This window comes from Hibiscus syriacus, unplaced genomic scaffold (genome assembly GCF_006381635.1).
Source record: "Hibiscus syriacus cultivar Baekdansim isolate YM2019G1 unplaced genomic scaffold, ASM638163v2 tig00112253_pilon, whole genome shotgun sequence".
Lineage (NCBI taxonomy): Eukaryota > Viridiplantae > Streptophyta > Magnoliopsida > Malvales > Malvaceae > Hibiscus > Hibiscus syriacus.
In genome coordinates, this window is record NW_024063283.1 from 1,469,016 (window position 1) to 1,541,104 (window position 72,089).

General features: G+C 34.7%; 3 protein-coding genes and 2 pseudogenes across 3 annotated transcripts; 3 read left to right on the plus strand and 2 right to left on the minus strand.

Moving 5' to 3' along the window:
• Positions 1–35,545: 35,545 nt before the first annotated feature.
• On the plus strand, positions 35,546–36,801 carry LOC120176753 (annotated as a pseudogene).
• Positions 36,802–38,434: 1,633 nt separating this feature from the next.
• LOC120176754 (3-oxoacyl-[acyl-carrier-protein] synthase II, chloroplastic-like) lies at positions 38,435–40,250 on the plus strand. The gene is made up of 3 exons (XM_039183103.1): positions 38,435–38,813; positions 39,735–39,940; positions 40,020–40,250. Exons 1-3 carry the CDS (start codon positions 38,435–38,437, stop codon positions 40,248–40,250), a joined length of 816 nt encoding a protein of 271 aa, XP_039039034.1.
• Positions 40,251–49,629: 9,379 nt separating this feature from the next.
• Positions 49,630–52,527, plus strand: LOC120176712 (3-oxoacyl-[acyl-carrier-protein] synthase II, chloroplastic-like). The gene is made up of 10 exons (XM_039183077.1): positions 49,630–49,692; positions 49,787–49,882; positions 49,966–50,011; positions 50,112–50,191; positions 50,518–50,586; positions 50,724–50,808; positions 51,235–51,389; positions 51,493–51,573; positions 51,841–51,900; positions 52,125–52,527. The coding sequence occupies exons 1-10, from the start codon at positions 49,663–49,665 to the stop codon at positions 52,239–52,241; spliced, it is 819 nt and encodes a 272-aa protein (XP_039039008.1). The 5' UTR covers positions 49,630–49,662; the 3' UTR covers positions 52,242–52,527.
• Positions 52,528–52,738: 211 nt separating this feature from the next.
• Positions 52,739–53,291, minus strand: LOC120176755 (annotated as a pseudogene).
• Positions 53,292–55,401: 2,110 nt separating this feature from the next.
• On the minus strand, positions 55,402–56,638 carry LOC120176713 (peroxiredoxin Q, chloroplastic-like). The gene is made up of 4 exons (XM_039183078.1): positions 56,355–56,638; positions 56,146–56,283; positions 55,934–56,023; positions 55,402–55,732 (listed from the first exon to the last, which is right to left on the minus strand). Exons 1-4 carry the CDS (start codon positions 56,556–56,558, stop codon positions 55,514–55,516), a joined length of 651 nt encoding a protein of 216 aa, XP_039039009.1. The 5' UTR covers positions 56,559–56,638; the 3' UTR covers positions 55,402–55,513.
• Positions 56,639–72,089: the final 15,451 nt, after the last annotated feature.

Consider the following 72,089-nt stretch of genomic DNA (forward strand, 5'->3'; position numbering starts at 1 on the left):
GTAAACGGGTCAGGTAAACGTGTCGGGTTATAACCGATCAAACTAGTCAAAACAGGAGCAAAACCGGTCAAACCGATCATTTTTTTCTTCCCCATGAGCAGTGGCGGCGCGTGAACAATACCCCAATGTCGGAAAATTCCTAAAAAATTCCTAAAAATTATTTTAAGCGATTTCGAGATACTTACAATGCTCGGTTTAAATTTTTGAACGGCGGAGAGCTCGATTTCAACAAATCGGAAACTTTGACCGCTTCACCTCCTCACGCGCCGCCGTCGACGGAGACCAAGGATGACACCGGCGGACTCGGAACAATGCAAGGAACACGATGGTGCGGGAGGTGTCGTAAAAGGATGACTGGATCTTCGTGAATCGATGAAAAACCAACTAAAATCGAGTTATTACCGACGATGCTTTCGACTGAAATTAACGACGAACGGAGATGATTCATGACAAAAGGTTTGAGGGGTTTTGTTCCTCGGTCGACAAGGAACATGATGGTGGTTTCGATTCATCGATCGGAGGTCGGATGGCGAGTAAATCGGAGTTGAAAGGAGGGTCAACGGGAAAGGAAAATTGGAAATCATTCTGTGGAACCTGCGCTACGCACGAGGGTTTATAATTCTACCAAAAATAAAAATGGTCAAATCATGAGTTTAGCCACTGAACTTCCTACATTTATTAAAATGATCTGCCAACTTTGAAATCTTACAATTTAATCCTCAATTTTCTTCTAAAATACCAATTAAATCCACCAATTTATAATTTCTTAAATTTAGCCCCTAAATTAGGATGTTACATTGTGAATTTAAAGGAGAAGCAATTTTAGCACCTATAAAGTGTCGATTCTTTATAAATATGTATCGATCCACAACGATATAACAGGTAAAAATATGACAAAACTGGTCAGGAAAAGACAAAACCGGTAAAGAGATATCGGATATTTTACAAGTGTCGATACTTTAATATAAGTATCGACACATTATGAATATAAAGGAGAATCAGTTTTAGCACTATAAAGTGTCGATTCTTTATAAATATGTATCGATCCACAACGATATAACAGGTAAAAATATGATAAAACAGGTCTCGAAAAGACAAAACCGGTAAAGCGCTACCTGATATATTGAGAGTGTCAATAATTTAATATAAGTATCGACACTTTGTGAATTTAAAAGAGAAGCAGTTTTAGCGCCTATAAAGTGTCGATACTTTATAAAAATGTATCGATCCATAACGATATAACATGTAAAAATATGATAAAACCGGTCTCTAAATGACAAAACCGGTAAAGCGCTACCGGATATATTAAAAGTGTCGATACTTTAATAAGTACGCATAATAAATTATCGATACTTTCAAAGAAATAGGTAATTATACTATCGAAAGTATCGACACATGACATAAAAGTATCTACACTTTTGTAGTTGTATCGATTAAATAGAAATAACATATGACATAATTAAATATCCTCTGAAAAATAGATAGAACGGACGAGTTTTTGAAATCGAAGCGTAATTGTTACTGTATTTTAGAAGGCGTTTCTAAAGAGAAGTTTGTTTGTTTGTTGCTGCAGTCGAATCGAAAAGTACATTTTTGAAACCCTAGTTTTTTATTATTACAGTAATCGAAATAGGTTTTTATGTGTTGTTTGTGGTTTTGGAGTAAATAAGCATTTGGGACCGATTACAGGTAGAAAGTGATATTCTAGGTAAAATATAAATATTGATACTTTTATTAAATATTATAGGTAGAAAATGATATTATAGGTTGTATAAATGTGCCAATACTTGGAGTATTGAGTGTTCCTATTCGTTTGAAGGAAATAGGGATTAGGGTTTTTGGGTTTGGTTGGGGATTTTGAATTGAAGCCAAGAAGGATTTGGGACCGATTATATAATATTCTAGGTAGAAAATAAATATGGATACTTGTATATAATATTATAGGTAGAAAATGATATTTTAGGTTGTATAAATGTGTCGACACATTTTGTAGTGGCCATTCAAATTCTTTTAAAGAAAACTGTTTTACCACAAGAGTAGTTATCTATATTTGTATATTGAATAAAGTGTATGTAACAAGTATTTGATTTGATTTGCATAAATTGATATATGAAGGAAAAATGGATTCAATGGATGGAAATATTGTTGGTGGCGCAGATGACTTTGAAATTGAGGCCGAGACTCGAAAGCAACCAAAGGGTGGATATATGTACTTCTAGTAAGTATCAATGTCTTTTTGTTATTATTGTTGAAATGGTAATTGTATTAAAGTATTTAAGAACTTTAAATTGATGATAAATTTTAAATGTTGACAGTATGATCGAATGCAAAAGGATTAAGGAAGGTGGCGAACACATCGGTTCGGTATGTAAATTGAAATTGACATTGAGTATTATTTAGTGTTAATGTATTGATTAAAAAACGTTTATGCTTAATATTAGGTGAGAAATGATGTGTTGGAGAAATGGAATTCGATGAGTGATGCTGAGAAGGAACCTTACATCGCACAATCAAAGATGGATAGTGAAAAACACAAAGAATGGAGGAAAGCACATGAAAAGAAGGTATTCATTAAACTTGTAAATACGTTGATACAGAATATATAAGAACTATAACATTATATATTGTTAAAAAATGTAGGAAGTGTCGACAAGGTGCGGCATTAAAAGGGTGAATTCATTAGTTATACACCTTAAGGAGAAGGGTCAGTTGAATATGCTGGGAGAAATGAGGTTTGGATCATTGGTAGAAGTAAGGGATCGACCTATTCGGAGGGAATTATATCGATCCTTGATGGCATAATTTGATGTCAAACAATGTATTGGTAAATATGGTGATTTTTCATTTCCTCTCGGGATCCCATGTGCTGCAGCCGTATTGGGGGTAGGAAATGAAGGCAAAAGTTTTGTAGAAGTCTCTAAGAGTAAGGATTGGAAAGCACTTGTCTCCAAATATGGTTTGAAGCAGAATGTGACATATGCTAAACTTGAAGAGGAAATCAAAAGTGGATATTACGGGGGGGGATGAGCTGAAGGCCCGAGTTCTATTGTACCTTGTCAGGATCTTTCTTTGTCCAACGGGTGATACGTCAATGAACAAGGACTATATGAAGCTCATTTGCGATGAAGGCTTGAAGGGTGAATTCAATTGGGCTGAATATGTCCATTCGAGATTGATTGAATCAATAATCACCTTTAAAAGGGCAGCCAGAGATACCTCAAAGGGTGCATAGCAATCTTAGAGGTAAATGAGTTGAAGAACGTTTTTGTTTTTTATATAAATTAAATTATATAAAATTATAAATTTTATTATAAATGCATATTGCACTGTTCGATTTTTGGTCGGGCTGTGAGGCAGTTCCGGCTTATGAAATAACTGGAGTGGCATGCATCCGTGCATGGGGGAAGGAAGAGGTGGTTAGATTGATGGCGAAGTTAAAGTTTGATAGACCAAGGAAACAAGAAAGGGTAATAAATATAATTAAATAATATTAAGAATATAATCAATGTCTTAATATTGTAATTTAATTTTGAAGGTTATTGGCAAGGATGCAGTAGTGGCAGAGGAGAAGGAAAAAAGATGGTTGTATTGGGGGATGACGGTAAGGGAAAACATAGTAAATTTGACATTTTGATGTCTGAATTGGTTGATATAAAAAAAATTCAATTTGATATCATGCAAAGACAATCAAGAGTCGAAGAGAAACTTGAGAGAGTCAAAGAGAAACTTTAGAGGTATAATGGGGAAGTGTAAGGAAAAATAGATGGAGTGGTGAAAGAAGTTGAGGTGTTGAGGGGTGAACTTAAGATGGTGAGGGGTGAAAACATTGATGGAGTGGTGAAGGAGGTTGTGGAATTGAGAAGTGAAATTACGGGGGTGAAGGGGGTGGTTGATGAATACTTGGATGAAGATGAAAAATTGAAGGGTGAAATAAAATAGATGAAGAGCTATGTAGAGCAAAATTACGATGAACTGAAAAAATATTTAGAAGAAAAGAGGGAGGAAGAAGAAAGAGAGAGGAATAAAAAAGAGGGAGAAAGAAAAAAAGAGGGAGGAAGAAGAAAAGATGGAGGAAATGAGGAGGAAGGATGTCGATGTGATCTATACACCGGAGAGTGTTATAGATGCAGATTTGGATTCGGAATGTCCTGCACCCTAGAAGAATAAGCAGAAGGTAAGTTGAATAAAAGAAAACTTAATTTGATCTTTATCATGTTGTTGTGACAAAAATTTGTATGCAAAATTGTAGGTTGAAAAAGCGGATATTCCAAGCGGAATTGATGGCATCGAAGCTGCAATTTGTGATTATTTATGGAATAGTGGGTTAGAATCGGGGTAAGTGAAATATATTTTTTTGTGAGTTATATTTAAATATTTCATGATAAGATATTAATCCTAATTATTCATACAAATATTATGTAATCTCAATGGGAAATCAATTCGCTAATATATTCGACGTTGCAACGTTGAAGCCTACGGAATGGGTTGGCGGTGTTGTAAGTAGAAAGTACAAAATGTTAAAACCTATTGAATATGTTCTGATTATGTAATTAATTTTTTTAGGTTATTGATTTGCTCACATGGACAGTATGCTACGATTAGAAAAAATCACTCCGGAGGATTGGCTACCTTCCACTTACCGGTGAGTTAGATTAATAAATGTTGAAAAGTAGTGTTATAGACGGTAAATTAATAATGATTGTCGCATAATTGCAGCAACAGGCATTAGATGCCAACAACAAAGTAAGTGTTGAGAGTATTGTTACCTTTTGGGGTCCCATATTGGGTAACTATGTGAAATTCACCGACTGTTAGAAGGTAAGACACCATATGAATTGCAAATGATGTTTTTGGATATAAAATGTTGAATTTTGTCAAATTGGGTGTGAAATTTGTTACAGATCATGATCACAATAAACTACCATAATTCACATTGGTATCTGTTGGTGTTGGATATGGTAGATCATGTTGCAACAATATATGATAGTATGTTTACATCTGAAGCAGCTAAACAGAGAGCGAATGATGCTAAGAGATTGATATGTATGAAAGGACATTATGTAAATTATAATGCATATTTTGTTTGGATCATAACTTCATATTTTTTAATGCAGATGAAAATATTAGATAGTTATAATAATAAACGCAATTGGATAGAAGTATGTGGATCTCTAGGAAAGATTCCCTTGAAAAATTTCAAATTTGTGGAGCATAAAAAGAATGAGCAATTGAATGGGTATGAGATGTTATAATAAATAGAAAGCATAATTTATGCAGGTTTCATAATTGACATGTGTGGTTTTCAAATTTTGTTACAGATATGATTGTGGCATGTAAGTGATGATGTGGATGGAATCGATCGGTTCTACAGGGGCAACTGGTGATTTTGTAAGTGGAATTAAAAATTCGTTTGCGGTTAACTTGTTAAAAGTCGTAGATTGATTGTTGTGGTTTACAATACTTAACGTACTGACAATTTGAATATAAGTTGTTGAAGAGTGGGATCGATCGCGAATATTAAACGATCTCGTAAGCCACAATCAAAATCAACGAAGACAGAAGATAACAAAAGTTGCCATGAGACATAAGAATAACAAAAGTAAGCGATGATGTAAATGTAGAGTTAATTTTATATAAGATTTATAATTTTGTATACGATTTATAATTTTGTATGTGGATGTAATTATGTATGAGATGAGAAAAGTTAGCAGTAGGTTGGTAAAAATGTAAATGTAGGGACTAAATGACCATTCTATATTGAGGGTATGTACAATAACTACAAAATTCAATAACTTTAAAGTAAAAGGTAAATTTACAATGTAGACGCAAAAAATAGACCTTTTTAATAAAAAATTAATAAACAAAAAGATTTGTTTCCAACATTTTGTCCAGTATGGTTCCCAAACATTAAGTTTCCAAAAAAATAGGTAAGCATATGTGTCGATACATTTATAAAACGTGTTGATCCCAAAAACATCGAAACAGATAATAATAATGTAATATGTAATTTTGTAATATAACCGGTATAAATATACCGGTTTTATGTGAGAATAGGTCTACATAATGTATCGACACTTTTTTATTTTGTGTCAATACTTTTTGTCCATAATGAATGCCAAAATGATGAACGAATAAAGTGTCGATACATATATAAAAAGTGTCGATCCCAAAAACATTTAAACATATAATTATAGCGTAATAGGTAATTTTGTAATATAACCGGTATAAATATACCGATTTTATGTGAGAATAAGTCTACATAATGTATCGACACTTTTTTATTTTGTGTCGATATTTTTTGTCCATGATGAATGCCAAAAATGATGAATGAATAAAGTGTCGATACATATATAAAAAGTGTCGATCCTAAAAATATCGAAACAGATAATTATAATGTAATAGGTAATTTTGTAATATAACCAGTATAAATATACCAGTTTTATATGAGAATAGGTCTACATAATGTATCGACACTTTTTTATTTTGTGTCGATACTTTTTGTTCATAATGAATGCCAAAAATGATGAACGAATGAAGTGTCGATACATATATAAAAAGTGTCGATCCCAAAAACATCGAAACAGATAATTATAATATAATAGGTAATTTTGTAATATAACCGGTATAAATATATCAGTTTTATGTGAGAATAGGTCTACATAATGTATCAACACTTTTTTATTTTGTGTCGATACTTTTTGTCCAGAATTAATGCCAAAAATGATGAACGAATAAAGTGTCGATACATTTATAAAAAGTGTCGATCTGAAAAACATCGAAACAAATAATTATAATGTAATAGGTAATTTTGTAATATAACCGGTATAAATATACCGGTTTTATGTAAGAATAGGTCTACATAATGTATCGACACTTTTTTATTTTGTGTCGTTACTTTTTGTCCAGAATGAATGCCAAAAAGGATGAACGAATAAAGTGTCGATACATTTATAAAAAGTGTCGATCCCAAAAACATCAAAACAAATAATTATAATATAATAGGTAATTTTGTAATATATACCGGTTTTATATAAGAATATGTCTACATAATATATCGACACTTTTTTATTTTGTATCGATACTTTTTGTCCATAATGAATGCCAAAAATGATGAACGAATAAAGTGTCGATACATTTATAAAAAGTATCGATACCAGAAACATTGAAACCCATAAATATAATGTAATAGGTAAATTTACAATGTAACTGGTATAACAATACTGGTTTTATGAGAGAATAAGTCTACAACATGTATCAACACTTGTGGAATTTGTGTCGATACTTTTTGTCCAGAAGGAAATCCAAAAGTTGCACGAATAAAGTGTCGATACATTTTTAAAAAGTTTCGATCCTAATAACATCGAAACCGATAATTATAATGTAATAAGTAAATTTCCAATGTAACCGGTATAAATATATCGATTTTATGAGAAATAGGTCATCATAAAGTATCGATAATTGTTAAATTTGTTTCGATACCATTTTAAATATCACTTGTTTTCCCCCTGCATTATTTATAGATTATTTATAATGGATACAAATTCCAAATCTACAAACCTTAAACCTAAAGGCATAAGAGAACACTTCCTCTCCGACGAATACTAACGTTATCATAACAGTGACGATCATATATTCAGGTAAATTTATCGATATTTTATGGGTTTGATTGATTTTCGCATTGGAGTTTTTTTTTTCTGAATGTGTTTGTATTCCAATGTAATAGCATCCACACCCAAAATGGCTCCAAAACGTCAGTGTCAGAAGTGCGGTCTTTCTCAAAAATCTTCTCAACCCACGTCTTCTCAACCACAACCTCATTCTCAAACAATCGCTACTTCTGAGGAAATCAGGTCGTTCGAAACTCTGAACTTTAGATCCGATACAGAGAAAGAAATATGGCAGGCGAGTTTTAAAATAAGGAAGATTCGTCCCGAACGTGTCATTGACCTGGGTTTCTTGTTTGATGATAAATATGCGTTTAGTTTTAAATTCATATTTACATCTTGGTGTTGGCTTGAATTCCTTGGTATAGAACCAAAATATTACCCCCAACCTAGTTAGAGTCTTCTACAACAATGTTTCCTTACAGCGCAAGCCTATTAAGACTAATATAATAGGAATTAATACCCATGTCATGGGGAAGGATATATATATATATCTCCGGAAACTATTGCGGATGGTCTAGGTGTCGAGAATAAAGGGGATTCAGATGAAAATAATTTAGATACTACAATACAACGGGTTGCTAGAAATAGCCCAATTCACCTAGATGTAGAGTCGAGAGTGTTTCACAAAATGCTCAGTTGGTATATTCGGCCTACTGGGGGAAAACATTCAACGCTTCGAGACATCGATTATTGGTGGATAGCAAAGTATAAATCCAAAAGGCTCCAAACATTGCTAAACTGATATTTAATACAATTATATATATGGTCACAAAGGGAGCAACAATTTAAACTTCACTACCATATGGATGTGTCATCACCCATCTGTTGAATAAGAAATAAGTTGATTTTTCGTATGACGCCCCTGTTCGATTAACCCGTAAGATTGACATGTTATTTATTAAAAAAACGGGATATAATTTTGTTGAAAAAGTCAGTTGGAAGCGTGTGAAGGAGGTCGGATTAGATCAAGAGAGGGAGGAAATGGATACCATTGGCCATAAAGACGACCAACCAATTGGAGATGTAATGATGGAAGAAGCTCCAGAAGCTCTAGTTGGAGAGAATGTCACAATTAAGACGGTGATGGAATACATGGTCAATTTTCGGGAGCATATTGATTCCCTTGTGAGTGGAATGTGAGCCGATATTTCATCACTGCGCGATGAAGTCTCTATGTTGCGTGACGAATTACGTCAACGAAATCAAACGAGTTAGGTAATTAATTATTTATGTTTCTAAACATTTAAACGTTCTGAAAAGTATTTTATTTTATTTTAATAGATATGGACAACCAAGAGGTCAATGAATATGAAGATGACGATGAAGATGAAGATGATGATGATGATGATTATGATGATCCAAACAAGTATATCGTGTCTGCAACGCCGCCTGCAAGAAAACTTATAATTTTTTATGTCAATAGTATCCTTGCCTACATCCCAAGACAGCCAAAAGGTTTTAATTCTGTTATTTTGTATCCATTATTTTAACATATAAGCGTAGAATTTTAATCTCATTTTCTTCATGTTGTAGATGTTGTCCTCAGAACATGATTATATTAATTTTTGCATTTTTGTGTAGACAATTTTGTTGTTGCCATTTGGTCTTCCAAAATGACGTTATAACTGTTGAGCAATTGAATTACTGTACCCAAAATCATTAATCTACAATTAAATGTTAACATTCAAACTTGATTACAATCTCAGGCATAACATCGACCCTGTACTTGAGAAACTACCTTTGCTGTTTGACCATTTTCTATTTACTTGGGTAAGATGAATCTCATTACAGTTTGCTGACTTTTATTTGTCTATGATTCCTACATATTTATGTTCGACTGTTTGTGAACATGATCAAGAAAATTGCAAAACATACGATAATGTTACCTACTGTAAAGATCTCAATGATGTTTGGAACGTGTTTCCTTATTTTAACGACCTAAATACACTGTTAGTCGATGATTCACCGAAAAAAATGATTTATAATCCAGTAAGTTGCATTTATGCAATATGTTTTTCCAGTTAAACAGGTGTTCATACATTGATTAATTAACAATTTATGTGTTTATATAGAAATATAATTACATATGTTCACATTCCTTTGACGATGCTTCCCATTCGGGCGACAATGCTCTAGGTATGACACAAATTTATTCCTGCTTATGCGAATTTAGTAGTAAAATTGCACCTCATTAGTTTGATAATTGAAATTATTTATATATGTCCTCAGAAAAAGGCGGTAACATACAAGAGTATTTGGAAAATTTGTTGAAGGATCCTAATGTTCCGAACTTCGTTAGAAATAACCATTTTTAATCGGATTATTTTGTTGTGGGTATATTATTTGAACATTGTTATGTATAAATTATTTGAACTTTGTTATGTATAAATTTCTTGTGTACGTATGTTACTTGAACAGTATGAATCAATTATGCAATTTAATTTATAAGGTAACAACTTACCTTTTTCAAAACTTATTAACTTAGCTAATATGCATGTTATCATTGATTATTCCATATTTTCTTCTCTGTATACAGATACATTTGAGGATTGTTGAAATATCAATAATAGTTATTAATGTATTTTACATCTGCGTGCAAATGTATCGAAACACATTATTAAAGAATCGTTTTCTATAATCTCCACAACAAAGTTTTCATACATAAAGTTTCCAAACTTAAAGTTTCCAAACTTAAAGTTTCCCATAAAGTGTCGATACAGTTTTAAAATGTATCGATCCCAGAAACATCGAAATCAATAAATATAATGTAATAGGTAATTTTGTAATATAACCGGTATAAATATACCGGTTTTATGTGAGAATAGGTGTACATAATGTGTCGACACTTGTTAATGTTGTGTCAATATTTTTTGCCATAATGAATGCCCAAAAGGGTGAACGCATAAAGTGTCGATACAATTATAAAAAGTATCGATCCCAAAAATATCGAAACCGATAATTATAATGTAATAGGTAAATTTACAATGTAACCGGTATAAATAAACTGGTTTTTTGAGAAAATAGATATACATAATGTATCGACACTTGTAGAATTTGTGTTGATACTTTTGGTCCACAAGGAAAATCAAAAAATGGTGCACCCATAAAGTGTCGATACATTTTTAAACAGTATTGATCCCAGAAACATCAAAATCGATAAATATAATGTAATAGGTAATTTTGTAATATAACCGGTATAAATATACCGGTTTTATGTTAGAATAGTTCTACATAATGTGTCAACACTTTTGAATGTTGTGTCGATACTTTTTGCTAGAATGAATGCCCAAAAGGGTGAACGCATAAAGTGTCGATACATTTATAAAAAGTATCGATCCCAAAAACATCGAAACCGATAATTATAATGTAATAGGTAAATTTACAATGTCACCGGTCTAAATGTACCGATTTTTTGAGAAAATAAGTGAACATAATGTATCGACGCGTTTTAGATTTGTGTCGATACTTTTGGTCCACAAGGAAAATCCAAAAAGATTGCACCCATAAAGTGTCGATATATTTTTAAACAGTATCGATCCCTAAAACATCGAAACCCATAATTATAATGTAATAGGTAATTTGTAATATAACCGGTATAAATATACCGATTTTATGTCATAATAGGTCTACATAATTTGTCGACACTTTTAAATGATATGTCGTTACTTTTAGCTAGAATGAATGCCCAAAAGGGTGAACGCAGAAAGTGTCGATACATTTATAAAAAGTATCAATCCTAAAAACATAAAAACCGATAATTATAATGTAATAGGTAAATTTACAATGTAACCGGTATAAATGTACCGGTTTTATAAGAAAATAGGTGAACATAATGTATCGACACGTTTTAGATTTGTGTCGATACTTGTAAATAATGCATTTTTTCTTCTTTCATTATTTATAATGTAATGCTACAAACCCCAAATCAACAAACCCTCTATTAAGAATACCAGCGTTCATAACAGTTACGATCAGTTATTCATGTGACAAACACTTTTTTCCCTTCTTGTGTTCGATAAGTATGTTGTCGAAACCCTAATTTTTTAGAAAATATTCGGAAAGAGGGGTTAGGTTTTAAATTTTGTTGTTTGTGAATGGTTATAGGTTGCAAGTTCAATTTTTGTTCGCGAAGATGATGACCTTCAAATGGAGCCCTAGCGTATCAATATTGATGAAAATCAAAAGCGACCAGTAAGTATCAATGTATTCATGTAATTGTTCTCGAAATGGTAATTGGACTAAAGTATTTAATCCAATTTAATTGATTCAAATATCTACAGTTTTACTGAATGCGAAAGGATAAAGGAAGCTCATAATCATATTGACGGCATAGCTAATAAAACCCCTTGTAGGGTCCAAATAGTAAGCTAGGAATTGGTAAGGTAAGCTTTCTTTGATGGTTTAGGGTTTAGAGCCCTCCAACGTTAGGAGTGCATGATTGAACATTACGTTTAATAGTTGTATTTAGTTGTTGAAGAATTGTTCTTAATTTTATATAAGGATAGTTTTATTGGCTATGCAGCCAACATGAGTAACCTGGATAATCCCAATTACAGAACTGATTCCATCCATGATTGCGGGAGACTATAGTCTACATATTGTTTGGCATTTATGTGATGATGCGGATGAAATATTAAACGGTCTCGTAAGCCACAATCAAAATAGACTAAGAGAGGAAATTTTGTTAATGTAGGGTTAATTTTGTATAAGTTATATACGATTTATAATTTTGTATGTGAATGTAATTATGTATGAGATGAGAAAAGTTAGCAATAGGTTGTTGTATATATTTCTTATACACAATAGGAGTCATGTTGATACTTACGATATATGGAGATCGTTGTCATCATGTGCAGGACTGAATGGCCATTCCATTCCGTATTCAAAAAAATCAGTTGATGTAGGTTGTGTGCTTGTATTCAAACTGAGCTTGACTAGAGGACATGTTAGTTTGTTATATCCCTCACCATTGCAGTACCCACATCACCTAATTTTCTTCTCGACCTTGTTCTTCGGTACTTCTTTTCGATTGCGTTGTTTTCGTTGAGGGTCGCAAACGTTGTTTACTACACTGCTCTGGTTGAATGAATCATTCAAACCACACGAGTTTTCAAATTCTTCTATTAGTCTTTTCATCTCATCTCTTACGGTTTTGAAAGACACGCCTGTCTTTGATGCAATGTAGCATAACCTACTTGACGTTGAACGTAGAGCAGCGAACCTTGCCATTTGCATCACTTCTGGAGGCACATTCAAGTCAACATAACTGGGTGCAGAAGCCTTCGCATACTTAGTCCACCTACTTTGAATCAAAATCTCGGGTAAATATGTGTAATCCAAGTGCTTCAAAATGTGAAGTTGATGGCGACACGGAAGTCCAACGGTCTCAAATTTTTTGCAGGAGCAAACTAGGTGTTTCCGTACGAGAATCAAAACTAATTTCAAATGTTCTATTTTTTTCTTTGTATTTTGTCAAAATATAATGTTGACATTCATCTGATAAGGGCTGAATCTCTTCCTCAATCCGGTACAATGTCTCCCGTTGAAGTTCATCTTAGAACGCACGAAAAGATTCACGGGTAAAAATCTCAGCAGCATGGTTTTCAAGTTCGACCAATTTTGTAATCTGGAAGAGCTTCGTCTGGAAACTTAAGTAATCCACTTTCAACTCGTTCATACGCATTCTACTAATTTCATCTTCAATTGCACGAACAACATCTAAATATGTCTTCTTTTGTTTCAGTGCAATCACTAGTGAAGTATTCATAGACTCGCACCTTTGTGTTGAGCGAATATTGGCAAAGAAATGACCGGTTAGATATGCTTGTGCCCATACGTGCCGAGTATTTCCCTTCTCAATCACCCATGGATGCTTTTCGACGTTGAATTCTGAAACAACCAAACACCATTGAATATCGAATTCCTCAGTTGTCCACCAGGAAGCCATGCATTTTGAGAATGCTGCTGTAAATTTTGGGTTGTGCATTGCAAGAAAGATGCCAAGAACATAATATGTACTTAGCATAAGGGATAACAGATTTGATAGCCCTCTGCATTACCCTATCCCCATCGGTGAAAACTGAAATAGGCGATTTATTCATCATGGCTTCTAAAAAATTATGTAGCACCCACTCGAAAGATTGGGATATCTCGTCAGCGATTATGGCAGTGGCAAACACAATTGTGTTATGGTGATGATTGACACCGACAATAGGCATAATTGGTCGACCATACAAATTATATTTGTACATTGTGTCGAACGCAATTACATCACCGAAGCATGTGTAATATGATCTCGATGTAGAATCCGACCAAATAAGATTATACAATGCCCTTGATTCGTCTACCGAGTATGTCATAAAAAACTCGGGATCATCATGTTTCTTATAATCAAAGTAAGCAATAAGCGCATTCATATCCCCATCGACGATTTTCTTTGCTTTACCTCTTTCAAGTGCATTGTAGAGGTCTTTATGTGTAAATCCAACATTATGATAGCTCCCTGCCTGCTGCGTTAAGTAGTTCATTACTTGTGACGTGCCAACATTGACATCTGTCAATGTTGTTGCCTCATCGACATCAGCCTTACTTACAGCTCTATTAGAACGCATAAATGGTGTCATAGCAGGTGTGCACAATGCATGATTATGTTTCTGATAAGACTTACTTATAACACAGTGATCATTTGTATTTGTTGTTGTAACTACGACTCTAGCCTTGCGTCCTATTCTTGTGACTGGTGTATGGCACGTTGACTATCAACAGTATTGGCTTTTGATACTTGAAACCATTCTTTGGAATAACAAAATTCTTGTGTCTTCAGATTCCCTTCTACGTCAAGCCGTGTTGTTCCCTTACGTGCACTAAACCCATGTTCCCGTGTGAATCCCTTGTAAAAGTACCAAGCTTGATCACGTGAAGAGAAGAGCTGACCAACCAATCTTTCAGATTCATCAACATTATGTGATTCATGGCATTCTTCGGTTGGCTTAACATTGTTTGCATCAGTATGATCCATGGCAAAAATTTTGTTGTGCAAGTTCGGTGGTCTTGGAGTTGATGGAGATGTAAGTAAAGGTTCATTCATCATGTTTCAGTCGTGCTCTCAATAGGATGTGGTATTGGTAGTGATAGTTGAAGGGTGGGTACAACATTAAATTCGCGTGACATATTTAGGTGTGTACAATAACTACCTAAATATGTGTCGATGCATTTTCTAAAAGTATCGACCCAAAAAACATCGAAACCAATAATTATAATGTAATAGGTAAATTAACAATGTAACCGGTATAAATATACCGGTTAATTAGAAAACATGTCAACATAATGTATCGACACTTGTGTAATTTGTGTCGATACTTATTGTCTATAATGAATGCCCAAACGTGGTGCACGCATAAAGTGTCGATACAATTATTAAAAGTATCGATCCCAATAAAATCGAAACCGATAATTATAATGTAACATGTAAATTTACAATATAACCAGTATAAATATATCGGTTTTATGAGAAAATAGGTCATCATAAAGTATCGAAACTTATTAAATTTGTGTCGATATATTTTGTCCATAATGAATGCCAGACGGGTGCACTCATAAAGTGTCGATACATTTATAAAAAGTATCGATCCTAAAAACATCGAAACCCATAATTATAATGTAATAGGTAATTTTGTAATATAACCGGTATATTTATACCGGTTTTATGTAAGAATAGGTCTACAGAATGTGTCGACACCTTTTAATGTTGTGTTAATACTTTTTTCCAAAATGAATGCCCAAAAGGGTGAACGCATATAGTGTCGATACATTTATAAAAAGTATCGATCCAAAAAACATCGAAACCGATAATTATAATGCAATAGGTAAATTTGCAACGTTACCGGTATAAATATACCGGTTTACTTATAAAATAGGTCAACATAAGCGCTACCTATTACATTATATAAACGTTACCTAATATGTTATTGTACTTGATAATATTTCCGGTTAAATACCTATTTTAGTATATAAGCGCTACCTATTACATTATATAAGCGTTACCTAATATGTTATTGTACTTGATAATATTTCCGATTAAATAATATAACATAACCGGTTTAAATTTTAACCGATTACTTGTTTAACCGATCACGTCGTACGCCGCAGTAATTCCCTAGAGAGCCTCGAGCGCTGTTCCTTTCGTGTCAGGTCCTTTTACATCGTTCCTTCCGTCTCCTTCACCTTCAATCTCACCATTATCCCCTATATTCTCTTGACCTCCACTCAATTTCTATCACCTTCTTTATCGTCATTACCTGTTCTGTTTTTTTCCACACAAAATCATTTACATCCATCTTCGAATGCTCCTATTGTGGCTCTTATGAATACTTATCCCATGGTTACGAGAGGAAAGGTCGGCATCTATAAACCAAATATATATCTTGTTGAAGGGGAAGTTGAGCCTGCCAGTGTATATGAGGCCTTGAAGCAGCCCACCTAGAAAGATGCATTTCATGCTGAGTATTCTACATTACTCAGGAATGGTATCTGGGATCTTAAACCTTTTCTACCTATACGAAAACCGATTGGGTGCAAGTGGCTCTTTAAAATCAAACGCAAACCGGATGGCTCTGTTAAACGATTTAAGGCTCAATTGGTGGGTATAGGATTCTCTCAGGTGGTTGGCAATAATTTTCGAGAGACGTTCAGCCCGGTGGTTCGTGTAACCACTATTAGGATAGTGCTGGTTGTTTCTGTTCTTCGAGGTTGGTCGATAAGGCAGATTGATATGAATAACGCTTTCTTGAATGGAGAATTTTCCGATGAGATTTACATGTCTCAATCGTCTGGTTTTGAGCACCTTGGACCTAATGGTGAGAAGTTAGTTTGTCGTTTAAAAAAAGAAATTTACGATCTTCGTCAAGCACCCAAAGTGTGGTACCAAACTCTATGGCCTGCTCTTACTTCCAAGATGGGCTTTATTTCCTCAAAAGCATAGAAGTCCCTATTCATCAGGAATTCAGTAGGTTCTAGTCTGCTGTTGATGATTTATATTGATGATATCCTTATTACTGGCAGTGATGGCAGTGAGGTTGATGATGTGGTGAGACGTCTCAATGTTGAATTTTTGTTAATGGATATGGGCCAGGCTGAGTTTTTCCTTGGGATGGAGATTCGACAACAGTCTGGTGGTATTTTCTTAATCAGATGCGATATGTTGTAGAGCTACTGAATAGAGCCAACATGGCTTGCCCTAATCCCACTCCCACAACCACACCCATGGTGGTTTTTCCAAAGTTGACAGCCGATGATGGTCCTACTTTTGAGGATGTTCACTTTTATCGCAACACTGTGAAGGACTTTAGTATGTGACCTTGATAAGGCTTGACATTACATTTGAAGTTAATAAAGTCGGCCAATTCATGAATAACCCTTCTGTGCTACATTGGAAGGCTGTAAAGCGTATTCTTCGGTATTTGTGTGGTACTCTGGAGCATATGTTGTGTTATCAACACTCCGAGTCCTTTAATCTTGTGGGATTCACAGATGCTGATTGGGCATCTCCTGAGGATCGTCGTTCGACCACTGGATATTATGCCTACCTTAGTGGTAATCCTGTGGCCTAGTGCTCAAGGAAGCAATGCGTGGTGTCTAGGTCTACTTCAGAGGTAGAATATCGAAGTCTTACCAATTTTGTCTCTGAACTTGTATGGATTCTACATTTGTTGGCTGAAGTTGGGTTTCATGTTAGTGGCACTCCAACGGTTTGGTGTGATAATTCGTCAACTATTTCAATGGCTTCGAATGCTATTCATCATGCTTGAGTCAAGCATGTCAAGCTTGATATTCATTTCGTTCGTGAGAAGGTTTTAGCTGGTTAATTGCTTGTGAATTTTGTTCCATCTCTCGAACAAGTTACTAACATTCTTACAAAACCAATTCCACCTACTCATTTTAGCTCTTTACGAAGTCAACTTAGTGTTGTCTCACATCAAGAAGTTCTAGAGAAGAAGAGAAACCAGGAGAATAATAGTGTGCAAGTGTAAAGAAGTGTGATTGTTAAATCGATGTACTTTTTGAATTGGTTGTAAGTTTGTGTAGCCCAGTTTTGATTCTGTTAGTTGGTTTTTTTCTGTTATGGGCCCGCTGTGATAGTTGGGCTAAATAGCCAAGTATGATGTATTGTGTGTGTGTGTGTTTTTTTTATGGATTCTTAATAAAAGTTCTTTGTAGGCTCTCTCAGTATATTTCTATTCTTCTTTCAGTTTTCTTCCTCTGAGATTTAACCGTCTCTCTTCCGAATCTTCTTCTTTAGTCCAATCACCGGAGTTATGTTTTCTGGCAGTCTACCCTGAGCTCTAAAACTAAACCTTACTCTCAACATGCAAGCCTTGACCCTTCAACTCTCCATCGTCAGTGATGGTGAAGATACTCCGGTTATTACCAACAAGTTAACTACACTAAATCCTCTCTGTGACTCTGTTTTGCTTTGAAACCCAAATGAAATCCTATTCTTAAAATAAAAAAGGGTCAAGAATATCTTTTAAAATGCTTATGATTTTTCTCTTCACTCCAATGGGGAAGACCCCTTTACATTGCTTCTCTGTAACACGAAGAGAGAGCTCCTACAAGAAGGATTCAAGGATGAAAAAAAAAACATCCCTACATTTATTCATTTTGGGTTTTACAACACGCTCAAATTACACCTGAATCATTAAAAAAAATCCATTTTTATAACTTTTTATTTTTTATTTTTGTCTTGCATGTGTCATCATTTTCGATGGCTTCTCACGTGAGAAACGTTTGGTGAGGACTCTTGACTTTGTGGAGATCTCGCATAGATAGGGGATCAGTTCACCATAGCTATGGTTTTGAGGTTACCGTAAATATGTGGGCTTGAGTTTGTTGTTGGGTTATGAATGGGTTTGGATGGTATGAGCTGTTTTTAATTTGGGTTGGGGTGTAATTAGGGCCTGATTGTTTGGTCTTAAATTTTTTTTATAGACTTTGAATTTAATTTTTTTATTAAGTTAAGGTGATTTACGAGTAGTATACGTTTTAAATATACTCTCAATTACTTGGCAATGAACGTTTAATCATCGTGTTGCATGCTCGAACCCGTAATCTTTAGGAACAACAATAATTCCTTTAATCACTGAGGTAAGTTGATCCGTGCAATTTGAATGATGTAAATGGACACTTAATTTTGAAATTGGTATTTGATTTGGTTGGTGTTGGTTTTGGGGGTGAATGTTTTAGACTGAAATATTGATCGCAAGCCCTTCAAACACATGCACTTTGATCCTATCAATCTCATAGCTCCATTCCCAACGAGTGTTACAAATGACTTCTCATTTATCCTCGATTGCCAAAATTCATTTGAAATATTCGGATAAAATTAAGATATTACAGAAATAATAGTTTTTTCTCTTGTTCTTATTAAAGTTGAATTTTCCCCCTTCTACAGTGACATTCTGAGAATTCGAAGGGCACTTTATTAATAAGACACTTGAGCATTCATAAGCTTGAAATTTCTAATAAATGAATAATTAAAGGTGAAAAAATTTGTCTAAATGAATTTTCCCTTGTTGTTTTCAGTCGCTTCCACTAGGGATGTAAAATCGGGTGATAGTTCAGGTTTCAGTCAAATCCTGTCAGGTCGGATAAAATCGGATACAGGTTAAGTTAGGTAAATTTGATGCTTCAACTTGGATCAGGTCGGGTCCAAGTCAAATCAGGTTGGTTTATTTTCAGGTTGATTTGACATCAGGTACAGTTTAGGTTCAGGTCGGCTTACTTTCAGTTCGGATCGGTGCCAGTTCAGGTCCGGAGCGATTAAAAAGCAGGTTAATTCAGGTTCGGATGAACTTCAGGCGGATCTCGTTCAGATCGGGTCACATCATTGGCAGATAAAATTTAAGTTAGATCTCTATCAGATACGGATTAAATTCAAAACGGGTTAATTTTTATTTTTGGATTAATTATTTTCGTCATTCGCGAACGTTGAATTGCAGTTTGTAATTGTATATGATTTAGAGTAAATTACTAAGAATATAAATAATCATGGTTCAATTTGATGAAAAATACAAATTTAAGAATTAAATTGAACAAATATGAAATTACAAATTAAAATTTAAATAAATTAAACAACACACATTGATGAGGGATCAAATCGAAATAATTTTAAATTATGATGTTGAAATTAATACAAAAAAGTAATAAATTATACCCATTTAAAAAGTTATGGGCTAATTAAAAAATATAAATAAGTAATAAGTATGGGTCAATTTCAGATGCAAATATAATTTGGGGGACTAAATTGAACAAATATGAAATTACAAATTAAAATTTAAATAAATTAAATAACACACATTGATGAGGGATCAAATCGAAATAATTTTAAATTGAGAGGTTGAAATTAATACAAAAAATGCTAAATTATACCCATTTAAAAAGTTATGGGACAATTAAAAATATAAATAAGTAATAAGTATGAGTCAATTTCAGATGCAAATATAATTTGGAGGACTAAATTGAACAAATATGAAATTAAAAATATAAATTTAAATAAATTAAACAACACACATTGATGAGGGATCAAATCAAAAAAATTTTAAATTGTGAGGATGAAATTAATACAAAAAATACTAAATTATGCACATCTAAAAAGTTATGGGCCAATTAAAAAATATAAATAAGTAATAAGTATGGATCAATTTCATATGCAAATATAATTTTAAGGACTAAATTGAACAAATATGAAATTACAAATTAAAATTTAAATAAATTAAACAACACACATTGATGAGGGATCAAATCGAAATAATTTTAAATTGTGAGGTTTAAATTAATACAAAAAAGTACTAAATTATACTCATTTAAAAAGTTATGGGCCAATTAAAAAATAAAAATAAGTAATAAGTATGGGTCAATTTCAGATGCAAATATAATTTGGAGGACTAAATTGAACAAATATGAAATTACAAATTAAAATTTAAATAAATTAAACAACACAAAGGGATCAAATCGAAATAATTGCAAAATGTGAAAAACAAATATTGTAAAATGAACTAAATTGCATTCATTTCAAAAGTTAAAAAAAATTGAAACAACTATATATATATATATATATAATATAAACTATATAGTTTATATTTATATTATTATAAACTATATATTATATATATATATTATGTATAAACTATATATACCATATATAAACTATAATACTATATAGTTTATATATGAACTATTGAACTATATAGAAACTACATAGTTTATATATAAATTATATATGAATTATATAAAACTATACAATTTATATTTATATTATGTATAATTATAAATAATATATATGTATAAATATATAGTTTATTAATAAACTATATAGTTTATATATATATATATATATATATATATATATATATATATATATATATATATATATATATATATATATATAGTATATAAGTTTAAGGTTTAGGGTTTATGATTTAGGACTAATTTATGGAATTATATAAATTATATGGTTTATAGATAGTAGTATTTAAATTATATATAAACAATATAAACTAACTTATACTATATGTAAACTATATATACTATATAGTTTACATATGAACTATATGTATAAACCTATATGTATAAACTATATATATAAACTATGTAAACTATATAGTTTACATATGACCTATATATATAGTTTATTAGTGAACTATATAAACTATTTATATAGTATATACTATATATATAAATTATAGTTTATATTTACATACTACATACTATAGTTTATATTTATATACTATATATATTTATATACTATATTTTATATTATTTATATAAACTATAGTTTATATTTATATACTATATATATGAACTATAGTTTACATATGAACTATATATATAATATAATTGATATTTATATATGAACTATAGTTTACATATTAACTATAGTTGATATTTACATATGAACTATATATATAGTTTATTAGTAAATTATATACACTATATAGTATATACTATAAATATAAAATATAGTTTATATTTATATACTACATACTATAGTTTATATTTATATACTATATATTATATATATAAACTATATATACTATATAGTATAATTTACATATGAACTATATATAAAAACCATATAAACTATATACTATAGTTGATATTTATATACTATATAATATAATTTATACTATAGTATATATAAACTATATAATATATATAAACTATACATTATATTGTTTATTAGTATATATAAACTATATGGTATATATAAACTATACATTATATGTAGTTCATTAGTATATATAAACTATATATTATATAGTTCATTAGTATATATAAACTATATATTGAAAAGTTCTTTAGTATATATAACCTATATATTAATTTATTAATATAAACATATATATTAATTGAAAGAATTGGAAATCAAATTGAACAAATTTTAAATATGAAGCTTAAATTAATAAATTGTAACATTAAATTTGGACTAAATTGAAAAAAGTTGAAATATGAAGCTTAAATTAATATATTGCATCATTAAATTTGGACTAAATTGAACAAATTTAAAACTAAGAGACAACGCTATAATGCAAAATGAAGTTAAAAAACACGCAGGTAAAAACCCAAACCCGAAACCCAAACGAACCTGTATAAAAAGATTTTTTTTTTCATTTTCACCCATTTTCCTTTCTTTTTCTCAGTTTGTTATTTTGCGCTCTCTCTCTCTAACTCTCTGATTCTCTCAAAATCCTCTATCTTCTCTCTAGAAATTCATCCGTGTTCATCACGTGTTCATCACTTGTTCACCCCAGTTCTTCCCCAAAACCCAAACCATTTCATTTTTTTCGATCAAACACCAAAAAATTCATCCGTGTTCATTCCAGTTCTTCCCCAAACCCTCATTTGATCTTCAAAAACACCAAAACCCAAACCATTTCGTGTTTTTTTCGATCAAACACCCAAAAATTCATCCGTGTTCATCCAGTTCTTCCCAAAAACCCTCATTTGATCTTCAAAAACACCAAAACCCAAACCATTTCGTTTTTTTTCCTATCAAACACCCATAAATTCATTCATTGTTCATTTGTTTTCTTCCCCAAACCCTTACAAACACCCAAAACTTAAAACCAACTTGGTTTTTTCGATCAAACACCAAACCCAAACATTATTTCATCAATGTTCATCCCGAAACACTTCTTTGATCTTTACAAACTCTAAAAACTAAAATCCAAACTATTTATCTTCTTTAACCTTAACCCTAAACCACTATTCATCTTTTTAACCCCTAACTCGAACCTTAACCCTAATCCGAACCCGACCCAAACCCAAATCCAAACCCAACCCGAACCCAAAATTGAATCTAAAACTTAACTAGAATCTAAACCCTAACCCAAACCCAAATCCAAACTATTCGAAACCTTTATTTTTTTTCCTATAGTTTCATTGATAGTTTGTCTTACGAGTTGAATTACCCAGGTATTTCTCATTCATTTTTTATTTTTATTTTAATATTCGAATTAATATATTCTTTATTTGTTTTGTAGGTGAAAACTCAACAAATCAGAATGACGAACATTCTGAAAGAGGTAAACTGCCCATTCCATTTTTTGTATATTCTTGACATATATATATATACTTGTATAAAGCTATGGATGTAAATGATATACTGTCAGAAGCAATTAATGTAAACTAAACCTGGTTTTTTATTGCAAGGTGATGTAAATGATATATTGTCAGAAGTAGTTGATATCAATAAATCATCTAAGAGGAAGGCTAAATGTGTAGCCAATTTTGGGAGAATAACTTCTCCTGTTTGGGATCATTACACCTTCATCAAATCTGTCGATGGTTCTTTTTATGCTCAGTGTAAGTATTGCAAAAATAAAAGGTATAAAGCTGATTCTTATATTGGTACATCTAACCCTAGAAGGCATACTGAGAAATGCCAAGCATATAAGGATTTTCTTGCTGAAAATCCTGGTAGTGTAGCTTCTTTTGATCAAAACAAATATAGTGAATTGTTTGCTGAGGCTATTCTGTGTCATGGTTATGCATATAGTATTGTTGAGCATGAAAAACTTATGGATTTACATCATTACGTTAATTCTTCTGTTAAGGATATATCTAGGTATACTGTTACTAAGTATTGCATGTTGGAGCATGAAAAACATAAGAAATTGCTACTTGATTCAATGCATATTGTTTCAAGTCGTGTTTGTTTTACATGTGATGGTTGGTCTGCCTGCACTTCACGTTCTTATTTTTCTCTTACTGCTCATTATGTTCAAAATAACTGAAAACTTCAGTCTAAAATTCTTAATTTTCGTCGTTTTCCTCCTTCTCATGATGGGGAGTTAATATTTAAGTTTGTTAAAAAGATGATATATGAGTGGGGTCTTGAAAAAAAGTATTTACCATTACACTTGATAATGCTTCTGCAAATGATAAAATGGTCAGGAGAATGAAAGATGATTTGAATGCCATTTCTCCTCTTCCATGTATAAGATATGTTGCCCACATTTTGAACTTGATAGTCAAAAAAGTTTGAAGGTAATTGATTCTTCTATTAATAAATTGCGTGAGATTGTTAAGTTTATTGATTCTTCTGATTCTCAACTTTGTGTATTTGAATTAGCTGTTAAAGACCGTGATACTTCTTTTTCTGGTAAGTTAGTATTGGATGTTCCTACTCGATGGAATTCTGCTTAATTGATGGTTCATAGGGCACTTGAGGCTAGATTAGAAATTAACTTGTTTGTTAATAGGGAAAATGAGTTGGATTTCATTACTGATCATGAGTGGGAAATTATTCAAACAATCTGTGATTTTCTTGAGCCTTTTTATGAAATTACTACTCTGTTCTCTGGTTTTAAGTATCACACTTCTAACTTGTATCTGGCTAATGTTGTTGCAATTGAAATATTATTGTGTGATGCTCATAATGATCCATGTGAAGGTATTTCTGCAATGGCTAAACCCATGCTTGAACTATATGAGAAATATTGGTCTGATCACTCAATGATTTTGTCTTTTGTTGTTTTACTTGATCCTCGATATAAATTACAACTTCTGAAAGAGTTGTACAATGTTCTTTATGTTGAGGATGAGGTTTAAAGGAGGGTAAGTCTCATTTATAATGAGTTTCTTGAGTTATATGTATTTTATTAAAAAAATGCACCTTATGGTTCTTCCTCTTCTTCTTCTATCCAAAGTAACACATCCTTAGGCAGAAGTGACTCAAGTTCCAATCGGCCTCGAACATTTAGAAAATCAGATCTATTTCAGGTTAGTTATTACAATTTTAAGTTGAATTTTATCTTATTTATTTCTTTTTTCATTTACTAATTTTTGTCTTTTATTTTTTAGACTTTTGATGCTAATTTAGATGCTTCAAGGAGTGAACAATCTGATGTTGATTCTTACATCAGTTTGCCTCTTGTCCCTCATACTGGAGAAACTGACTTGGATATTTTGAATTATTGGAAAATCAAAGCATTTCATATCTGGTACTTTCTCGCATGGCGAGAGATATATTGGCTATTTCAATTACTTCAGTTGCATCCGAATCGTCTTTTAGTATGGGGGTCGAATTTTGAACAAACTAAGAGCTAAACTGTTACCTAAAAATGTTGAGATTTTTGTAACAACCCGTAATTGGTTGTATGGTTTTGAGTCGGAGGATAAGGATGAAGAATACCTTTTTATGGTTAACGAGTCTTCATTGTATAGATAATCCAAATTGTTTTTTTATGTTAATGACATTAATATTTCAAATTGTTTATTAATTATTTTAATTATTTTAATTTTTAGGGTGTTTAATGGTCCCTGAAATCATTCGAATTAGAGATTCTGTCTTCTTTATTCCCTTCAAAGGTAACTTAATATTTTATATTTATTATGTTTTTTTAATAAAAGTTTCAAATAGTTCATTAATAATTCTTTTTTTTGTAGGGTGCCTTACAAGATGCAATACTTGGTGCTTGATTATGCTTTATTCTATTTTATATTGTTTGTTTATGTTTGATATTGCTTGCTTCTACTTGATATTTGTAAGGATTTGGTAAAGTAAAAAATGTTTGGCACTATTGGCCATCGAATTTCCTTTGGCTTTACCACTGATTGTATGCTTTCTTAATGCATAATGCTTGCTGAATTGATGCAATGATGCTTGCTGAATTGGTACATTAATGCATGTCGGTTGCTGCTATCTATTACTCACATTTGATTATATTTCGTATATGATAAGATGCATATTAGACATATATTCTATGATATTTTCCTCATATTTGAATAACTAAAATTGATTAAATTATGGATTTTGATTATATTTCGTATTTTGTAGATTAGGTTGAAGATTTGGATAAAACAAGTTCAAAATCTTTTGATTAGCATGATCTTCACAAAATCACCGAATTAAGGAGGAAAAATCGGAATTCAAGAAGCTAGCAACACCAGAAGAGGTTTTCATGTAAGGCGTGGGCACGACTTATTCATTTTGAACTACCGCAGAAGAACTCTACAGTTAAAGCGTGGGCGTGCCTTACCAGTCCGTACAACCCTAAATTAGGGTTACAAATTTACAAAGGAAAAGAGTTTAATGACGGCTGAAAGACTCTTTTGAATTATTCTTATCTTTAGAAAAAGATGAGGGCATTTAAAACTCCTATTTTTGTGGGATTTTCTTTAAGGGAAACTTATTTATCTAGAATAGGAAAATACTTATAAAAGGGGAGCTACGTCCATTAGTTTTACATCAAGTTTTACATTAAGTTTTCTTTATTTTCTTTTAGTTTTCTTTCAATTATGAGTAGCTAAATACTTTTGTTCCAACTGGAGGATAATTGAAGCTTTGGTTCTTCAAGGATTGTGAGATCTAAATAATTTTCATTGTTCTTTAACTTCTTTGCTATTTATATATCTTCTTTTTTTTATTAAGAATTATTGTCTTGATTGATTGAGCAAAGGATCTGTTGTTCAATTATCAAGTTGATAAATTGCCATTTAGAACTTTAAATCCGTAATTGTTTAAATGTTCTAATATTAGTGGTAAAGTAACATGGTTGATTATGATTATGTTATGAAGGTATATAACCTAGTCTAAATGAATTGAGCTTGTGTATTCGTTGGCTAGAATTGGTGGTCGCTCTAGTGATTAATGATGTTGGTGGATTAAATCTTAAGAGCTTGTCTAGGGTTATTCATTAACTAGGGAAATAATCAAAGAGATTCTCTTGATTATCGAGAAACTAAGGAGAGACAGGTTGTTAGAGCTTCTCAAAAACCATAACCAATTTAGTGAAAAGTAAAAGATTTTATCATTGCATCTATGATCAATTCTCTGAACCAATTATGAAATTATACCTTTAGTTGTATATTTTCTTAATATTAATTTCTCTCAATTTTTAGTTTATTAGATCTGTTTTTTATTTTTACTTTTCTCAATTTTAAAACCCATTTTCTTTGCTTTAATTTTTATTAAAATAAATCTACTCGATCCTTGTGGAATCGACCTTGCTTATCGCTACTACAATTTTCTATTTCCAAAAGCAAGTATTATTATTTATTGGATTCGGCACCCACCAAATTTTTGGCGCCGTTGCCAGGGATTGGTGTTATTTAGATTTATTTTGATGCCTCGTTCTTCTCGTGCAGGTGAACTCCAATACAATCCTGAAATCGAGAAGACCGCTCGCAGGTTAAGAAAAGAAACTAACTTGCGCAACAAATAAGCTTGTTATTCTTCATCCCCTGAATTGGAATCTGCAATCAACTTGGTTGATTCATCCAGCGATTCTGAAATAGAAGGAACAATGGCCAACGAAGAAAGAACTCTAAGAGAATTGGCTGCACCAAACGTGAACCAACAACCGCTCTGCATTGACTATCCAGCTTTGGAGGTAGCTTTTGAATTAAAATCTGGTTTGATTCATTTGTTGCCTACTTTTCATGGACTTGAGAATGAAGATCCTCACAAGCATTTGAAGGAATTTCATGTGGTATGTTCAAGTATGAGACCACAAGTAGTGACTGAAGAGCAAATAAAACTGCGCGCTTTTCCGTTCTCGCTAACCGATAGAGCTAAAGATTGGTTCTTCTATTTACCCCCTGGTTCTGTAACTACTTGGGCCGAGATGGTGAGGATGTTTCTTGATAATTTTTTCCCTACTTCAAGAGCCGCTGGCATTCGAAGTGAGATGTGTGGAATAAAACAAAAAGATACTGAGACCCTTCACGAGTATTGGGAACGATTCAAACGACTGTGTGCCAGCTGCCCTCAACATGGGATTTCTGAGCAACTTCTCATCTAATATTTCTATGAAGGATTACTACCCATGGAGAGGAAGATGATAGACGCATCTAGTGATGTCACCATAGTGAATAAGACTCCTCACGATGCTAGGGAATTGATCTCCATCATGGCTGCTAATTCACAATAATTTGGCTTTAGGCAAGACACATCTTCAAGAAGGGTGAATGAGGTAAGTTCGTCTTCCATTGAACATCAACTATCGCATCTCACCTCCCTTGTTCAACAACTAGTTGTAGAAAAAACGCAACAAGTGAAAGCTTGTGGGATATGTGCTATGATAGGTCACCCAACTGACATTTTCCCTACACTTCAACATGATTCTCATGAGTACGCCAATGCAGTTGGAAGGTTTCCAGATCCACCATAAAGGAAGTATGATCCTTACTCAAATACCTATAATCCAGAATAGAGGGATCATCCTAACATTAACTATGGACCAAGACCATCACAATTCCAGCGTTTTCCACCTGAGCAGTCTTCTTCAAAGCCAGGTATGTCCCTAGAAGAAATTGTCAAATCACTTGAAACTAATACACAACAATTTCAGCAAGAGACAAGAACAAGTATACAAAATTTGGAGAATCAAATGAGTCAATTGGCATCCTCCGTGAGTCGGTTAGAATCCCAAGGTAAGTTACCTTCACAAACCATTGTTAATCCAAAGCAAAATGTTAGTGCAATCACATTGAGAAGTGGAAAGGAGTTGAAGGAACCTAGTCCATTGGCACATGGGAGAGCCTTAGAGGAAGAAACTGAAAAGGAAGTTGTTGCTCCTCAAAGTCAGAAACACCAACCTAAAGGACTCAAAAGCAAAAAACCGAAGGAATTTGTCATAGAACCTCATTTTCCCTCTAGATTCGCTAAATCCAAGAAATAAGCAGAAGAGAAAGAAATTATTGAGACATTTCGCAAGATTAAGGTAAATATTCCTTTACTTGATGCAATTAAACAAGTACCTTGATATGCTAAAGTTCTTAAAGAATTATGCACCAATAAGAGAAAGCTCAAGGGTAATGAAAAGGTAAGTATGGGGGAGAATGTTTCAGCTGTCCTCAAGGAAAAACTACCCCCCAAGTGCAAAGACCCAGGTATGTTTACTATCCCTTGTAAACTTGACAATGTTAGGATTGAGATAGCAATGTTAGATCTAGGATCCTCAATAAATATCATGCCTCTTTCTATTTACTCATCTTTGAATGTTGGTCATTTGAAAGAAACATGAGTGATTCTTCAACTTGCTGATAGATCTAATGTATATCCTGAGGAAGTTTTAGAGGATATTTTGGTGCAAGTTAATGAATTAGTTTTTCCTGCAGATTTTTATGTGCTTGATATGCAAGAAGATGATTATTCTAAGTCAACATCAATTTTGTTAGGAAGACCATTTTTGAAAACAGCTAGGACAAAAATTGATGTAGATGATGGTACACTTACCATAGAATTTGATGGTGAAGTTATTAAATTCAATATTTATGATGCCATGAGATGTCCTAGTGATGCGTCCTCTATTTTTGTCATGGATTTTATTGACCCTTTGGCGCAGGAATTTTTTTATTTAAATAATGACAAGTTGAAAGATACACTCAACATGAATTTCACTTCTGAAAGATTGTAGGGAATCATGAAAAAGTCTGTGTTGGATCTTGATTTGTAAGATACAATCCAAGAACTAGAATCACTCAAACCCATGAGGTATGATGTATCTTATATTGAGTCACCTCTTTTTCACACCAAGCTTCTTCCTTATCTTGTGCAGGCACCAAAATTAGAAACGAAGCATTTGCCAAATAATCTGAAGCATGTATATTTAGGAGAAGAGGAAACTATTCCGGTGATCATTCCCAACAAACTCTCTCGCTTAGAAGAAGAAAAGTTGATTCGAATGCTTAGAGAGTTAAAGGAAGCTATTGGGTGGAGAAAATTTTTTTTTATTGTTAAAACACAAAGTTTGGATACAGGTCAAATGTTTAAGGTCAACGATCATCGTTTGAAACCTTTTTATGAAGGTTCTCTGGCGCATGCTGCTGGTCAAACCATTTTGGAGTGCCCAACTTAGGATGATTAAGAAGCTACAACGTCTAGCCAAAGACGTTAAAGAAAGGCGCTCTTGGGAGGCAACCCAATTTTTCCTTTTTCAATTTCTATTATCGTTGTTTTTATTTTTAATTTATTTTTTATTTTTTCCTTGACTTATTGGAGTACAATTAATCTTGTTTTCCTCTTTAGGTCAGAAGATGAATTTTTGCAACCCGTGGGCACACCTTACAAAAGCAGAATTATTTCTAAAGCTCTCACTATCCAGAAGATGTTTTTGTATAAGCCGGGCCCACGTCTAAACTCAACACCACTTCTGGTTTAGGAAGAAAGATTCAAAGAAACTTTTTAAAATATAAATGTGCCTTATCTTTTCTTGATTTTCTGTGCTCCTTCAGAAGAATGTGCGTCACAAACCATCCTTCGCGCTCTACCCGACCCACGTCTCCGCTCAGTCCGAGAATCAACTCAGCCAACGCACAGTTCCTTCACCCCCAGCTCGTGACAGATATTTGTGGTTGATGCTCAATAATTTCAGGGGAGTTTTCTGCTCTTATTCTTTTATGGTTTTTGAGCATCTACTTTTGATACACCGAGGATAATGTATGGATTAAGTGTGGGGGAGAGTATTTCATACATGGTTTTGCTCTGAACATAATGTTGCTTCAATTTTTTTTAAAAAGTATGCTTTAGTTATTTTTTGTGATTTTTCTCTTCAAAATTCCAGATTCTTTCGATGTTTATCCTTACATGATTTGGATTGTTGTGAATTATCGAATTAAGTTTAAGCATAATAGGGGATTAGTTTGAGTAGTTGAATTCTTATTTGCTACACAATGGTTGATTACTCTTGATGACTGATTGAATGAAAAATGTGTGGGATTTGATACATGTTTACCCTTTTTTGTGAGTTTTTGGGCCAATGAGCACTCACTTTCAGCATGCTCCATTTCTTGATTGAGTGATTGCCATACATAGTTAATTTTTCTAGAACTTGTTTTTCTATACATATTGAAGACCACATTTTAGAATTGAATGCATCAAGAACGATAAAGGCATTTAGGTAAAACTACTTTTAGCTTTTGTAAAGAGCCTACCCTAATTATCATCCTTAGAAAGCCAATTTTGAGCCTGAGCCTTTTTGTTTGAGATTAACCATGGTACAAGCAAACATCAAATCCTTTTTGTTAATTTCCCCTCTTTTGAACCTTGAATTGGAGGATTGTATGAGCTTCTTCACATGAGAATTCAAATTATCTTAAGAAGATCGGAAGATGTTGGAATATAGTGATTCGAGTTGCAATCTCTTTCATTGAAAAAAAAAAAAAAAAGAAAAAAAAAGAAAAAAAAGAGAAGCAAAATTGTGCAAAGGAAATAAAGAAAGAGAGATTGTGCAATGAAAAAAAAAGTTATGGCTTGAAGAGAACATTTAAAGATTGAGTTCCATGTGGATAAGTTTGTATGACTCCTTCAATAAAACAGCTCAAATTCCTCTCTTACCAAACCTCACCTAAACCCCATTACACCCTGTTTAAGACCCTTAGGTTTTTATGCATTCAATTCATTGACTAGTGGTGGGGATGTGATAGGTTAGCAAGCCTATGGTAAAAATTTTCTATGTTTTGGCTTGAGAGTTTGTTGACACCCTTAAACACTTTGAGCATATTGAGTGAATCTAATGTGAGGGTATTAGATCCCATTACATTTTGATTTCGAAAATATTGATGGAGTGATTATTCATATGTGTTGGTTTATGAGAATTTCTTCTACGAATTTCTCGTTCCTTACTTATGTCTAGATTTGAGTCTTTAAGGCATGACAATTTTGATTGTGGAATGATGAACAAAGGAAGAAGAAGGATTGATGTTGACAAGAGTTATGAATTTGAACTATTGTATGCTTGAGGACAAGAATTGGTTTAAGTGTGGGGGAATTTGATAAGATGCATATTAGACATATATTCTATGATATTTTCCTCATATTTGAATAACTAAAATTGATTAAATTATGGATTTTGATTATATTTCGCATTTTGTGGATTAGGTTGAAGATTTGGATAAAACAAGTTCAAAATCTTTTGATTAGCATGATCTTCACAAAATCCCCAAATTAAGGAGGAAAAATCAAAATTCAAGAAGCTAGCAAGACCAGAAGAGGTTTTCGCGTAAGGCGTGGGCACAACTTATTCATCCTGAACTACCATAGAAGAAGTCTACAGTTAAGGCGTGGGTGCGCCTTACCAGTCCGTACAACCCTAAATTAGGGTTATGAATTTACAAAGGAAAAAGATTTAATGACGGCTGGAAGACTCTTTTGAATTATTCTTATCTTTAGAAAAAGATGAGGGCATTTAAAACTCCTATTTTGTGGGATTTTCTTTAAAGGAAACTTCTTTATCTAGAATAGGAAAATCCTTATAAAAGGGGAGCTAGGGCCATTAGTTTTACATTAAGTTTTCTTTATTTTCTTTTGGTTTTCTTTCAATTATGAGTAGCTAAATACTTTTGTTCCAACTGGAGGATAATTGAAGCTTTGGTTCTTCAAGGATTGCGAGATCTAAATAATTTTCATTGTTCTTTTACTTCTTTGCTATTTATATATCTTCTGTTTTTATTAAGAATTATTGTCTTGATTGATTGTGCAAAGGATCCGTTGTTCAATTATCAAGTTGATAAATTGCCATTTAGAACTTTAAATCCGTAATTGTTTAAACGTTCTAATATTAGTGGTAAAGTAACATGGTTGATTATGATTATGTTATGAAGGTATATAACCTAGTCTAAATGAATCGAGCTTGTGTATTCGTTGGCTAGAATTGGTGGTCCCTCTAGTGATTAATGTTGTTGGTGGATTAAATCTTAAGAGCTTGTCTAGGGTTGTTCATTAACTAGGGAAATAATCAAAGAGCTTCTCTTGATTATCGAGAAACTAAGGAGAGACATGTTGTTAAAGCTTCTCAATAACCATAACCAATTTAGTGAAAAGAAGAAGATTTTATCATTGCATCTATGATCAATTCTCTGAACCAATTCTGAAATTATACCTTTAGTTGGATATTTGCTTAATATTAATTTCTCTCAATTTTTAGTTGATTAGATCTGATTTTTAATTTTACTTTTCTCAATTTTAAAACCCATTTTCTTTGCTTTAATTTTCATTAAAATAAATCTACCCAATCTATGTGGATTCGACCTTACTTATCGCTACTACAATTTTCTATTTCCAAAAGCAAGTATTATTATTTGTTGGATTCGACACCCACCAAATGCCTTGTAAATTATTGTTGTTGGTCTGAATTAAATCAATTTTTGAACCTTATAAATTCTTATCTAAATAGTTACTCATGTGTAATTATGTTAGTGGCATTTTAGCTTTTAAAACTAGAAAGTTGCCCATAATTAAACATGTTGGCAGCATTTAGGTATAAAGGCTCGATGATTATTTTTCTGATAGTATAGTTAGGCTTTTTAGCCTTGTAAAACATTAGCTGTAAGATTTGAGAGCATTTATTTCAACATAAATTTATTTTGTTTAGTTGATTTTATTGTAATTTTAGTGTTTTCAAGTGTAATAAAATTAACTTCATTTATAAATTTTTTTATTTTAGTATTTGTAATGTTATTCAAGTTTTAAATCTTTAATAAGTCCATCATTTCAACTAATATATTTTGATTTTAAAATTTCAAGTTAAGTTATACTTAAATTATTAATCAATTTTCACATTAAAAATAAATTAGATTTATGAATATTTTAACTCAATTAATATAATTTAATAAAATCAAGTTCAATAAGATAATATTTAAATTTAATTTAGTGATTATAAATAAAATTTATAATATAAGAAATATAAATAATATAAATAATTGGAATTAATATAAAAACCAAATTTAAAATATACAAATTATAATTAATATAAAAACTAAATTTCAAAAAGTAATCATATTAATTTAATTATCATAAATTTATTATAAATTTAAAATAACATAATTATATTAATTGTAACTTTACAAGTCAGGATAATATCATATCACTTTAACAACATGTCAGATCATTTACAGGTTGAGTCAATTATATGTCAGATTCATAACAAGTCAGATTGAAAACAGGTCGGGTAATACCAATTATTTACCAGATCAATCTCGAGTTCGGGTTCATATCAGTCGGATGCATTTCGGGTATCATATTTTGGTTCAATTCGGGTTCAGGACGTTCTCAGGTCGGATGCATGTCGAGTTCAGATCCACAATTTCCAGGTCCAACTTGAGTTTAGGTCAACACCAGTTCCGAATCGAGTCGGTTTCGAATCGCCACAGAGATCAAAAACAGTTTTAACTCTTGTCGTTTCAGTCAGTTTTACAGGTCGGTCAGTATTTTACACCCCTAGCTTTCACCAAATCCTCCATTTTTCTCTTAGGTGACGTTTGGTTCGCTGGAATCCCTTGAAATTAGGGGGAATTGGAATCCAATTCCACCACTTTCCCATGTTTGGTTCAAGTTTTCAAAGGGGGAATTAGAATACAATTCCATCACGGGAGGGAAAGTAAATTTCATCCATAACATGATGGAATTGAAATCCTTTGGAGGAGGGAATGTGAAATTTGACCATACTACCCTCATCAATCTTTTGGTATTAGGTTAGATTTTTAAAAAAAAAATCAGGATTAGGTCAATTTTTTTAAAAAAAAATCGGGTTCGGGTCGGGTCGGGTTTTTTTAAGTTTGATATTCAGGTCTGGTCAGGTTCGGGTTTAGGGTGAAAAATACCCGACCCGACCCAAAAAAAATAAATTTACCTTATATATTTAGGAATAATTACAATAATACCCCCTCTCTATATACTTTTTTTTTTTCAATTAAGTCATTGTTTTTATGAATAAAATATTTTTTTATTATTTCGGGCCAGGTCGGGTTTCTAATTCATATATTCGGATTGGGTCGGGTGAAACTTTATTTTGATCGGGTCGGGTCTCTGGTGGAGGTTCCCTTGTTATCGGGTCGAGTCGGTGGACCAAAAACCCGACCTATGACCATCTCTAATTAGGATGATTTTAACTTATGATGTTTATTAGTATGATTTTTATAATTTATTGCAATGAATAATCAATTAATAAAATGAAAATTTAATATTTTTAAAATTTTTATAATATATTGCTACATGTAAGTTATAAAACAAACTAAAATTAAGCAAAAAAAAAAATAAGAAGGACAATTCTATCATTTTACATTACTGAAATCAAATTCATCTGACATGTCTGCGAACCAAACAGAATATGGAATTGAATTCCAATTTAATCTCCTGCCAACCAAACAGATTTCAGATTCAGATTATAATTCTATCATATTCCAATTCTTTCACAGATTTCAATTCCTTCACAGATTTCAATTCCTTCAGAAATATTATAGCGAATCAAACGCCACCTTAAGGTATATTCATTCGGTCTTTTCAACGCATAATTTTTTTTCTCTTCTATTTTTATTAAGAAGTTTTGTGTTCAAGAATTGAATGTTTCTTTTTTGTTTTGGGAAATATAAATACAGGAATGGCCACATTTCAGCTTTCCGCATCATCAGTGACAGTTTCAGCAAAGAACTTGGCTTCATTTGAAGAGCTAAAGCCATACGCTGTGGAATTCTCTTCTTTGCGAAGTTTAAAGCCTTGGTCTTTGAACCACAAATCCTTTAAGGGTTTGATTGTAAAAGCGGCTACCGTTGTTGCTCCTAAGGTAATTTCCCGTTATAATTTCATTGGCTCCTTTGCTTTTTTGTTAATGAGTTTATTGGGAGTTTGCTTCAGAATTTGATAAGCAATGTTCTAGTGATTGAATTTTTTAGATTTAAACTAGAGTAGAGCAAATCACTGAAAATTTTGAAGAATCTTAAGTTTATATTTGAAATTTCATTGCACTATATGTGAATTTGTAGTGAGCTGATAATTTTGATGATCCTCATGCCGGTTTTCGTGGCATGATACTATTGCTATATGCAGTACACATCAATTAAGCCTTTGGGTGATCGAGTGTTGGTGAAGATCAAAGAAGCCGAGGAGAAGACCGAGGGTGGCATCCTGCTTCCGACAATGGCTCAATCGAAGCCTCAAGGAGGTGAGGTGGTTGATGTTGGTGAAGGGAAAACAGTTGGGAAGACCAAATTGGAAAGCTCTGTTAAGGTGGGATATGCAGAGTAGATAGCGGTCCCAGTTTTTCTATTTGTTGCATGTAACTTACACTATGCTATGTTTTTCTTAGACTGGTGGCAAGGTCACTAAGAGGTTTTAGTTAGGGTCATCAAGTTAAGGGATGCCACAATGGTGGTGCACGGACTTTGATAGCGCTTGATGTTTTGTGTTTGAATGTTGGCTGCAGGTTGCGGAAGCCGAGGAGAAAACAGCTGGAGGTTTGCTGTTGACAGAGGCAAGCAAGGAGAAGCCGTCCATTGGGACTGTAAGGAACAGTTATAATCTTGTGGGAAACGGTATATAGTTTTCCGCTATGTCACTTCATATGTTACAACTTGTACCTTTCATTTGGACGAGGAAGGTAACATAAAGCCATTGTCCGTTGCACCTGGAAACGCGGTCCTGTATTCCAAGTATGCAGGCAATGATTTCAAGGCAAGCGACGGGACCAATTATATCACCCTGAGAGCATCTGATGTAATGGCCTCGCGTAGTCGTCCGATGAGATGTATTTTATGGGGTACATTTGATTGCAAAAAGATTCCAGTGTTTGGCAACTATGGGGGAAATTTTGGTGAAAAAAATAAAGGATCAATTCACATGGAAGTTGAAGTTTCCTGATGTCTTTGAAGAGTTTTAATAGCAACATCTTACGGCTTTATTGCATTTGTTGAAGATGATGAGGATCTTTATGGCATTGAACAGTCAATGTGGGATTATAAGGTGATGGTTTTGTTTGTATTATAAAATCTGTGACCGGATACCAATTCAGGCCAAGCAAAAATTACAATTGTCAGAATGGTCTAAGCATACCAAAGAATCTGTTCGTCACTAAATTTTGAAAATTGATTTTTGGAATAGTCATAAATATTTTGGTTAGGTGGCTTAAGTACTTAGGAAACTAATTTTACTTACATATAATTAGAAAATTATTTGTAAGGATTATGAGTCAATTATACATAAAATTTATTTGTAAGGATTAGGAGTTGATTATACATAGGGAAAGTTAAACATCACTACAGTTGTCACATTTTTTCGTCGCTGGCGGACACTTCAGGAATGACTCCAATCAATCAGATTATGATACATTATTTAACAGGTTTTTTAATGGTTATTACGTACTGGCGGATGCATGTACATTCCAGGGTGAACACGTGTCCACCGTGGAATCCGAATTTCTTTATACTAGTTGTTCATTTTATTGAAGGTACTCACCCTAAAATTTTATTGTGCTCACCCTGAAGTTGTTCATTTTACTAAATGTATCCACCCGAAAATTTTATTTGTCTGTCCTTACGAATTTTTTATTATTAATACATATGTGCTCACTCTAAAAAATATTTTTGAATTTGTCATTGTTATTACAGTTGATATACTTAAATTGATAATGTTTGTAAAGTTAAATGCCGAAATGAATAAAAAAATTTAGACACAACTTTAAACGTGATATAATTCGGACATTTATTTTTATATTAAATTTCTCGTTAATATCAAACGCAAAATATCATTGCCTTTATTTGAAATTCGAAAATATGTGATTAATGGTATGAATCTAACATGCCTGAGATGAATAATATATATAATTGTATATAATATTTACTCAATTGAAAATCGTTCATATATTAAGGAGAATATTCCTTTATACGGGTGATCCTAAGAATCACAATTCCACCACTTAAGATGCATTCCCTAGACCCCCTTGAGGAAATATATTACCTCTTTCATTTATTAAGGGACCAAAACATAGCTTTTTTAAACTGGTGACCAAAATTGAATAAACGAGAAATACAAGGACAACCAGTGTTGTTTGCCCTTGTTAATTGTAGGTTTGAATAGATTCTTTGCGATGGTTGGTTCGATACATTCGATGTTTGATGTATTTGATCTCATCACTTTAATATTATTTAAGTATCAGTTTTAGATTTAATATTATTTAGATTTGTATATTTTATAATAAACAATATAAATTTTACATTTATTCATGTGATATCATATTATTTATCTTGTTCCTAATCACAAATGCAGTGGAGTTAATAACCGATGATAAAAATTTTGATAAAAAAAAATTAGAGATTTACCAGATTGAACTGATCGTTTCTTCTTCTTCTTCTATATTTTCATTTTGTCACTCTTCCTCATTCTTTGTTAGATGGGCCGCTAGATTTTGATTAAACTCTCATTAAGAATCTATATTTTTCCTAGCTCGATTCCTCAAACTCTTATATTTTCAGTTTTAATTTGTTTTTGGGTAGTGATGGCATCTTCATCTTTGGCAAGTCCGCTCTGTAATCAGGCACAGTCTCCTCTGCTCCATTCATCAGTCTCTTCTTCTTCTTCTTCAAAGAGAGCCGACCATTGGCCCAGCAATAGAAGGAAAACTCTTATTGGTCCATGCAGCGGCGGCTCATCTAGCTGCAAAGACAGTGATTCGGTTTCTTCATTTTGTGGATCACGATTTCAAGGCTCGATGACTTCCTGCTTAGCTTTTGAGCCACGTAATGACTACCGTTCCTTTAAAAATGGTAGCAGTTTCCGTCAAAATGGCAGCTCCTCGTCTTTTTTTGAATCAAAACATGTTTCCTTCAACAATGATCGTAAGCACCGGAGGATTGATCGAGGAGCCGCCCGTTCTGGTACAATTTTAGCAGCTTTAGGAATCTGGGTTCTTTTGTTTTTTTTGTTATTTTTAGCTGTTTTTATTTGTCTAATATCTGAAAGAAGTTTATTCTTCTTTATGCTGCATTTAATTTCTTTTGCTGTTTGAACCTGACCCTTTCTCACCTAAGTGTGTTTTTGTTTGGTTTTGTTCTTTATTTATACCGTTAAACACATGCATGCATACATAGGCCCACAGGCATATATATCCTGTTCAAATTAATATATATAAATATAAGTGTGTATTACTCTGACCTTAAATCATAATAAGCTGATGATTGAATGATGATGGAAGCATGAAAACTATTTTTTCTCAAATAATATAAATGCAATGCAAAACAGATATACAAAATTTGGTTATGACTCCTGTTACTTGGACTTAGGTGAGAGTATTTGATAGGAATATGTTTTCACCATAATTATGTTCAATTTTTTTCCATGTAATCGAATGATCATACACCTCGTCCATGTCCGGAAATGTGTTGAACACGTAAGTTGGACATTCTTACTTCAAGCAATATGAAGAGTTGAAGTAAGATAGGTTCCGTCTCCAATATATTATAATCATCGAATTATAAGCATAAAAAATTTGCCTTTCCTTTCCCTTGGCTTCGATATTGGGTTATTTCAGGCTGGTAGTATTTATTGTTTTGACTTGATGAGCATCCTAGTATTTGTCTTTTCATGGATTAGCTGGCTCCTTGGTATCATATAGGAACATATTTGTTTGTTCTTACTGAACTTCTTGTTTTTTCTATTCATATGTGATTTTTTTGTTTCTGTGTGTATAATATCTGCTAAACAGTGTTGATAGGGGACACAAGTTTCTTCATGCACAGAACTGTAACTTAAACTATGTGCAACTGTAATTCGCTAGTTAATTTATTTAAAAAATATAGAGGAAGCCATGGCTATAGCAGTGCAACCTGCTAGAGAAATCAGGACAAAGCAGAAACTTCCCATGAAGCAAAGAAGGGTTGTTGTGACTGGGATGGGAGTGGTAACTCCACTTGGCCACGACCCTGATGTCTTCTATAACAATTTGCTTGAGGGTGCCAGTGGTATAAGTGAAATCGAGGCCTTTGACTGTGCTCAGTTTCCGACCGTAAGTTGCGTTTCGGATCTCTTGTCTGCTGTTATTTGTACAAGTGCTTGTTCTTAGTCATCTTATGTTCTTTCTCCAGAGAATTGCTGGGGAGATCAAATCTTTATCAACTGATGGATGGGTTGCACCAAAACTTTCCAAGAGGATGGATAAGTTCATGCTTTATATGCTTATTGCTGGAAAGAAAGCCTTGGAAGATGGTGGAGTAACTGAAGATGTAATGGATGAATTAGATAAAGAGAAATGTGGAGTTTTGATTGGTTCAGCAATGGGTGGTATGAAGGTAAATTCTGTAGTCTCTAGTTTATAACACATCTATTTATCAATAGTACATGGCAGCAGCAAGACATTAACTTGACTGTAAAACGAGACTATGGAACAAACTTCTTTGCAATGTGGCTTTCCTTTGTCTATGTTAAAAATTGTAAGTGCTAGAATGAATAATTCCTCATATATATTTTAGAATAGAAACTATACAAATATATACAATTTTAATCTAACTAACCAACTGTCAATTAGTTACAATTGAAACAGAAATAACAAACTTTAACTTCTAACACTCCCCCTCAAGTTGGTGGGTAGAAGACATCTTTTACCCCCAACTTGGATACAAGATACTCATGTTGTTGTACTCCTAGAGCTTTAGTAAATATGTCTGCTAATTGCTCTGAAGAAGGCACAAACTCTGTCTTGATAAGTCCTTCTTGTATTTTCTCCCTTACAAAGTGACAGTCAATTTCTATATGCTTTGTGCGCTCATGATATACTGGATTTGCTGCAATCTGAAGGGCAGCCTTGTTATCACAATACAACTTGATTGGATACTTCTTTTCTAACCCAAGCTCATTGGCTAAACCATTCAACCAAGTCAATTCAATTGATGTAACAGCCATGCTTCTGTACTCTGCTTCAGCAGATGATCTAGATACAGTATTCTGTTTCTTGGACTTCCATGAAATCAGTGAATTTCAAAACTTAATGTAAAAACCAGAAACAGACCTTCTTGAAATAGGACATGCAACCCAGTCTGAGTCACAATATGCTTCAAGTTCACAGCTGCTGTTTGAATCCATCAAGATCCCTTGACCAGGATTCCTTTTTATGTACCTCACTATCCTCAATGCTGATTGCAAATGTGATTCTTTAGGTTGTTGCATAAACTGACTCGAGTGATGCACAACAAAGGATATATTTGGTTTGGTATGTGTGAGGTAAATAAGTCTTCCAATGAGCCTTTGATAAACATTCTTGTTAGCTAACAACTCATCAACTTCATTACTCCCTTTTGTGCACAGCTCATCATACTCTGTTGTAGTAAGCCTAGCATTTTGTTCAAGGGGAGTCTTTGTTGGTTTTGAATCACTTGCTCCTGTTTCCTCAATCAATTCAAGGGCATATTTGTGCTGATTAATTAAGATCCCTTCTTTTGATCTCATAATCTCAAGTCTCAAAAAATACTTCAATTCACCAAGATCTTTCATCCTAAACTTCTTGTTCAAAAGACTCTTTAAATCATTAATCAAACAATTATCATTGCCAGTAATCAGCAAGTCATCAACATAAATCAACAAAACTACTGTTGGAAATCCTAGAATTAAGGGACTGAATCTTCTTCCTTATTTTTAGGAGTTAACTTAGTGTAAATATGTCTCTAATTGTAGTTCCTAATTTTTAGGGATTCTTTCCTATTTTTTGCACTAATTCTTACTTTAAAAGATGTAATATGTTGTTAGAGAAATATCAGAATCATTTTTCTCAAATCTGTTCATGGTGTCAGAGCTGTAGGGATATTTCTGATCCATTATACTTCTTTATTTTTCTCCCGTGTCTTGTTTTTCTATCATGGCAAACACTGGAAATATTTCTGATTTTGAGACTTCACAAGTAACTCAAAATGTCAACCAAGCACTATCTCATAGTGATGTTAATTCGTCCCTCACAATTACTAATCATCAATTAGATGGGAAGAATTTTTTACAGTGGTCTCAATCGGTACTCATGGTGATTCGAGGTCATGGGAAACTAAGATATATCAGTGGAGAAATTCCACGTCCTCACCTTACTGATCCTACATTTGCTACGTGGGAACTCAATAATTCTATTATCATGGCCTGGCTGATCAACTCCATGGAGAGTCACATAAGCCGAACCTACCTCTTGTTCAAGACTGCAAAAGAAATGTGGGATGTAGTCAAGGAGAACTATTCTGATCTAGGAAATGCTTCTCAAGTTTTTGAAATCAAGCTAAAATTAAAAGACATTCAGCAAGGAATTCTTGAAGTTATACAGTACTACAACAACTTAAAAGTCTTATGGCAGGAACTCGATATGTACTATGAAGTGGATTGGGGTGAAGGCTTGGAGCACACCAAGTTCATGTCACATCTCAATAAAGAACGGCTCTATGAGTTCCTAGTAGGGCTGAACCGAGACTTGGACAAAGTTCGTGGCCGTATTCTGGGTAGGACCCCTCTTCCAACCATTGGAGAAGCATTTGCAGAGTTTCGGAGAGAAGAAAATCATCGCCGAGTAATGATGGGAGATTCCAAGGAACCAAAACCTGTGACCAATTATGGTCATAGTCCTACTGAATCATCTGCCCTGGTCTCAAGGGGCCCTCAATCTCAAAAAATTCGAGCAGGGAATGATTTAAAACTAAGTCGCTCAGGAGATCGACTGTGGTGTAGCTATTGTAACCGTACCGGCCACACAAAGGAAAAATGTTTCAAGCTCCACGGTTATCCCGGTATAACAAAAATTCAGAAGGAAAATAAGGCTCTTTTATCCTTGGGCAGCTCATCCACTGCGACCCCTGTACCTACTGAAGCCGTTCAGGATGTTCGCCTAACAAAGTCCCAACTTGAAACTCTTCACAAGTTACTCGGTGCACCAATAAGCCATGGTTCCTTGGCTATTCAAGGTATTGCTTTTAATATTACTTCTGAATCTAGTAACCATCCATCCTAGATTCTAGATTCGGGAGCATCCGATCACATGACAGGTAATTTATCATTATTCCATACGTATGCCCCCTGCCACAACCAATCTCGAATTCGAATAGCTGATGGTTCATACTCATCTATTGCTGGAATTGGGGCTGTTCGACTCACTAAGGACTTCTCACTCGAGAAAGTTCTTCATGTCCCGAATTTATCTTGTAATTTAATGTCAGTAAGTAAACTTACTGAAGACAAGGTTGTTTGTGCTGAATTTTCTGCTGATGGTTGTATTATACAGGAACAGAAATCATGGAGGATGATTGGCACTGCTAAGGTTGATGATGGACTCTATATTTGGGATGACTACAAGGACAAGAATAAAAAAGGAGTATTTGCTCTCTCTGCTTCAAACGATGACACTATCATGATGTGGCATCGTAGGTTAGGACATCCAAATTTCTTGTATTTGAAGCATTTGCTCCCTATGTTATTTCGGAATAAAAAAATCAATTCCCTGAAATGTGAAATATGTCAATTGTCAAAACATACCCGTGTTCCTTATCCTTTGAAGCCTTATATACAATCAAAACCTTTCTCTTTGATTCATAGTGACCTATGGGAGCCAAGTCGTGTTAAAAACATCACGGGGGCTAGATGGTTCATAACATTTATTGATGACCATACTAGAGTATGTTGGGTTTACCTTCTAAAAGAAAAAACAGAAACACCAAAGGTATTCCAGAATTTCCACTCCATGATCCGAACCCAATTTGACTCAAACATACAACACTCTGCACTGATAATGGAAGGGAGTATTTCAATTCTGTTTTAAGCCCTTATCTCTCTGAACAAGGCATTATTCATCAAAGCTCTTGTCCAGACACACCTCAACAAAACGGGATCTCATAAAGAAAAAATAAGACATATACTAGCTATTGCTCGAGCCTTAATGTTTACCATGAAAGTTCCAAAATACCTATGGGGGGAGGCTGTCCTTACTGCATGTTATTTAATAAATCGTATGCCCTCTAGAGTTCTTAATCTCCAAACTCCTTTACATGTCCTACAAAAAAACTTTCCCCTGTTTCGTGTTCCTATCCTACCAGCCAAGATATTTGGTTGTAAAGCCTTTGTATATAATCACCAACCTAATCAATCCAAACTTGATCCCTGAGCACACCTATGCGTCTTTGTTGGCTACTCATCCACAAAAAAAGGATACAAATGTTACTCACCCACCTTGCGTCGCATATTTGTCTCTCATGATGTCACATTTTTTGAAACCGACCTGTATTTTTCTGCCACTCATCTTCAGAGGGAGACTCTTAGTGAAGATGAGACTCTTCATACTCTTCTTATTATACTCCCTGAGCTTATCCTTAACACCACTGCCACACAAAATTCTAAGGGTGACCCTGTCCTCATAACACCAGATTTGAGTGTTCCACTGGAGAGAAATGAATTTTCCAACGATGAAATCCCCATTAGAAGTAAGCTTCAACAACCTAATCCTTCTGAGAAACCCCAGCTACGGCCTCCAGAAATCATTGTTTATTCTCGGAAACATTTTCCTCCTAAAAACGACACAATAACAGTGCCAAATTCATCCAACTCCGAGGACTGTCCTGTTTCAGATCAGTCTCCTGGTTCGTCGGATATGGATCTTCCTATCGCTGTTCGTAAAGGCACAAGAGCTTGTACTCAGCATCCAATCTCTCGGTTTGTATCCTATGGAAATTTATCTAAAGCTTACAAAACTTTTGTAACTAATATTGACAGTGTAAAGACTCCAAGAAATGTGAAAGAGGCTTTGGAATCAACCGAATGGAGACATGCTGTTTTTGAAGAAATGAATGCTCTAAAAAATAATGGGACATGGGAAGTTACAGATCTGCCAGAAAGGAAGAAAAGCATGGGTTGTAAATGGATTTTCACCACAAAAATCAAGCCTAATGGGAGTATTGATCGGTACAAGGCCCGGCTTGTGGCAAGAGGCTTTACTCAAACCTATGGTCTCGACTATGATGAGACGTTTGCCCTCGTTGCAAAGTTGAATACTGTTCGAGTGCTACTTTCCTTAGCTGTCAACCTTGATTGGCCCTTAACACAACTTGATGTAAAAAATGCATTCCTCAATGGAGACTTGAGCGAGGAAGTATACATGGACTTTCCACCAGGCTTTGAAAAAGAAAAAGGGCGAGTATGTAGATTAAAGAAGTCACTATACGAACTAAAACAATCCCCAAGAGCTTGGTTCAGCCGGTTTGCCAAGGCTATGACCAACAGGAATTACACCCAGGGGCAAGCAGATCATACACTATTTTACAAACACTCAGGAAATGGGAAATACTCTATTCTTATTGTCTATGTTGATGATATTATTCTAACAGGGGATGATTCGAGTGAGCTGTTGAAACTAAAAGACTTCCTCAACATAGAATTTGAGCTTAAAGATTTGGGGAATCTCAAATACTTCCTTGGCATGGAAGTAGCACGGACTCGGACAAGCATTTCTATTTCCCAACGAAAGTATGTTCTTGATTTATTGGCTGAAATTGGCCTGCTAGGTTGTAAACCTGCCGAGACCCCAATGGAGTTCAATTCTAAGCTAGGCAATGATGATGATGGGGGAAGAAGTAGACAGGGGGAGATACTAGAGACTCGTGGGAAAACTAATTTATCTATCTCACACCCGACCTGATATTGCATTCGGTGTGAGTGTCATCAGTCAGTATATGCATGCTCCAAAGGAAAAACATTTGGAGGCGGTTTACAGGATGCTAAGGTATTTGAAAGGAACACCAGGTAAAGGTCTTCATTTCAAGAAAAACACCAATCGTGACATAGAACTTTACACTGATGCTGATTGGGCAGGATCAGTGAGTGACAGACGATCTACAAGTGGTTATTGTAGCTATGTGTGGGGCAATCTTGTGACATGGAGAAGTAAAAAACAGTCCGTTGTGGCTCGTACCAGTCCAGAGGCAGAATATCGAGCTTTATCTCTTGGTATATGTGAACGAATTTGGTTACAAAGATTAATGAAGGAACTTAAAGTATCCTATGTTAAACCTATGAAGGTATATTGTGATAATCAAGCTGCTGTCAGTATAGCACATAACCCAGTTCATCACGATCGTACTAAACATATGGAGATAGATCGTCATTTCATCAGAGAGAAGGTAAATTCAGGAGAAGTTTGTATCACCTATTCTTACTAAGCAACAAGTTACAGACTTACTAACTAAAAGTCTAAGTAAGAATGTGTTTGAAGATTTTATTGGCAAGCTAAGATTGATAAATATCTACACACCAGCTTGAGGGGGAGTGTTGGAAATCCTAGAATTAAGGAACTGAATATTCTTCCTTATTTTTAGGAGTTAACTTAGTGTAAATATGTCTCTAATTGTAGTTCCTAATTTTTAGGGATTCTTTCCTATTTTTTGCACTAATTCTTACTTTAAAAGATGTAATATGCTGTTAGAGAAATATCAGAATCATTTTTCTCAAATCTGTTCAACTACAATCTTCTTATCGTTTCTCATTGTGAACAAAGAATAATCAAACTTGCTTTGTTCATAACCAGCCCCTAAAAGAGCCTCAGTTAACTTCAAATTCCACTGCCTAGATGCTTGTTTTAAGCCATAAAGAGATTTTTGCAGTCTACACACCCTATTCTCCCCTTGACTAAAAAAACCAGGAGGAAGTTCCATATATACATCTTTAGACAAATCAACTTGTAAAAAGGCATTATACACATCAAGCTGAAATAGAGGCCAATAAAAAACAGAAGCAATGGCAAGAAGAAAATGAACATTAACCAATTTGACCACTGGTGAGAAGGTATCCACATAATCTACACCCTCTTTTTGACTATAACCCTTGGCCACCAAACAAGCTTTAAATCTTTCTATAGTACCAGCAACATTATATTTAACCCTATAAACCCATTTGCATCCAATAGAAACTTTTCCAGAAGGTAAAGAGACAATTGACCAAGTTTTATTTGTTTCAAGAGCAAGAATTTCATCCTTCATAGCTTGTACCCATTCTGGATGTTGAATGGCCTCATAATATGATTTAGGTTCAACAGGATGCGAAATAGAGGAAATGAAGGATTGTGTAACAAGAGGAAGATGATTATAGGAAATAGAATCTGAAATGGGATAAGTAGAAGTGGAAACATAATTACAAATAAAATCATTCAACCATTGAGGTTGTTTAGAAACCCTAGTAGAATTCCTAACCAAGATTGGAGCTACTGGACCCATAGGAGGTTCTGTTGTTGTGATGATTGCCCAGGTTCAAATGTGGAAGAAGAATCAGGTGGGACAGTAGGAACAGGTTGTTGACCAAAAGAAAGAACTAAAAACTTAGCATCAGGAATAGAAGGAGTGGAAGGAAAAAAGGAATCTGCCTGAACAGGAAAATGAAAGGGAAACACCTGTTCATGAAAAATAACATCTTTATTGACAAAGAACTTCTTAGAAGTGAGATCAAACAAAAGATAACCTTTTTCAGTATTAGAATATCCTATTAAAACAAAAAGGTAAGGCTCTAGGAGCAAATTTATCAGTTGGTTTAGGAGTAGTGGCATAACACAAACAACCAAAAACTCTAAGGAGAGACAAGTCAGGAGGTTTGTGATAAAGCATTACATAAGGAGTTTTCCATTGCAAAATAGAAGAAGGAATCCTGTTTATAATGAAACAAGCTGTTAACACACATTCACCCCAAAATTTAATAGGCACTTTTGATTGAAAACGTAAAGTCCTAGCTACTTTTAAAAGATGTTTATGCTTTCTTTCTGCAATTCCATTTTTTTGTGGAGTCTGAACACAAGAACTCTAGTGCAAAACACCAAGAGAAGATAAAAAAAGGAGTACAGTGAGAATTGAAAAATTTTGTACCATTGTCACTTCTAACAATCTTAGTGACAGAAGAAAACTGAGTGGAGGTAAATGAAATAAACTGTATGAGGAACAAAACAACATCATTTTTAACTCTCAAGAAATAAACCCAAGTCGTACGTATGCAATCATTAACAACAGTAAAAAAATATCTATGACCACTATTAGTAGATATCCTATAAGGACCCCATAAATCTATATGAATTAGTTCAAAAGGTTTTGAGGATCTAGTAAGACTAAGGGGAAATGGCAATCTGGTTTGTTTTGCTAAAGGACATACATTACAAGTATGAACAACATTTATATCAAATTTGTCAAAACATAATAATATAGTTTTCTCATAGCAGAAGCAGAAGCATGCCCAAATCTAGCATGCCAAAGACTAGTTTTATTAGAAACAGAAACAGTAGGTATAGAATGAGCAGAAGAAATATCCCCATAATTAACCAAAGAATTAGAAAACAAACCAATAGCTCCTTTAGTAGACTCAAAATTATAAAGTCCATTAAACCTTCTACCAATCCCCTTGATCATGCCAGTGTAAAGATCCTGCAAGATGCAATGTCAGGATAAAAGGAAATAATACAAGCATGATCTTTGACAAGCCAAGAAAAATAAATCAAATTATGAGAGAAACTAGGAACAAACAAGACATTAGAGAGAACTAGATCAGAAGTCAACCTATGAGAACCTATATGGGATACTAGTTTAGTTTGACCATTAGGCAGATGAACATAACAATGGGAAGAACATGAAACAGGAAATTGCAAGCCCTTAAAAATAGATAAAATATGATCAGTCGCACCAGTTTCAATTATCCAATGAACACATATGTCATTGGAAGCAGGTAAACTCAAGCAACAGTACCTGCAAGATTCACACTGGAATCTAAGGTTGAGCTCTTGTTCAACAAGCTTAGGATCTGATTATACTGCTCAGAAGTAAAGGCAGACACAATCAAGACAAGAGAGGAAACCACCGAACCAGTCTTGGCCTCTCCATCAACAGTGTGCACAGAATTAACTACCATGGCAGCCTGAGGAGCCTTTTTTCTATTGAACTTAAAGTCTAGTGGAAAACCGATAAGTCGATAACAACGATCACGAATGTGACCTTTGACTTTGCAATACTCGCAGGTTCCATTGAACCGCCTTCGATCACTCCCTTTGGAAGCAGTTGAGAACATTACAGAAGCTTCAATAGGTGCACCAGACAGCTGAACTCGATGAGATTCCTCCTGAATAATCATGGAGTACGCCTGATTAACAATAGGAAGAGGCTTCATAATAAGAATCTGACTTCGAATCACAGAGTAAGTTTCATTGAGGCTCATCAGAAATTAGAAGAGTCGTTGTTGAGCCACATTAATTGAATTATGTTGTGCAGCCTCACAATCACAGGAAGAGAAAGGGACAAGAGCAGTGTACTCATCCCATAAGTGTTTGAGACGAGTAAAGTAAACTGAAATGGAGGAATCGCCTTGAACAAGTGTGGCAATCGACCGATGCAAGAAAATAACCCTAGAACCATCAATTTTATCGAATCATTCCTTGAGGTCTTAAACATCCTCTACGTTCGAAGCAAATACAATACCAGCAGAGAGATCCTGACTTACAGAATTCAGAATCCACGAGAGCTTAAGTGCATTGCATCGCTCCTACTGAGATTGCAACAGACCTTCATAATCCTCCCTTCGACAGCTTCCATCCACAAAGCCAAGCTTATTCTTGGCCAGAAGCGCAATACGCATGGATCTGCTCCACACACTGTAGTTTTCGAAGTCGGTGAGCTGATGCGATACCAATTGAACGCCAGGCGTATAAACGGTGTATAAAAGATGAATCCATTTTGTGTACCATTTGCTACTACAAATATGGGTTCCGCGATGCTAGCAATGGATCTGGTTAGCCTAAATTTTAGATTCTGCAATATAAACGGTGTATCTTAATGGGTGTAAAAGTTTGAACTTCAAGCTTTAATTTGATGAATTTTTTCAGGGATGGATGGGTCCTAACTACTCTATCTCCACTGCATGTGCTACAAGCAACTTTTGTATATTAAATGCAGCAAACCACATGATTAGAGGCGAAGCTGTAAGTTGAGCAAAGAAAGAATTCTACTATATCATGATATAATCCGAATGTGCTATATTTGAAATGTTTGAAAAAAATTGTAGGATATGATGCTCTGCGGTGGCTCTGATGCTGCAATTATACCCATTGGTATCTCTTTCACACTTTCTTATTCAACACATTTTATAAACTTTCAACTTGGTACAACCAGACATACTCTGCTTTATGATTTATTTATTTTTTAATTCAGGGTTGGGAGGATTTGTCGCATGCAGAGCACTCTCTGAGAGGAACGGTGATCCTACCAAAGCTTCACGCCCGTGGGACATTGTAATGTTTCAATAACTCTTGAGAATCCAGGCCTTCATTTTCCTTTTGCTGTTGTTTTTATCTCCATGCTGCCGAATTAAAGCAGTAAAACTGAATCAAGTTATTTTGTTGTGGAAAGATGGAGTCTAGTACTGCTCTCATTCCCTATAACTCTTTTAGGTCACAACACTTTGAATTAAGTTATACATCTGCAAACAGTGCCTTCAACAAATTTATTGTATGTTTATCAAGTGTTTTCTAATCGATGACAGTTATTCAGTGCTCATAAAATTTCCGTTCAATTCAGGGGTTATTTACTTTGATAGTGCTCCTAATTTTTTGCATAGAATCGTGATGGATTTGTCATGGGGGAAGGTGCTGGGTTTCTGCTTTTAGAAGAATTGGAGCATGCTAAGGTACACTGCCGTTAATCCTACAAAGCCACTGAGCCACAAGTTTTCACCTGTGGTTTTTGGTGAATTTACCAAAAAATGGAGATTATGATCGTTGTTTGATGGAAGATTTACCAATTTTTGGTTTTCTAATTTTGCAGACGAGAGGTGCGACCATTTATGCAGAATTCCTAGGTGGGAGCTTCACTTGTGATGCCTATCATATGACCGAGCCACACCCTGTTGGTAATAAGCCTTAGCTTTATTATTACAGTTATTTCTTCCTTAATCCGTATTGTATTTCTATCTGGTATTTCATTGTAGAGCTTTTGTTTCAGCGAGAAATAAGTCTTGCGCCACATTTTTATGATAATAATTCTGTATAAGATGGAATTAAGATGAACCTTATGTTGACATCTTTGTCTATTGTTCTTGAAATCGTTGCTAGACGAGCAGACATATTTACATTGTTCTGTTTATACTTTTTGATACAAGTTCTGCTTATACTTATAATCTACATAAGCAGTTCTCGACTTTAGCCTTTTTTAGGCCTATAGGCATGTCTTTAGTGCCAAGGATGGACCTTTAAACTTAATTTCTCTCTTCTGCGGCAGCACATGATACTGATATGAAAGATTAAACTAATATTCATCTCGTGAAATCTGAAAATAGGAGTTGGTATCGTTCGCTGCATAGAAAAGGCCTTGGGTCAGTCTGGAGTATCTAGGGAAGATGTAAATTATATTAATGCTCATGCTACATCTACACCATCAGGAGATGTTAAAGAGTACCAGGCTCTCCTACACTGCTTTGGAAAAAATCCTGAGGTTATTTGTCATAAATTTCTTGAATGATCTGATCTTTGTGTATATAATTTTTTCTCGATATTTCTACATTGTGATTATTGATAAGATCTCTGGTTATGTGCAGTTAAGAGTGAACTCCACAAAGTCCATGATTGGTCATCTACTGGGAGCTGCTGGCGCTGTGGAAGCTGTTGCAGCAGTTCAGGTGTGTGATTTAGATATTTCATCTTCCTTCTATGTTGGATTTAGAAAAAGGGTTCCGTGGCTGTATGTAGTTATTAATTTTTGTTGGTTGAGTTCTGTTCTACACGAAGAGTACCGTTACTTTCAATATTTATATTTTTCATGTCTATGTGGTAGGAGGACATCATTTTCTGTCACCATGTTTCGTCCCATTCTATTCTTTCTTTCTTTCTCTCTCTTTCTTTCTTCGGAAATCTGCACATAAGTCTAATGTCTATCCCTTGTATAGGCGATAAGGACTGGTTGGGTTCATCCAAATATCAACCTGGAAAACCCGGACGAAGAAGTGGTATGTTTCCCCTTCCCCTCGTACATTTCTTCGTTGTTGCTTCCTTTAAAATTACGCTTTGTAGCAGTTTTTGCTTTGGACGTGTTAATACAGCTGTAGTTTTCTCTTCTCTATTTTTTTCGTTCTCTATAACCAAATATATCTCTTTATCTTTTCCTATCTCTTTTCTGCTTGATTTACCAATGAGACTTATCTTATGTTTGCCAACAACACATCTAATGCAGGACACAAATGTGCTTGTTGGACCAAAGAAAGAAAGACTGAATGTTACGGCAGCATTGTCTAATTCTTTTGGGTTTGGCGGCCACAACTCCTCGATCATATTTGCTCCTTACAAGTAAACGTAAAGTTCAAGCATCGATTGTCCTTGTTTTCTTATATTTGGATTAACTGAAGGTACGTAAATTCGTTACGTCAGCAACAGCTGCTGAACTATGCAAATTCTGGCGGCCATTTGGTTGGCAAACTGTTTAGTTCAGCTACATCATGCTGAGGACTTGGGAAGCTTTGTCCGGTCGACAAACATAGGTCCCTGAAAAGGGTTATCATAGGAAGTAAGGTAAAACATCCGACTGTGTGGATCTAGTTAGGGAGAAAAGATGATGTTTAGAGTTCAATGTTGTGTTCTAATATCTCGTACTTCTCTTAAAATTTAAAAGCTGCAATGGAGATTTTGGTCTTTCAGTTGACGCGCCATTGAACCACGAGTGTTTTCTTGTTTTTATCTATGTTTGAAACCGGACAAACATTACAATCACGACATGATTTAAGAACAACATAAATATTTGCAAGCAAGCTAAATCAAAGCAGATGTTCTTATTCCCCATCATCATGATCATCAAGGACTCAACAGGTGTCTACCATGACTTCCATCAAGCCTATTAATCATATAAAGAGCATTGCTGGTAACCTTAGCCGCATTCATGATCATCTTCTTCCCGTCAACCCCTTGAAACCCATTAAGACATGTGTCCTTGTTCGTTAACGCTGCGTTCACCCATGTCTGTGCATGACTCATCTGGAATTCGAATGTTTCCCCTCTCAAGTGCTTCAGCTCACCCAGTGTCTTGCTTAACTCCTCTACCGACTTGGCTACCTGCGCCATACAGTCTCAAGTGCACCTCGTTCCCCCTTGCTCTTCCTCGTCACAGTTACTGTCGTCAAGTAGCTTGACAGTTTCCAAGCACAGGAGAGGCCCACTTTGACGACAGCCTGGGCCAAGACGCGTGGGGTGTTGGCAGAGCTAGAGTAGGAAGATAGCGTGCGAAGGCAGAGCCCAGGGTAGCTGGCATGGATGCACGCTGAACGTACCAGGTATTGCGGTGCAGTGGTGACAGCGGCGGAGAGGAGAGGGAGGAGGAAAGCTTAAGTACAAAGAAAGGAATCTTCATAGTTTCAGAGAGTTGTTTAAGTGAGTGAATATTTGGAGAGCTAGATTTTATAGCCAGGGATGGAACGTTGGCGTTATATTTCGTATATTTTCCGAAACTTTTTATACAACACACCAAAATGGTGATTGTTTCTATTGGATCACAATTTATTGAAGAAGAAGAAGAAGAGGGAAATTAAAAGTTCACAATGTAAGTACGAAAATTAGGTGGATGGATCAGAAAATGTGATTTATTATTATAAATCTCAAAACGTGGAGCTTGATAAAACCTTCCCTTGGTCCCAACCCAAGCATGCGAAGCTTGTTTGTCAGGCGGCCCCTTTTATGGAAACCCTTTTCAATTATAAATGTCTACTTACCACAGGAATGGATGCTTTCAACAAATTATTGTTAGTAGCTCAAAATAATCTCACATTTATTTGAAAATCTATTACTTTTGATTTATACACTAAATATTTTTATCGAGTTCGTAAGAAAAAATACGTGCTAATCTCAGAAGAGTAAGGCCTCTCAAAACGTAAATCAGTTTAAAATGATGGATTTTCCCCTTCCACGTGAACATGAATACAAGGACGATGTCCGGCGCACGTCTCGAACAATAATCTCGATCCTCGAATTTATCTTCTTCTAACCCTCAGCTTCTCTTTCAATAACCATTTCTTTTATTACAATATTAAGGATGCCTATGGTCGACACCAACCATCGATCCCATTGTTATGGCTACTACCAACCAGACGCATACCAATGATGCCCCACGTGTATTCAAAACAGTTCAAGTACTGCCCTCTACTACCTTTGTCAAATTATTCCTAGACATCTCCAAAATTACAAGTATTCGGTGAAAACAACTTCAAAAGGTGACAACTCAATCACTCCAATCTAGGTATGCATGATGTTACCTTTACATTGACAGAAATTATCTCTAAATGCACCATACAAGCAGATAGTATGTAGGCACACCATAACTTTCATTTTATCAAACCAACATTTTGATTTTTTTTTTCATCTGTGCAAAGAACGAAAAGAGATTCGAGATAATTTAATCTTAAAGTACACTACTAAGGATGTTGATAAACATATGTTTGTCATTGAAAAATTCCACCCCTTGGAGATTACTGATGACAGTGGATCAAGGTTCAGATCAACAAATACCACATATTGCTAGAGGACCAAAATTCAGAGATTATCATCTTGCAAGATGAGTTTGTTGTAGTATTAAAAAAATTAGTTGACTCTATTCTCATGTGTAATGGGGTAAGGGGAGGTAGGATAGTAGGTTGCCCCCAACGCCAGGTGAGCAGCTTCCGTGGGAGACCTTCGGCAGTCAAAATTATGAATTGCCCACCGTGGGACTCAATCCCACAACCACAAGGTTAAGAGTCTTACGTTCTACTAACTGAGCTAGACGGGCAATTCTTTGTTGCAGTACTACATACTGGAAAATTACCTCCATCCTAGAATGACTACAAACAACTTAAACACAAATACTTCTCTTTAAAAGAATTGGTCACCTATATTATCATAGAGGAACTAACCGAAAGGAAGTAACACCCATCAATCAAAGAGAGTTTACATTCATGGCCAATTTTGTTGAAGGAAAGACTAGAACTGGTATGTTCAATAGACATAATTCGAGACTATTTCTATAAGATGTATGAAAAAGTCTCTAGAGCACTTATGAAAACCCAGACACATGCACAATCGCTATGAAAAACAATAATACATGTTATGTGATTAATGAGACTGTTAGTTTACACAATGAGTTAATGGTTCATACAAACGCGTTTTACCAATTACTCAGTAAATTATATCTGATTTTTCTAAGTCCTAGTTTATAGCCTAAAAAGACACCAGAATGAATACGTTATGTCATAATATACAACTATACGCTTTTTTATTGTCTTGATATCATTTTGAAATATGTGGGGATTGTTGTAAAAATGAACATCCTATGTTTCAAAAGAATCTCACATCTCTTGAAAAATCCCTTGGTTTTGGTTTGTATACTAAGTTCTGGGGCATCAATGTTAGGCTCCCCACAAGCATAAAACAACATCAAATTGTGTAGGCAATTGAACATAATAGAATACAAATGATGAGCTGGTCAGCCATAGCAAGAAAAACTTTGAATCATACAAAAGAACACTTGTCTAACACCAACAACACATATGCAAGTACCAGATGGAGGAAAGAACAAAAAGAAGGAACAGTAAACAGAGGATTTTACAGTCTCTTAAGTATTTTTAAGGTTTCATCGATATGTTTCTCGGGCTGAAACTGATTGTTGTAAATGAGTTGAACCACCCCGTTTTTGTCAAGAACATAGGTCTGTCTTCCAGGCAATACTCCAAATAGATCAGCTGGCACTCCCCACTGTTTCCTCACCTTGTTGCCCTCATCACTCAGCAATGTAAATGGAAGTCTGTATTTCTGGGAAAATGCCTTATCAATTGAAACAGAATCTGTCAGTTTTTCAAGCAATTTGAAGACAATTGACCGAGTCCCAGACAACAGCAAATTCCTATCTTGCAATGATTCTAAATGCAAAAATCTTACAAAACCTCAAGATTTCAATTTGCATAATCCAAATTCAAATCTTTCGATGTAAAATCTGTTTTGGAGCAAAAGTTTTTATTGAAATACCTTGTGTGATGCTGAGCTATCAACACTTATTCCAATAACTTCAGCTCCTGCTTTCTTAAACTTTTCATAGGAATCCCTGAAAGCACACGCCTGCCCAATGTTTTAATTAATGTTTTGCATCAACAATTCAAGCATATGTTACTGAAATCAAAGGCAACAGTGGGTTTCGAAAAAATAGCCACATGTAATTATCAAGACATTAAAACAATCACCTGCTTGGTGCAGCTAGGGGATTCATCAGCAGGGTAGAAATAGACAACCAAAGGCGTCCCTTTAAACTTGGAAAGGCTCACACTTTTCCCATCTTGATCTTTCAACGTGAATGATGGAGGCACTGAACCTTTATTCACCTACCAAAAAAAACCCCGAAAAAAACATAAGTACTTAGAAAACAAAAACCCAGCAATAGAAAGCAATGTACCTGAGCAGAAATGGGAGTTTTAAAGGAGGAAAAACAAGGGATCAAAGGAGATGAAGAGTGAGAGAACTTAAAGCCGCAAAACTGTGACTTTGAAGATGTTGAGAAAATTAAGACACATTTAGGAACAGAGGAGTGGATCTTGCAAGTGTGAGAAGGGAGTAGAGAAGCCACAGCGTGGCTTGGGAGACCAAGAGAAGAGGCCATTAAAGGTTCAGGCAGAAAGAGGAAGGTTTCGTGTGAAGTGGTAATAAGAGAGTGGTTTCGAAAAAGGAAGATAAGAGATTGTAGGGGGATGTCATTGGCTGGTTATAGGGTCATAGGGGATATGGGAGAAGATGGCGGATGATATAAGATGCGCACTGCGTGGACAATTGCTGTCCGTAAGCTTTCAATTTCGAGAAAGAGCCAAGTATAGCTTGAGCACCGGATTCAAAAATTTTAAAATGGAGCTCAACTATAAAATTTGTTTGTCTAAAATTTATGATTTTGTATCGAAATTATGATTTAAAACTCGTAAATATTTTAAAAAACTCAAAATGAAATAAATATTTTAATTTTATTGAAACCTTAAACTTAAACATTAAATACATAAAAATTTTATAATGTATTTTTTTAAAAAAAATAAACACATAAATGTTAAAATTATTAATATTTTATTTTTTTAAAATAATAAAATATTAATATATTATATTTTCGAGATGCTCACAAGCTTTTCGAGTTGAGAATCAAATAGCTCGTTTCAGGTTGTTAAGAACTCGAGCCGAGCTCGAGCTCGAGTCCATTTGAATTGAATATTTATCGAGCTTTGATCGAGTCGATCTCAAGTAACTCGCGATCTGTTTCATCTCATTTATAGCCGTATGACGTGTATCAAGTGTTACTTATAAATTTGTACACTTTAATAATATATTTTTATTTATTAAATCAGTTAATTTTATTAAAAATATAAATTTTTTAAAATTATAATAAAGATTTATAATAATGATTATAAGTAAACATAAAACTGAAACATTTTTCTATAACTATTGACACAAGATATTAGTCACTTAAAACAATATAAGGACCGTACAAGAAAAAAAGTTAGAAACCTAATAAAAAAAGTCCAAACAAAAGTTAAATATAAACAAATCTGAATGTACTTATAAATGAACTATAAAAAATGTCAAACTACTGAAAGTCCATTGATAAAAGTAAATTAAAGTTAAATGACGTGAACTATTCACAAACACAAATATGTATCTAAATCCAAAGACTAGTATGATAACAAATAAATGCTCTCTTAATTAGTTGTAACGATGTCGAATCCAATCATGAGAAAAAAATAAACAAAAACAATAGTCAAACGAAAAAAAAAATATGTTAAAACGCAGAGGAAAACGTGTCATAAAGACAGAGTCATTAAAAACTAAAATAAATTAAAGGAAAAACAAAAAATATAGTAGGCAATGATTGTTAGAAGTATAACAACCCGAGACGAAAAGAAAAATAAAAATAAAATATTTTATTAATAATCGAAAAGAACGATAAAAAATAAATACAAGTTTTTGACAGAATAACCGATTGAAACTAGTTGAGGCCTACAACTATGTAGTTCCTTAAGATAGATTTTCGACCACTCTTATGGTACTTGAGATTGTTGGTCGTGTCTTCCAATATACAACAACTAGATTATCAACTACAATTGCATTTCTACAGAGATCACAAACTATTCATTTGCCTTTATCTATAAAAAAGCTAGAGAATAAGAAAATAGATCTTTTTAAATTGTTTTTGAGTTGTTTGAATTGTGTTTAACCTAGCAAATTTACACGATATTTATAGGATTTTACGTTGTGAACAATTGAAAATTTTTAACCTAACGAAGCATTAATGATAATCAAACAATCAAGCAATTTCTAAATTACTATTTTAATTAAAGGAACCTTTTAATATTTATCATTTTAATTCCAAAACAATTTTTGAAATGATATGCTTTATTTGAGGGGAAATATTTCACATTTGGGTTAAAATATCTGTAAAGCCACAGAGAGCCTAGTCGATTTGAACATTCACATTACTCACACCTTGCATGTTTGTACATATACGAACTAACAATTGATTCTACATTTTCCTCAACAAAGTTTGAATCAATTTTTAAGTCAAAGCTCCAAAATTATTGAATTTTTCCAACAATCTCTAACTTCAACATTTTTTTTAATTGTAAAGAGGTTAAAGCCTAATAACAAGACACAACTCGAGGATAAGCAGGACCATGAACGTCTGTTGTTAACAGCTGCTGAACTTCAGGAGGCGCAGACGGAAACGCTCGCAGCAAGTAATCATTGGGGCACTCGAGCTTGGTCATTCCATCGGCAACCATATTTTCCTCACGGGGAATCCAGCAGAAATCAGTATACCAGGAACGGGAACAAAGTTTGCTGATCTCTTGCGCGAAAGGAAGGGAGGTGCAACCAACGTTAGGGTCAAGGATGAGATGAACAACTTGTTTATTATCTGACTGTAGTTGAACAAGTTCTGTCCCAAAGCTCCATGCTACCTGAAGACCTATATAAATACTCCATAATTCAGCCATAAGGGGTGTCATTATGCCCAGACGCTTGTGGAAGCTGATTAGCCAATCGTCTTGATTAGTTCATAAAACCCCGCTAATTGAACTATCCCTGGAACTGATATTTACCGAAGCATCCACGTTGAGGCAAGACCGATTTTCAGTGGGTGGTCTCCATTTGAGCTGCATTAATTGGCGAGACTTCACTCGAGCAAGTGGAATACGACACAAGTTACTAAATGAAGCATAAGCAATACTTTACCGAAGAGTGTCATCTACACTAGAGCAAGTCATTGAAGATAAAGGAGTTCCGACGCTTCTATAGACGCCAAAAGAAGTTAGAGAAAAATATAGCCCAAGGAAAGTTTATACCTGGAAAAGTTCCATTATAATTAACATTGAGTAGGATTCAATTAGTCAAGTTGGATGAGGAGTAGTGTTGGGAAATAAACCCGAGTACAAGTAATTTCCTTATAATCAGATTAGTGAGAATGCGAAATAAAAGCGGAAAAATAATACCCGAAATTGATAACGGAGTTCAGCCAATTGTGCCTACGTCTCCGGACTGCTGCAGATCTTTTACTAAGAGAGAAAATTTACAGGTGTTTACAAAACACTCACTACTCACAAGAAAGCTCTCTAGTATTGGGAGAAAGAAATGATTTTGGATGATTTTGAAGCTAAATGAGCTAAGGTATTTATAGTTGAAGCTTAATGACTAATCTTGTAAATACCCTAAAGTGTGCAGTGGTAAAAATGTAATTAACCCATTTTTAATTTCAATAATTCTGTGCCCCCTTTATTGAAATTATGCTCCTCCCTTTGTTGATTTTGGGAGCCACCAACACCCCCTTATTTGACTTTACAATCTCCCACTTGAAGACTGATTTTAATCTATCTTCATACCTCAATCAATGCAGCAACATTTCTAGTCTTGTTATTCTAGCATGTCAACTGAAGCTGAAAACAACTTCAGTTTGTCCGTGGTCACCGTCTTTGTCAACATGTCTGTTGGATTTTGAGCTCCATTAATCTTTTCAAGTTTCAAAATCCCATCTTCCAGAAGAGACCGAATAAAATGATATCGCAATTGTATGTGCTTCGTCCTGGAATGAAAAGAATGATTCTTTGCTAGATGGATAACACTTTGACTGTCGCAATACAAGACATTGTTTTCTTGTTTCTTGCCTAACTCTACCAAGAAATTTTGGAGCCAAACCATCTCCTTGTTGGCTTCCGTAACAACGACATATTATGCTTTAGTTGTGGAGAGAGCAACTATCTTCTATAGTTGTGAAACCCAACTCACTGCAGTACCTCCTAGAGTATAGACATACCCTGTAGTGCTCCTTCTGATGTCAACGTTTCTGGCTAAGACAACATCTACATAGTCTGTTAGTATCATATCTCCACCTTTGAAACAAAGTACTTTGTTTGTAGTACCCTGCAGATATCTTAGGATCCATTTGATTGCTTTCAGTGTACCATTTCCGGATTATTCATGTATATGCTAACAGGTCCCACTACATTAGTAATATTTGGTCTAATGCAAACCATGGCATACATTAGACTTCCAATTGCTGAGGCATACGAAACCTTCACCATGTGTGCACGTTCTTTCTCCGTCTTTGGTGACTGTTCTTTGGAGAGTCTAAAATGAACACCTAAAAGTGTAATTACTGGTTTAGCATCTTGCATGTTAAACCTGGAGAGTACTTTGTTGATGTACTCAGCCTGTGATAACATCAAAGTCCCCGACTTTGTGTCTCTCTTGATTCTCATCCCAAGAATCTGCTTTGCAGTGCCCAGATCTTTCATTGCAAACTGCTTCGACAATATTTGCTTCAAGTTTATAATCTCTTGCATGTCTGAACCTGCAACAAGCATGTCATCAAAATACAACAATAAAATAATGAAGTTGTTGTCGAACTTCTTGATATAGCAACAATGATCTGCTTGGCATCTGGTAAAACCATTGCTACCCATGAAGCTATCGAACTTCTTGTACCACTGTCTAGGAGCTTGTTTTAAACCATACAAGCTCTTCTTCAACCTACATACCAGGTGATACATGCATCACAAGGCTCACATCAAAGGAAGAAGTAATAACTCTTCCAAATGATCCACTCGTCCAAGCATTGGAAAAGAAGATCATAATAGAAGCAGACTTACGACGACTTTTTGAATGGGATAATGATCTTATTTAGTCAATATGTCTTCTGAAGATACGGCCGTCTGTCTCTTATCTTTCCAACAGTTCTTGAATCGCATCAATCCGATATCAGGAACTCAAGATATGGCTATTTTACTGAAGACGGTGCATGTAGAAAATCTTATACGGGATTAATACGGGATTTTGTAAATATTACGAATTTTCAATATTTTTATTGATTATTTGTAATATAACTTAATATAGGATGATGCATTATCTTTTAGGATTATATTTATTATTTTATTAGGAATTAAGGTTGGTTAAAAATATTATCTTTAGTTATTATTATTTTATTAGGAATTAGAGTTAAGATATGTTTAGTTTATTATTATTTTATTCATTAGTTATTTAGGACCTTTAGAACTCAGCCCCTATATAAAGGAGGCTTTATTAAACTTTGTAATTCAAGATTTCTTTGATTAATAATATAACGAGAGTTCATTTTTGCAAGTGCTGATTGCCTTGTGCCTTCAAAGCTTCTTCTCCTAGAGTTCTTTCAAGTTCTTGTGAGGGAGATTAATCTTCACACTCCAATTTGCCTTTTCATTGCGACTGGGAGGGTTGGTTAGAGCCATATTATCGTGTTTGCCTTTTCATTGCGACTAGAGGGCTCGATAGGACATTATCCATCAATTTTCCACATATCCATCCACACCATCAATCATCTTTACCGTTACTTTCATAAGGGAGATCTTTTGATTTCTTGGTTATTTTCTTTATTTTCAATTCCTTTATATTTTATTTATCTTGTTTTAATCTTGTTTCTTATCTTGTTTCTTATCTTTTTCTAGCACCTAAATGAAACCCTAAAAACCTTAGTTATTACTACCACATTCCCTATTCATTCCTTATTGTTCTTCATCGGGTCTAGAGCTTTCTAGGTTTGATTCTTCAACAAGAGCAACGTTAATTAACCCGTCACCGCTTCCCTATCAATTGGTATCAGATTTGGGCCGATTCTTGGAAAGAAGTAAGCAATCTTGCTTGTTCTTTCACACAAAACCGTCAAGGTATCCCAACAGAGCTAGTCCAGAGAAGATTCATCGTTTCAGGTTCTTTTTATTTAATTCTAATTTAGATTCAAATCCTTCTTGTTAGTTTGCTATTTTTTTACAAAAAAAAACAAAAATCCAAAATTTCAAAAAAATGCAAAGGAAGGTATTTAGGGCTGATTTTATCCAGATATCATATTCATCCTAATATAAATCTCCAGTCTAAAATTCACCCAAATCGGAGTTCATTAGAGCCTTCAAATACATTCTTCAAGTTTCATCAGCAGATTCGATCTAGGATCTTGTCGAATTTCTTGAAAATTCTATAGGAAATTTCGTGATGAAAATTTCCAGATTGCAACTTCATATATTTAAGATCATTTACACAAAAAATCAGAATATTTGGAGATCAAGAACACCTTCAAACAAAGTGATCAAGAAAAACAGATTGTTTGAGGACTCACCGTTCAACAGAGTCCAATGGATACTACTGAATGTATTTGGTTCTGAAATTTTACAGGTGGTTTCTTGACGCATCGACAAACATTCAAGAATTTTTCCAAAATTTTCGGACACATTAACCCCCTCAAAAACGTTGCTCAAGTTGATCCAGCGTTTTCCAAGTTTCTGGGTTGGTTCTTTTTTTTCTTTGACTCTTAGTTCTTTAGGTTCTTTTGTTTTTTTTTCTTTTATTGTTCTTTTGCATTATCTAACACATTATCTTTCTTGTGTTAGTAGGACTAAAGAGTTTGCATATTTCTTCCTTCTTTGCATTCTCGTTCTCTTGGAGTCTAACCCTTGTTTGGCCTCTTAGAACTTTTAAGTTTTTTCTTATAATCTTTGCTAGTAATCAAACTCCGATACGAACTGTGGAAGACTACTTGGTAAAGTGAGTTTTAAAGAGTACAAGATCGACTTACTTGCCTCTCGTTGTGTTACTTTCTTGGAGTGACTTGTGAGGTTTCTTGTTTTGTTGATTTTTCTTTCTTTTATTTTTATTTTACTTTAAAATTTTCTTTTGAGTGTTATGATTTCAGAATGGGCGACAATAACAACAAAACACTTACGGCTATCTTAGCCACACTTGCCGACTCACGAATCAAGTTGAAAGATTTGATGAAATCGTGAGGGAATGAAAGAACCACAACTGGATCTACCAAACCAGAATCCAAGACCAAACAATGCTGAACTTTTGGTACCCGGGCGAGAACAACCACGTTTCAAGCACCCGAACTCTTTACAAAACCAAAGTTCACGATCCCGTCTTTCAAAGGAGACAACGATCCAGACAGGTACATCGAATAGGAAGGAAAAGTTGATCTCATGTTCGCATACCATGACTGCCCCCAAGCTAAACAAGTTCACCTCATCACCATACAATTTGAAGGATATGCTCGAACTTGGTGGATGCAAACAAGGAAAAAGATCCAGAACTTCCAAATTTCAACAATCACTTCTTGACCGACCTCAAACAAACCATGAGGAACCGATTCCTACCGACACATTATACACGAGAAGTTAAACAATGACTACACCGACTTTGACAAGGTAGAAGTTCAGTTGAAGATTACTACAAGGAGATGCAGTCCTTACTCAATAGGGCTAACATAACGAAAAAGAAGAAGTCACCGTGTCAAGATTCGTCGTCAGCTTAAACTCAAACATCACTGATCTTCTTGATCTACAAGGGTACGAAAACCTTGAAGATACACTAAAGAAAGCAATGACAATCGAAGCACAAATCCAAAGGAGATCTCGATTCAGTGAACATTACCAAGGTACTTCAACCTCTTACCAAGGTAATCATTCAAATCCTTCCTCATCTTCTACTCCATCTTCTCTGAAAAAGCCAAGAGATGACAAACCTGACAAGGAGAAAGAACGAACATCAAAGAATGACACACTTCCAGTCCCTAAAGATCAAATGATAATTTGTGAGGAGGTAGGGAAAGCAAAAAAAGAAAAAGTTGAGAAAGAGGCAAAAGCAAAAGAGGTCACTAGTTATAAAAGCCAAAAGAATAATGACCCATGGGAGGTGAGTGAACCTAAATTTGAGAAGAAAGAGTGACTCAAAATCTATGTGTGAGCACAAAATAATTGAGAGAGAACCTTCTTTACAAACAACCTTTCATCCTTGTTCACTTTAGGGAATCAATTGTTTTGATTTCTAACATTAACAAGGATTTGCCTAGTGTGTTTTCATCTCTTTTACAAGATTTTCGAGAAGTGTTAGGTGATCTACCTAACGAACTACCACTGAAAAGAGGAAAAAAATGCCAAACCAATCTAATTCAAGGTTCCATCATACCTCGTCAAACATACAATCTCGAAGAAACCAAAGAGTTAGATTTTTTACAAAAAGGCTACATCCAGGAAAGTCTAGTCGTGACGCATCTTAATGACGAAACATGATTTGAACAACACTACAATCTTAATGACGAAACATGATTTGAACAACACTACAGGCTTTATAGTTCGTGCACAGGAAATCCATGTAAATGATGAAATAGTAAAAGCAACACGAGACTGGCCTACACCATCTTCCATAGCCAAGAGTTGTCGAATAATATTAGGTGACCCTCTTGACGGGTTACCACCTGAAATCCCTAATCACTATGCCATATCAATGAAGAGTCACGATTTACGGGAGTCCAAATGTAAGTATTTTATTACTCATTTTAATGACATTGTAACATACTTCTTCTCCTTCTTACAAGGTAAGGCTCATGAAGTTGTCATCCATACTAAACACAACTCCTTTAAGTGCGTAGCTGACCGAGGTAAGCAAAACACATTAGATGGTGCACTACCACGAAGGTATACTCTTAAGCATGCTACTATTCCAAGAATTGAACATATAAAAGATGTACATCACGATAACTCGGATATTTCTGATATTTCTACCCATACTTTTAAAAGTACTTTTAATGAGTTTTATCTTGTATATGAGTTTCCTTGCCAACTAAACAGGTTCTACAATCCATAAATCTCCTGCCGAGAATTATTAATTCATGAACCACATTTAGGAGACTTAAGGGATTACTTTAACAAACCAGTTGACATGGTTTTTAAACACTCATTCTCACCACACACGAATAAAACCATGGAGAAATTATCTGAAGAAATCATACAGAAAGCAAACAGTGGTCGACACCATGTTGAATTTCAACCTAAACATCAAATTACAAGACTTGTATGCTAAAGAGGATTTCAAGACTACAAGAAATCAGTTCCTACAAAGAAGAAACCTTGACTGAAACGCATAAAGACACATCACATTGATCCTGGTAAATGTTTCACAAGTTTTCCTTTCAACACATCTAAGTCTTTTTCTCTTGGATTTTCAGATTCGAGGTCGAATCCTTTTGAGGACTGGGGGAATGATACATGCACCAGATTCCAAAATACATTCTTCTTTGGAAAAATGTTTCTACTCGAACCTATTAGAAGAACAAAGTCTCGAAGATTCAAAGCATATCTATTCGGTAAGTATAATGTGAATGAATCATTAAACGATTCTAATGTTGCTCCCTTTAATGTTTCAGATTCGAGGTTGAATATTTTTGAAGAAAGGGAGGATGATACATGCATCATAAGGCTCACGTCAAAGGAAGAAGTAATAACTCTTCCAAATGATCCACTCGTCCAAGCATTGGAAAAGAAGATCAAACAGAAGCAGACTTACGACGACTTTTTAAATGGTATCCTGATCTTATTTAGTCAATATGTCTTCTAAATATACTACCGTATGTCTCTTATCTTTCCAACGGTTCTTGAATCGCATCAATCCGATATCAAGAACTCAAGATATGGCTATTTTACTGAAGACGGTGCATGCAGAAAATCCTATACGGGGATTAATACGGGATTTTGTAAATATTACGAATTTTCAATATTTTTATTGATTATTTGTAATATAACTTAATATAGGATGATGCATTATCTTTTAGGATTAGATTTATTATTTTATTAGGAATTAAGGTTGGGTTAAAAATATTATCTTTAGTTATTGTTATTTTATTAGGAATTAGAGTTAATATATGTTTAGTTTATTATTATTTTATTCATTAGTTATTTAGGACCTTTAGAACTCAGCCCCTATATAAAGGAGGCTTCATTAAACTTTGTAATTAAGATTTCTTTGATTAATAATACAACGAGAGTTCGTTTTTGCAAGTGCTGATTGCCTTGTGCCTTCGAAGCTTCTTCTTTTGGAGTTCTTTCAAGTTCTTGTGAGGGAGATTAATCTTCACACTCCAATTTGCCTTTTCATTGCGACTAGGAGGATTGGTTAGAGCCATATTATCGTGTTTTCCTTTTCATTGCGACTAGGAGGGCTCGATAGGACATTATCCATCAATTTTCCACATATCCATCCACGCCATCAATCATCTTTACTATTCACTTTCATAAGGGAGATCTTTTGATTTCTTGGTTATTTTCTTTATTTTCAATTCCTTTATATTTTATTTATCTTGTTTTAATCTTGTTTCTTATCTTGTTTCCATCACTTAAATGAAACCCTAAAGAACCCTAGCTATTTCCGCCACCTTCCCTATTCATTCCTTATTGTTTTCATCGGGTCTAGAGCTTTCTAGGTTTGATTCTTCAACAAGAGCAACATTCATTAACCCGTCACCGCTTCCCTATCACCAGGTTTTTCTTGTTTGTCTCTATGAAGCCTTCTGGCTGCCTCATATATATTTCTTCCTCAAATCACCGTGAAGGAAAGTTGTCTTTACATCTAACTGCTCAAGATATAAATTTTCTGCAGCTACAATTTTCAACACAGTCTGATATTATACAGTTTTTCGACTGGAGAGAAAATTTCATTGTAGTCAATACCTTCTTTTGCTGAAAACCTTTGACAACCAATCTTGCTTTGTAGAGTTTGCTCCCATCATGCTCTTCTTTGATCCTGTAAATCCACTTGTTGTGAGCACTTTCTTGCCTGGTGGTAATTCAGCTAATTCCCACGTCTGATTTGACATAAGCGAGTCCATCTCATCTTTCATGGAAGACTCCACTTGACTGAATCCTCCACTTGCATTGCTTCATCATAGCACTCTGGTTTACCATTGTCATTCAGCAACAAGTAGTGCAAAGAAGGAGAATACCGCTGGGTTGGTTTAGGAATTCTAGAGGAGCGTCTCAGTTCTGGTGTGCCTGGTTCTTCTTGAACTGCTTCAGGATTGATCTGAACATCATTTTCAGAAATCTCCTCGAACTCAGCAAATTCCTTTGTTTTAGCTTCGGTATTGGAGCTACTTGATTCTACAGTTGACCCGTATTTGTACATCACATTCTCATTGAAAATGACATCTCTGCTTCTGATGATATTTCGATTTTCGTAGTCCCAAAACCGATAACCGAACTCATCACCACCATAACCAACAAAGACACATTTTTTGGACTTGGCGTCAAGTTTACTTCTTTCATATAATTTATATGTACATAAGAAATATAATCAAACACTCTTAAGTGTGAAAGGTTTATTTCTTTCTTGCTCTAAGCTTCCTCTGGTATTCCACCATCCAAGGGAACCGAGGGCCCAAGGTTGATCAGGTAAGTTGCAGTGTTGATAGCTTCAGCCCATAGCAATTTAGGCAATCCAGCATGTATCCTCGTGCTTCTGGCACGTTCATTCAGAGTTCTGTTCATGCGCTCTGCTATGCCATTCTGCTGCGGTGTCATGGGAATTTTTGTCTCCATATTGATCCCATTATTTGCGCAAAAATCTCTGAATCTACTATTTCTGTACTCTCCTCCATTGTCAGACCTCAACCGCTTGACTTTCAAACCAGTCTCATTTTCCACCATTGCCTTCCATTTTCTGAATGTACAAAGACTTCTGATTTCTTCTTCAGAAAATAAACCCAATCTTCCTTGTAGAATCATCGATGAAGGTAACATAATATAGTGAGGCTGCAAGAGATGAAACTGGAAATGGTCCCTATACATCAGTATGAACCAACTCTAACTTTTCTGCCTTGGGTGTCTTGCCAATCATTGCAAAACTGGCTTTCTTTTGTTTGCCAAAGATGCAATCCTCACATAGTCCGACATCTACATTCTTTAGATCCGACAGCTTCCCTTTTAACAAAAGTGTCTTCATCCATATCTCGCTCATATGGCCAAGCCTTTGGTGCCATAGGTTTGATTTTCCATCAGCATCTGCTGTAGCAATGATATTCTTTAAATTTGAGGTTACATAGAGAGTACCAGTCTTCTTACCACGAGCAATGACGAGTGCTCATTTGGTAAGCTTCCATTCACAGCCTGAAAAGGTTGTGCTATATCCTTCTCCATCAAGCTGTCCTACAGAAATCAAATTTCTTTTGAAGCCAGGAATATGTCTCACTCTTTTTAGCGTCCAGGTGGTCTGGTTTGGCAACTTTAATCGGATGTCTTTTTTTTCGACGATCTTCAAGGTTTCATCATCAGCTAGATGAACCTTCCCAAAATCACCACTGACATAGTTCTCCATGATTTCTTGGCATGAGGTGGAGTGGAAAGATGCCCCTGAATCCAAGATACATGATTCAATCGGACTGTTGAAGCTTAGAATCATGGCATCACATGTCTCCTCTATCATGTTGGCAGATTTTGTGTGCTCAGTGCTCGACAATCTCTTTTAAAGTGACCCTTCTTGCCACAATTATAACAGGTAAAATCTTTCTTTCCCGTTCTTGATTTTCCCGTTTTGGATTTGGATCTGCCACGATTTGAATATCTTTATGAAGTTCTCTCTCTAGACTCGTGTACAAGGCTAAGGAGATTGATGCTTCACCCGATTCTCTCCGTCAAATTTCTTCGCTCAATACCAAATCCCGAACATCGTCGAATTTCAATTTGTTGTTTCCCGACGAGTTGCTGACTGTTGTAACAGTAGCATTCCAACTGTCTGGTAGAGATGATAAGGAATTAAAGCTCGAACTTCATCATCGAATTCAATTTCCACGGAACTCAAATGGGTTGTGATTGTGTTGAGTTCATTCATGTGTTGAGTTACTGATGCCCCTTCCGTCATTGACAAATTGAATAATCGCCTCATCAAGTGAACTTTGTTTGAGGTCGATGACTTCTCATACATACTGGAGAGAGTCGTCATAAGACTCGCCGTGGTCTTTTCCTTTGCAATGTTAAAAGCAACATTGTGTGATAACGTCAGTCGGATAACTCCGAAGGCTTGTCTGTCGAGAAGAGCTCATTCTTCATACCCTCTGGTTGCTTTCCTAAGAGAAGTTGATATAGATTTTTCTGGTACAGAAAATCTTCAATTTGCATCTTCCAAAAGCCAAAGTCCGTACCATCGAACTTTTCAATTTTTACATTCCCTTCGTCTGCAGCCATCAGTCCCACTCGAATCTGGCTTCGTTTGGATTGTTTCTGACAATTTTTGCGAACCACCGTGTATTAGAACACCTCCGTCGACAAATCCGTATCGTCGACAAATTTTTTTACTATTCACAAAATTCACTATTCACATAAATAGTAATCTCGCAAAAAAATTGACAAAATTCACAACCAAAAGATCTGATACCAGTTGTTGGGAAATAAACCCAAGTATAAGTAATTTCTTATAACCAGATTAGTGAGAATGTGAAATAAAAACGGAAAAATAATACCGAAATTGATAACGGAGTTCAGCCAATTGTGCCTACGTCTCTGGACTGCTGCAGATCTTTTACTAAGAAAAAAATTTACAGGTGTTTACAAAACACTCACTACTCAGAAGAAAACTCTCTAGTATTGGGAGAAAGAAATGATTTTGGATGATTTTGAAGCTAAATGTGCTAAGGTATTTATAGTTGAAGCTTAAGGACTAATCTTGTAAATACCTTAAAGTGTATAATGGCAAAAATATAATTAACCCATTTTTAATTTAATAAAATATTGGGGCACCTAATTCGGTGCCCCTTTGCTGAAATTATGCTCCTCCCTTTGTTGATTTTGGGAGCCACCAACGCCCCCTTATTTGACTTTACAAGTAGAACTACGAAAGGCTTGGTGGAACAAGCTTTCACCAAATAGCCTGCACATACAAAAAAATCGCGCAGTAGGTAGAGACCATATGATCTTCTATTTTTTTCTCCACTTAGTCCTAAGTTCTATCCACCAGCTGGCCATAGGCGAATGAAACACTAAATTGGTAGGAGGGAGTCCAATGCCAAATGACGCGATCCTCCCACCAGCTGGGTTTGGCGGTAACACACCTATGACATACGAGATAGAAGAGGTGAAAATATGTTTCAATAAGTTTTTAATATTCAAATTACCAATGTCATCAACGAAGTCAAGAAAATTGGTGTTTCTAGAGTTGTCGCTCGAGGAGATAAGGTGGTCAAGAAGAGGTCCAAGAGTTGGGATCTAGTAGTCATCCCAAATGTTTAAAGATTGACATTGTAGGGGAGCCAAAGAAGGCATGCCCGGAAACTATTCCAAGTCTTGGAAAGAGCTCTCCAAAAAGATGAGCAATAAGAGTGTGCTATAGTTTGGGGACAGAGCTCAGTCATACAGTACTTTTGGCGAGAACACAAAAGGCATTCAACCTTGTGATTAAGGTATAACCAAGCTTCTAAAGAAAAGTTGTGTTATGCTCATAAGTTTTGTGAATGTTGATTCCTCTTATATTAAGAGGTTGGCATAGGGCATCCCAAGAGACAAGAGAGATTTCTTTATTCGAATGAGTAAACCTATATGAATTGCATGATTAATCTATCATTCTCCAAACAAATACTCAAAGTCAGCCTTGAGGTTTATATAAAATAAACAGGGATTTTTGCCAAAACAGACTTCGACAAAGTGTTTTGCCCGACCATGGATAAGGTTCGAGCAGTCCAACCATTTAGTCTAGCTCGAATTTTGTCCAAGATGAAATCGTAATGTGAGCAATTGGCCCAACCATGGATGACCGTAACACCCAAGTATTTGCCCAATGAGCCAACTTGTTGAAATCCAAGAAGAGATCATATCTATGAACACATATCCAAATATGTGTACGGAGAGAAGAAAATATTTGTCTTCCGAGAGCTAACTTTGTGCCTAGAGAATTGACCAAATTCGAAAAGAGTTGCCTCAATTAACCGAGCTTGAGCAAGTTTAGCTCTTTAATATAAAATTATGTCACGACAAAAAAGAGGTGAGAGATTATAATACCATGTCGTGCAAGGAAAAAATGTTTCCATGACCCAGAGGCAACTTTGTAGGGCGAGCCTTTCAACAACCAAGACAAATAAGTAGGGCGAGAGAGGATTAGCTTGGCGAATACATCTTTCAGGGTGGAAAGGAGGCGTAAGAGACCTGTTCCACTGAATTTGTGTCAAAGTGGTAGTGATACATCACATGATGACCTGAATGATACAGGAAGAAAAATCGACAGTAGAGGGGGTGTCTTTAATGAACCCCTATTTGACCTGATCGAAAGCTTTTTCTAAATCTACTTTAATTGTCATCATCCTTGGGCAGTCTTTTTCTAGTGCATGGAGCATATAATCTCCTGATACAGAATTGTATTTTCCACGATAGAGCGACCCGCGCGAATCTTGTTTGAGCCGAATGAATGAGACTTGGCATTATCGAATTCAAGCGCCTGACAATAATTTTGGTTATCAGCTTGTAGAGGAAAGAGCACAAGCTGATGGGCCGAAAATCGGCCATTGTCTGCAGAGTCTTAAGCTTGGGGATAAGAAAAATATAAGTTTTATTTAAATAAAAGTAAATCAGGGCACCATTGAAAACAACTTTAATCATGCGACAATCTCAAGGCCAACAATGCTCCAGTTCTTTTGGAAGAATTTGGTGTGAAGACCATCGGAACCCGGGGCTTTCAAATGAGCCATATCAAATAGTGTCGAACGAATTTTCTCATCATTCATTGGGGCGTCAAGACTAGTGTAGGTCAAGAGCAGGGAAGGACTTTGAGTAAGAAAACTGGTCAGATGGGGAATCAGAGTCAACATAAGGATGTCATAAGAAGTTAA

Coding starts and splice junctions, on each gene's coding strand:
- LOC120176754 (XM_039183103.1), top strand. CDS start 38,435: ATGGCATCTTCATCTTTGGCAAGTCCGCTCTGTAATCAGGCACAGTCT. Junction 38,814..39,734: donor TCGAGGAGCCGCCCGTTCTG/GTACAATTTTAG, acceptor TAAAAAATATAG/AGGAAGCCATGGCTATAGCA. Junction 39,941..40,019: donor ACTGTGCTCAGTTTCCGACC/GTAAGTTGCGTT, acceptor TTCTTTCTCCAG/AGAATTGCTGGGGAGATCAA.
- LOC120176712 (XM_039183077.1), top strand. CDS start 49,663: ATGGGTTCCGCGATGCTAGCAATGGATCTG. Junction 50,012..50,111: donor TGCTGCAATTATACCCATTG/GTATCTCTTTCA, acceptor TTTTTAATTCAG/GGTTGGGAGGATTTGTCGCA. Junction 51,574..51,840: donor AAGCTGTTGCAGCAGTTCAG/GTGTGTGATTTA, acceptor TCCCTTGTATAG/GCGATAAGGACTGGTTGGGT.
- LOC120176713 (XM_039183078.1), bottom strand. CDS start 56,558: ATGGCCTCTTCTCTTGGTCTCCCAAGCCACGCTGTGGCTTCTCTACTC. Junction 56,284..56,354: donor AAACTCCCATTTCTGCTCAG/GTACATTGCTTT, acceptor TTTTTTTGGTAG/GTGAATAAAGGTTCAGTGCC. Junction 55,733..55,933: donor ATAGCTCAGCATCACACAAG/GTATTTCAATAA, acceptor TCAATTGATAAG/GCATTTTCCCAGAAATACAG.